Genomic DNA, 72,089 nt, shown 5'->3' on the forward strand with positions numbered 1-72,089 from the left:
AGAGTTTTGGACAAACTGTGGTTGATTTAAGAATCTAAACAGTTTTATAATACCATTATATTACACTTTAAAAAAAAAGATTTGTCTACTGCTGTAAAAAGGAAGGAACTCCTATCATTTGCAACTGCATGGATGGAGCTGGAGAGCATTATGCTGAGCAAAATAAGTCAGGCAGAGAAAGATAAATAATATATGCTCTCACTCATTTGTGGAGTATAATGAACAACATAAACTGATGAACAAAAATAGATCTAGAGATATAGAAGCATCAATCAGATGCTCAAACCTCAGAGGGAAGGCAGGGGAGGGCAGGATTAAAGGAGAGAAATCAACCAAAGGACTTGTATGCATGCATATAAGCATAAGAAATGGATACAGACACCTGGGTGGGGGCAGTGGGGGAGCATGAATGGGGGGACGGTGGGACAATGGGAGGATAAGGACAATGTGTAATACCTTAATGAATAAAGGGGAAAAGGGATTGATCCATCAACAAATATATTCCTTTCCTATGACACCTGCCACTGTTACAATTGCTTCATGTTATCAAGATTTAAAGGATGACTTTCTATCCTCCCTGAAGGAGAACTGAGACTTCCTAATAGAGATAATGATTGTACCTAGATTCAGTGGTGTGAGTGCACAAAAGGAAATAGAGGGTTGCTAAATCACCAAGCTAAGAATAAGCAGTGCAATGTGAGAAGACAAGAAATAGCAAATAGCAAGAGTAGAGAACTCTAATCTGGCAGAATGCTAACCATGCTTCAGGTCTAGAATCCTTTGCCTTTTCCTCATTGAAAAACTTCTTGAGCTCCTACAAATTTTTGCATCGTTACTATTCTGTGCACTACTGCATGACTCAGTTTGTGATGATACTACATCAGTCTTAGAGGAGCAAATAATTATGTCTTCCTTGGGTCACATTGCTATTTCCAAAATAGTTGCTTGTTGAAATACACAACCTTTCATCCTTCACTATGAATAGCGATAAAACAGGATGACAGCTGAGTCAGTAATCTCTTCATATCATATCTCTGATTCAACCACTGTTGTAACATTACTATTATTGATGTATTCTTCAAAATTGTTAATGTTCTTAAAATAAGTTCTTTTCAATATTCTTGATCTGATCTGTTAGCTAAGTGTTTCCATGCATAAATTTCTCTACTCTCAATTCTATACAGTAAGGCTCTAAATAAAGTCATCCTTTAGCAAACTAAAGGTAAGAGGCAAGGCCACACATCACATTGCTTTTTTGTTGTCCAGTTTTCATGACTTACAATATGGAATGGAATGAACAAGGCCCTGATATCTCTAATATTCTAACCCATAATTATAAGAGGATGAAGATAATGTGACCTGACTTATAGAGTTTTTGTGATGATTAATTGTGTTAACAAAAATGCAGTATTACGGTTTCTGCCTCCTTATGAATATCAAATAAAGTTAGTGAAGAGATTTTGAGCTGTGGGAACACAAGCCATTATACATATAATGTATCCTAGAGGTCTACACTTGAAATGCATATAATCTTATCAACCGTTTTCATTTCAATATATTTAATTAAAAAATAAAATGAATTACTATAAAAATAAAGGAAACAAATAATTTAATAAAATCTTATTTATTTATTTATTTATTTATTTATTTATTTTTTAAATCAATCTTTATTGTTCATATTATTACAAAGGTTCCTCATTTCTTCCCCCCTCCATCAGGTTCCCACCCCACCCTTCGCCCCCTCCCCATCCCCCATTGTCCTCATCCATAGGTGCAGTTTATATTCATTCTCTTCCTCCCTCCCTTTCCCCGATAGTAAATCCCTTTTCAGATAGTAAATCAGTTACTTAGCATTTTCTCATATCAATAACACCTCCACATGCCCAATGATACATTTCACACAAAAGACATTTCCAAATAGGTCAACCAGCCTCATCCAGGCCCTACACAAGGCACTCACAGATCAACACCCCAGCCCTATACTAACTCAACACATCCAGATCTAAGCCTTCATCATTTGATTCAGCAGACCCTCAAGTTCCCACAAAAGTTTCCAGCCATGTCTGAGAGGCAGCCGTGGGGCAGGGGCAGGTGAGGAGCGAGCTGTTCCGGGCCTGGCCTCTGTTGCTCTGGTTCGTTCCAAAACCAGCTGCTCCGGGTCTGGTCACTGCCGCTCATGACGTAGTTGCTCTGGACTTGGCTGCTGCTGCTCCAGGCCTGGCAGCACCCGACCCGGCTGCTCCAGGCCTGGCAGCTCCCAGCCTGGCAGCCGCTGCTCCGGGCCTGGTCGCTCCCAGCCTGGCAGCTGCTGCTCCGGGCCTGGCCGCACAAGACCTGGCTGCTCCGGACCTGGCTGCTCCCAGTCTAATTTAATAAAATCTTAATCCTCGAATACTTCTGTTCAAATGTGGTCATAAATAGTCTTCAGAATGGTAATCTTGAATATTTTTTTCTCTTCCTAAAGAATGTTCCAGAATCTTAAAGCCTCCAACATCTCTAAGATCCAGGTCTCTGAATTTATTCTCATGGGATTACCAGGCATTCACAGCTGGCAAAACTGGCTCTCCCTGCCATTGGCTCTGCTCTACCTCTTAGCCCTCAGTGCCAACATCCTTATCCTGATCATCATCTATCAAGAGCCAACACTGCACCAGCCTATGTACCATTTCCTGGGCATCCTGGCTGTGGTAGACATGGGGCTGGCTACCACTATCATGCCCAAGATATTGGCCATCTTATGGTTCAATGCTAAAGCCATCAGTCTCCCTGAGTGTTTTCTGCAGATGTATGCCATACATTGTTTTGTGGGCATGGAGTCAGGTATCTTTGTATCCATGGCCATAGATAGATATGTAGCTATTTGTCGACCACTACGCTATCCATCAATAATTACTGACTCTTTTGTGACCAAAGCAACTGTGTTCATGGCACTCAGAAACACCATAAGTACCATCCCAGTCCCTGTATTGGCTGCTCAGAGGCACTACTGCTCCAAGAACCAAATAGAACACTGTCTGTGTTCTAATCTCGGTGTCACCAGTCTATCCTGTGATGACAGAACTATCAACAGCATTTACCAGCTCCTTCTGGCTTGGACACTCATGGGAAGTGACCTGGGTTTGATTATTTTATCATATGCTTTGATACTTCGCTCTGTACTGAAGCTGAACTCAGCAGAAGCTGCGTCCAAGGCCCTAAGTACCTGCACATCCCACCTCATTCTGATCCTATTCTTCTATACAGTTGTCATTGTCATTTCCATCACCCACAGTGCTGCAATGTCAGTTCCCATCATTCCGGTGCTACTCAATGTACTGCACAGTGTCATTCCTCCTGCCCTCAATCCCATGGTGTATGCTCTCAAAAACAAGGAGCTAAGGCAGGGTTTATATAAGGTCCTTAAAGTACACATCAAGAGCAACTAATGCGTAGAGGATGCTACTTTTTCTCATTTCTCCAGATATTATATACTCAGTGTAATATCCAGGAAGTGCTTAATTGTAGAACAACTAAAGAGAAGTGGCACTGTTTCAGCTTTCAGTTATTATAATGTATCAGTGGCAAAAACTAAAACAGAAAGTGGGCCCTGGCCAATCTTCTCAGTGGTTAGAGCACCAGACAGTGCATAGGAGGATTGTAGATTTGATTTCTGGTCAAGGGCTCTCACCTGGGCTGCAGATTCTCTCTCTGCCCCCAGTCTGGGTGCATTCAGGAGGCAACCAATCAATGTATGTCATTCTCATTCACATTTCTCTATCTCTATCTCCTCTCCACACATATACATACACACACACTTCCTTCCTTCCTTCCACTCTCTCTGAAAAGCAATGGATAAAATATCCTCAGAGGAGGATTAACAACAATAACAAAACAACACAAAAAGTTGGTCAAATATATGGTAACAGAAAAATACTTGACTTTGAATGATGGGCACACAATGCAACATACAGCTGATTTGTTAAAGAATTGTACACTTGAAAACCAGATAATTTTATTAACCAATGTCACCCCAATAAATCTAGTAAAACAAAGAAAGAAAAATAGTGACACATTTGAAATTTTGGCTTTTCAACAAAATCTGCTTTTTAATATATTTTATTGATTTTTTTACAGATAGGAAGAGAGAGGGATAGAGTGTTAGAAACATTGATCAGCTGCCTCCTACTCACTCCCTACTGAATAAATGCCCGCAACCAAGGTACATGCCCTTGACTGGAATTGAACCTAGGACCTTTGAGTCTGCAGGCGCACACTCTCACCACTGAGCCAAACCAGCTAGGGCTCAACAAAATCTTAATAAAAAACAATAACATTATGTTGCCTCTTGTCTCAAGGAATATAAAGGAAATTCAAAGAAATACTATTTGAATTTCCATTTTGTTTTGTGTATCTTCTTTTTCTATGCCTTGTCTGCACTTTAGGATATCTTTCTACATTTCTCAGTTCACAAGAATCAAAATACTTATTGCCAAAATTGATCATTCATTAGTTCAAGACATTTTACAATATAATCAGTTGAAAAAAATTTTTTATTACAAATGCCCATTGAAATTTTTTATTTTAATTTTATGTTTCGTTTAAGAAATGTTTTCTGAAAGAAGTAACCATTGTCCAAGAGCCATTTCCTCCATGCATCACTCTATAGGGAAATAAATATTTATTTGGATACCAGTAAAACAAGAATTTAAAATCATGAGAATAGTAAACCTTTTTAAAATTTCGTTATTGATTAAGGTGTTTCATATGTGTCCTTATTCCCTCATTACCCCATAACCCCCACTTATATCCTCACCCCCCTGTTGTCTGTGTCCATTGGTTAGGCTTATATGCAGGCATCCAAGTCCTTTGGTTGATCTCTCTCCCTTGCCCCTAATTCCTCACCTTCCCTCTAAGGTTTGACAGTCTGATCAATGTTTCTCTGTTTCTGAATCTGATTTTGTTCATCAGTTTATGTTGTTCATTACACTTCATAAGTAAGTGAGGTCATGTGATATTTATATTTCACTGACTGGCTTATTTTACTTAACATAATGCTCTCCAGTTCCATCCATGCTGTTACAAATTGTATGAACTTTTTTTTTTTTTTTTTTTTTTTTTTTTTTTTTTTTTTTTTTTACTGTAGTGTAGTTTTCTATTGAGTAGATTATCACAATTTTTAAATCCACTCATCTGCTGATGGGCACTTAGGCTGTTTCCAAATCTTAGCTATGGTGAATTGTGCTGCTATGAACATAGGGGTGCATATATCCTTTCTTATCGGTGTTCCTAGCTTCTAGGGATATATTCCTAGAAGTGGGATCACTGGGTCAAATGGGAGTTCCATTTTTAGTTTTTTTGAAGAAGCTCCATACTGTTTTCCAAGTGGCTGCACCAGTCTGCATTCCCACCAGCAGTGCACCAGGGTTCCTTTTTCTCCCAACTGCACCAGTACTTGTTGTTTGTTTATTTGTTGATGATAGCCATCATGACAGGTGTGAGATAGTACCTCATTGTCATTTTGATTTGCATCTCTTGGCTGATTAATTTGAGCAAGTTTTCATATGCCTCTTGAGCTTCTTTCTGTCTTCTTTTGAAAATTATCTATTTAGGTCCCTTGCCCATTTTTTTAATTGGATTGTTTGTCTTCCTTTTTAAAAGTTGTATGAGTTCCCTGTAAATGTTGGAGATTAAGCCCTTATCAGAGATAACTTTGGAAAATATGTTCTCCCACGAAGTGGGCTTTCTTGTGGTTTTGTTGATGGTTTCTTTCGCTGTGAAAAAGCTTTTCATTTTGATGTAGTCCCATTTGTTTGTTTTCATTTTATTTCCAATTGCCCTAGGAGCAGTAATAGGGAAGAAATTGCTTTGGCATATGTCGGAGATTTTGCTGCCTGTGGGTTTCTCTAGTATTTTTATAGTTTCCCATCTTATATTTAAGTCCTGTATCCATTTTGAGTTTATTTTTGTTTATGGTGTTGTTGGTGGTCTAGTTTCATATTTTTGCATATATCTGTCCAATTTTCCCAACACCATTTATTGAAGAGACTATCTTTATTCCATTTTATGTTCATGCCTCCTTTGTCGAATATTAATTGAGCATAGTGGCTCAGGTCGATTTCTGGGTTAATAGCATTTCACAGTTGAGCACATTGGTTTATAAAGTCAGTGCTAATCTTTTCCTGTTTTCTGAAAAAAAGATTGGTTTTACCTCTTTTATACATTCAAATTGTTTATATGGAATGATTTGAAAAATTTTCTACTGCTTTAAACTAGTGGTTACAAAAAAACACACACATTTATATAGAATCCTAAGCTAAATCATGTTCAAACCGAAAAAAGAAAAAAATGACAGAGAGAAAAGAGAAACAATGAGAATTAAAACTTTGGAAAAGGCTATTACATAGGAAAGATTAAAACAGAAGATTTTATAAAATAATTTCTGAAAAGTCTTAAAATACATAATATAATGCTGTGGAAAAATGAATGATTCAAGTTCATGATCTCAAAACAAATAATAACTATGCAAGTTCCTTTAGGAACACAAGATAAAGAAGAATTTTCTCAAAATAAATTAAAAGGTCCTGGAGTCTTATTATTTTCATCAAAAGCTTCAGAGTAGATCTTTGTTACAGAATATAGAATAAATGTGGAGATCTAATTCCTCTCAAGAGCTATTAATGAAGATTCTGTCTTATCCAATATTACTTTCATAGTCATTTGGGATCTAAAAATAATACACCAAAAGAAGACATAAAAATTATGAACATTTTGAGACATAGGTCATCCTTTTCTACATAGAGATTTGAGAAAATTTATAGAAATGATGGGAATTAATTAAAGCTTAACAATATTATTTGGTAAAATGTGAATACTAAAATTTTTAATGTTTTCCAGAAGTAATTAGAGATATAATGCAAAAAGCATATGGCCATGTTGTGTTAAGTTGTGGACCATCAAATCTTCTGTCCTTGATTATTTTGACTTGAGAAAACCCAGACTTGCCAGGTTTAGACTTGTTAGGTTTAGAGATGATCTATCTCAGCCCCATAATACCTATGTGCGATCAGTAGATGCTCCTACAGCTTGATTGGCTATGACCCAGTGGACAAATCTGAAAGGACTTCTTGGAAGAAGGAAAATTATAAGAGGATTGAAAAGAATATGTGTTACTTAAACAAGGTCTATAATTTGGAAATTGGTAAGGTGCTAATGGCTGGCCTGGGAATTTAAGCAGGTAATATAGACAGAGTGTAGAGTACAGTATAAAAGTAAGACCAGGGTTGTGTCATTATGTTTGCACTATGCTTACATCCTTTCAATTCAGCCACAGGCTCAAGACCTCTAAATAGAATCAGAGAACATAGTCTGGGTACAAAAAGATGAATTTTCTCCTAAAATTATTATTTATAATATGCAAAAAATACTTGTTCATCTTTTGTTTCTGGCTGGAAATAAAACCACTACGTTCTTGTATAGGGCATCTTTCTTAGTCGGAAAGGTAACATGCTTTACAATTGACCATTATGCATGGAGCCAACAGTACCAGCCTAATCCCAAGATACTTCATCCTCAATGGGATTCCTGGGCTGGAAGCCTCACACATCTGGATCTCCCTGCCATTCTGCTTCATGTACATCATTGCTCTTGTGAATTGTGGGCTCATATCTACATCTCTATAACTTTTCAGTGATGAGGAGTCCCTAAACTGACCAATGTGTAACTTCCTAGCCTTTGTCATTTATAGATGTTAGTAGGTGTATTTCATTTGTCCCTGATATGTCAGGTATCTTTTGGCTTAGTCTCAAAGTGATTGACTCTGATGCCTACTTGGTGCAAATGTTTTTCATCCATATGCTGACAGACATAGAATCTGGTAAAGCAGCAAACAAATTAACAAACAAATAAAAAAAGAACACATAATGGAGCAAAGATAGTCTATTCAATATATGGTGCTATAAAATTGGACAAATACATACAAAAAATAAATAAACTAGACCACCTCTTACACCAAACACAAGAATAAACTCAAAATGGATTAAAGATATAAATGTTATATTCAATACCATAAAAACCCTGAAGAAAACATAGGCAATAAAATATCAGACATTTCTCATAGCAATATTTTTTCTGATATATCTCCTCAGGCAAGGGAAACAAAAGAAAAAATATATAAATAATACTACATCAAACTAAAAAGCTTTTGCACAGCCAAGATGAAAAGAGAATCCAATGAATGAGATAATATATATAATAATGATATATCTGATAAGGGATTAATATTCAAAACTTATGGAGAACTTATAAAAGTCAACAACAACAACAAAAATACAACACCCAAAGAATCCAATTAAAAAATGGGCAAAGGACCTAAATAGACACTCCTCCAAAGAAGACATTCAGATGGTCAATAGACACATGAAAAAATGCTCAACATCACTATTCATCAGAGAAATGCAAATTTAAACCACAAAGAAATATCAACTCACACATATCAGAATGATTATCATCAATAAATCAACAAAGAGAAAGTGTTGACAAGGATGTGAAGAAAAGGCCATCTTAGTGCACTGTTGGTGGGAACATAGATTGGTGCAACCACTGTGAAAAGAAGCATGAAAGTACCTCAGCTATTAAAAATGGAACTGTCTCATGACCCAGTGACTCCACTTTTGAGAATATTATCTGAAGAAATCTGAAACACTAATTTGAAAGAATATATGCACCCCTATGTTCATTGCAGTGTTATTAGCAATAGCTAAGATTGGGAAGCAGCCCAAATGTCTATCAGTAGATGAGTGAATCAACAAGTTGTGGTATATATACATAGTGGAATACTACTTGGTTGTAAAAAAATAAAAAGAAAAAAGAAAAAAGAAGGAAATCTTATCATTTGTGACAGCATGGATGGACCTGAGCAGCATTATGCTAAGTGAAATAAGCCAGTCAGAGAAAGACAAATACCATCTGATTTCATTCATATGTGAAATCTAATGAACAAAATAAACTAACAAACAAAATAAAAACAGACTTAGACAGAGAGAACAGACTGACAGCAGTCAGAGGAGGAAAGGTGTGAGGCTGGTGAAAAAGGTGAAGGGATTAAGCATAAAAATAACAATTCATAACAGAGAATGCAAGGGAGTTGTGTATTGGGATAGAGAGAGGGGATGATAGAAGAGGTTATCAAGAGGAATAAATGGTAATGGAAGGAGCCTTTACTTTGTATAGTGAACACAAAATACAATATACAGATGATGTATTATAGAATTGTACACATGAAGCCTATATATTACTAGAAATGTGTGAAATGTGAGTCCCATTTTTAGTTTTTTGAGAAAACTCTATACTGTTCTCTACAATAACTTCACCACTGTAAAAGAATACATATGTCTAAGAATATTAAAATGTTTAAAGAAATTGTGTAGTATACCCATGATGCACTTTTAATCATAGTATTACTGGACCATCTTGTTTTGAATGTGATTATGGTATAACATTAATTGAAAATGGCAGAACTTTTGTTCTAGTATGGTATTATCCAATCTTTCTAAAAAAACATACTGTATAACTAAGTGTACCAAAAGATACCTCTTCATATAGATTATGAGTTCTATTTATCTCTTTCTTAATTAAAATTTTCCAATTAATAACATTATACAGGAATTAGAGGCCCAGTGCACAAAATCATTCATAGGTAGGGTCACCAGGCTTAGCCTGCAATCAGGGCCATCTTGTGTCCACTTCCCAGTCCCCAGTCACATCCCATGCCATTCACCTCAGTTCCTCATGGTTCCCCATTCGCCATCCAGTGATAGGACCCTACAGGCTTGGGTTGGGGAGGAACCAAGAGATGGTCAATGTACCTCATAGCGACTGGTCAATCAGTTGCTCTGGTCATTATGGTTGCTGGCCTTTTATTATATAGGATGACTCTTATTCGTTAATTAAAGTCTTATAAAATAGTATCTTATCATTATTGCAAAAATCACTATCCATTATAATCTCAAAATTGGATCATCAAGATAATCCTGACATACATGAATGCATATAATTTGAACTTTTAAAAGAAAAATAAATAGGAGAACATATGGGTGTGACACTGATGGAAACCTTCTGAAACATTGTAAGTTCTTTCCACTTGTGTCCTAAACATTCTTTCAGAAATAAACAAACTCTTCCATGAAGATTAAAATCACCAACTTTCATTATCATTTCTTGTTCATTCTTTTCCCCCACCCCCAGATATAATTCCTCACACACAAGCACACTGATATAGATGCATGCATGAAATTATTCTCCTATTTGTGGATCATGGAGTAGACAATAGGAATTTAAAAATTCCACTCTTTTCCTCTTCCAATAGTGTTTAGCTTGATTTCTAAACCAGCACCCATGTCTCTAATGTTCTGTAATATTCCCTGGATATCTAAAACACAGTTTTCTTTAAACACTCAGCTCAATGGTATGATATCAAGGGAATTAGAGGTTAATGGCAGTGCAAGGATATATATGGCAGAGTCGTGCTGTTTTTAAACAATACCCTGAGCACCTGACCTAATTGCATTCATCCTGCCGTTTCTCTACCAAGAATCTCAGGTATTAAAGGGCACACAAAAGTGGAACTATTTAAGATTATTGTTGTAGTTAGTACTAAGATTAATTGTAGAGTCTTTATGAATTGATTTTAGTCTTAGAAATCCATGGATTTAATTACATACACACTTGTAGGCATAAGTGTTGTAAAAGGTAGGTGAGAGGGGCATGTTAATTCCCCAATTTTCAGATTATAATTCAGTGCCTCTTTCCACTATGAATATAGACATTGTTGTTATTTTGCCATCCCAGCAGAGATTATTGGTTCTGTCAAAGTGGAAGTCAGGTATGATTCACCACATGATTCACAAGAAATGGAGCAGCTAAAGAATAATTTTCAATTTTGGTCAGAACACTCATGCTTTTTAGCTGCCCTCCCATTGATCTCTGAATAAGAATCTAATTTATTTGCTTTTATTCTAGACAGAATTATTTGTGTGTGTTTCATCCATGATATAGGGCAAAAACCCAGCTGGAGGAACCCACTATGCTATTGACAAAAGTCCTTGAATAGTAAAATTGAAGATCATCTAGTGAGAAGCCATGAGGCGTGGAAATGAGAATAGAAAACAGACAATGTTATACTGTACAGAGGACATTAAAGGTTCGCTAATGAGTTGCTATTGATTTTCGTGTACAGGTTTAAAAATTTCCACCATGAACTAATGGAGTGAAAAAAAATCATTTCAGTATTTCTATTATTTTGCTTATGGAAAACCTTAGCAACCTTGGAGATTAAACCATTTAATGCAATCATCATGAACTCCACTCTTAATTCAGTCACATCATCTACTGTTTCTCAAAGTGATCTTGATCCAATCACTATTTATTTAACTTGCATTTTTTCTGACATTAATAATTCCCAACTGATTTGGAGCCAATTGTTTTTTTTCTTAGTATAATTCTCCTTCACCAAAAAATCTTATTGCATACCTTGTATATGGATTGCTTTGAAAAATTTTAATTATTTAAAATATATTTTTAATTTTTACATGTATGTACTCATAGCATAAATTTGCATTTGAAATCTCTGTGAACTATGACCAATTTGTAGTATATTTTAATTAATTTATCCTTATTGTTCAAGCCAAAACATATTCGTTGTGAGCTGACTCATTCAATTTCCTGTCTTTTGAAAATTCCTTTTGATTTATCTACTTTAAGAGAGAGAAAATTATTTACTTTAGAAATTTAGGTTTTATCTTGATTCATGAAATAGACGTCATCACTTCATTTCTTCAGGTGGTTCCTCTTATGCTTTCCAGAACACATATTGCTTAGACTGCAATACAATAATTCTTAAAAGTTTATTATGAAAATTGAATTAGTTCTACATAAATTTGTACATTCATTCAAAAACATCTGTTGAGATCTAATATGTGCAAAATGTCTTAATAAAAACTTCAAATAGAAATGTAAGTACAATACGTTGAAATATTAGAGTTTTGGACAAACTGTGGTTGATTTAAGAATTTAAACAGTTTTGTAATATCATTATATTATACTTTAAAAAAAGATTTGACTACCACTGTAAAAAGGAAGGAACTCCTATCATTTGCAACAGCATGGATGGAGCTGGAGAGCATTATGCTGAGCAAAATAAGTCAGGCAGAGAAAGATAAATAATATATGCTCTCACTCATTTGTGGAGTATAATGAAAAACATAAACTGATGAACAAAAATACATCTAGAGTTAGAGAAGCATCAATCAGATGCTCAAACCTCAGAGGGAAGGCAGGGGAGGGCAGGACTTAAGGAGAGAAATCAAGCAAAGGACTTGTATGCATGCATATAAGCATAAGAAATGGATACAGACACCTGGGTGGGGGCAGTGGGGGAGCATGAATGGGGGGACGGTGGGACAATGGGAGGATAAGGACAATGTGTAATACCTTAATGAATAAAGGGGAAAAGGGATTGATCCATCAACAAATATATTCCTTTCCTATGACACCTGCCACTGTTACAATTGCTTCATGTTATCAAGATTTAAAGGATGACTTTCTATCCTCCCTGAAGGAGAACTGAGACTTCCTAATAGAGATAATGATTGTAACTAGATTCAGTGGTGGGAGTGCACGAAAGGAAATAGAGGGTTGCTAAATCACCAAGCTAAGAATAAGCAGTGCAATGTGAGAAGACAAGAAATAGCAAATAGCAACAGTAGAGAACTCTAATCTGGCAGAATGCTAACCATGCTTCAGGTCTAGAATCCTTTGCCTTTTCCTCATTGAAAAACTTGCTGAGCTCCTACTAATTTTTGCTTGGTTACTATTCTGTGCACTACTGCATGACTCAGTTTGTGATGATACTACATCAGTCTTAGAGGAGCAAATAATTATGTCTTCCTTGGGTCACATTGCTGTTTCCAAAATAGTTGCTTGTTGAAATACATAACCTTTCATCCTTCATTATGAATAGCGATAAAACAGGATGACAGCTGAGTCAGTAAACTCTTCATATCATATCTCTGATTCAACCACTGTTGTAGCATTACTATTATTGATGTATTCTTCAAAATTGTTAATGTTCTTAAAATAAGTTCTTTTCAATAGTCTTGATCTGATCTGTTAGCTAAGTGTTTCCATGCATAAATTTCTCTACTCTCAATTCTATACAGTAAGGCTCTAAATAAAGTCATCCTTTAGCAAACTAAAGGTAAGAGGCAAAGCCACACATCAGATTGCTTGTGTGTTGTCCAGTTTTCATGACTTACAATATGGAAGGGAATGAACAAGGCCCTGATATCTCTAATATTCTAACCCATAATTATAAGAGGATGAAGATAATGTGACCTGCCTTATAGAGTTTTCGTGATGATTAATTGTGTTAACAAAAATGCACTATTACAGTTTCTGCCTCCTTATGAATATCAAATAAAGTTAGTGCAGAGATTTTGAGCTGTGGGAACACAAGCCAATATCCATATAATGTATCCTAGAGGTCTACACTTGAAATTCATATAATCTTATCAACTATTTTCATTTCAATATATTTAACTAAAAATTAAATTAATTACTATAAAAATAAACAAAGGAAATAAATAATTTTATAAAATCTTAATCCTTGAATAATTCTGTTCAAATGTGGTCATAAACAGTCTTCAGAATGGTAATCTTGAATATTTTTTTCTCTTCCTAAAGAATGTTCCAGAATCTTAAAGCCTCCAACATCTCTAAGATCCAGGTCTCTGAATTTATTCTCATGGGATTCCCAAGCATTCACAGCTGGCAAAACTGGCTCTCCCTGCCATTGGCTCTGCTCTACCTCTTAGCCCTCAGTGCCAACATCCTTATCCTGATCATCATCTATCAAGAGCCAACACTGCACCAGCCTATGTACCATTTCCTGGGCATCCTGGCTGTGGTAGACATGGGGCTGGCTACCACTATCATGCCCAAGATATTGGCCATCTTATGGTTCAATGCTAAAGCCATCAGTCTTCCTGAGTGTTTTCTGCAGATGTATGCCATACATTGTTTTGTGTGCATGGAGTCAGGCATGTTTGTATGCATGGCCATAGATAGATATATAGCTATTTGCCAACCACTACGCTATCCATCAATAATTACTGACTCTTTTGTGACCAAAGCAACTGTGTTCATGGCACTCAGAAACACCATAAGTACCATCCCAGTGCCTGTATTAGCTGCTCAGAGGCACTACTGCTCCAAGAACCAAATAGAACACTGTCTGTGTTCTAATCTCGGTGTCACCAGTCTATCCTGTGATGACAGAACTATCAACAGCATTTACCAGCTCCTTCTGGCTTGGACACTCATGGGAAGTGACCTGGGTTTGATTATTTTATCATATGCTTTGATACTTCGCTCTGTACTGAAGCTGAACTCAGCAGAAGCTGCGTCCAAGGCCCTAAGTACCTGCACATCCCACCTCATTCTGATCCTATTCTTCTATACAGTTGTCATTGTCATTTCCATCACCCACAGTGCTGCAATGTCAGTTCCCATCATTCCGGTGCTACTCAATGTACTGCACAATGTCATTCCTCCTGCCCTCAATCCCATGGTGTATGCTCTCAAAAACAAGGAGCTAAGGCAGGGTTTATATAAGGTCCTTAAAGTACACATCAAGAGCAACTAATGCGTAGAGGATGCTACTTTTTCTCATTTCTCCAGATATTATATACTCAGTGTAATATCCAGGAAGTGCTTAATTGCAGAACAACTAAAGAAAAGTGGCCCTGTTTCAGCTTTCAGTTGTTACAACGTATCAGTAGCAACAAATAAAACATTAATTTGGTCAAATGGTAGTATTTGTTGACAGAAGAATATTGCACTTTGAATGGCACACAATGCAGTACACAGCTGATATATCAAAGTCTTGTACTCTTGAAATGTGTAAAATTTTATTGACCAATGCCCCCCTCCAATAAATCTAAAAAACAAAGACAAAATGGTGACATATTTGAAATTTTGGGTTTTCAACAGTATCTTAATCAAAATCAGTAACATTATGTTGCCTGTTCCCTCATGGAATATGAATGAAATGCAATGAAATACTATTTGAATTTTTGTTTTTTTTTTTTCTATCTTGTCTTTCTATTCCTCTTCTGGGCCCCCCTTTTTTGTTTTGTTATGTCTTTCTCCATTTTTTTGTTCACAAGAATGAAAATATTTATTGCCATAAGTGATTATTCATTAATTCAAGACATTTTTATAATCAGTTGGAATAATAATTTTTCTTATTACAAATGCCAGTTAAACATTTTGTTTGGAAAATGCTTTCTGAAATAATTAACCATTTTGTTTGGGAAATGCTTTCTGAAATAATTAACCATTATCCAAGAGCCATAGCCTTCATCTGTTACACCAGAAGGGAAATAAGAATGCATTTGGATTCCAGTAAAAAAGGATTTAAAATCATGAGAATAGTATGCTTTTTTTGTATAACTAGAAGCCAGGTGCATGAAATTCATGCATGGGTGTTGGGGGGGGGGGGTCTGTCCCTCAACCCAGCCTGCACCCTCTCCAATCTGGGACCCCTCAAGGGATGTCCGACTGTCCGTTTAGGCCCAATAGGTTCAGGCCTAAACGGGCAGTTGGACATTCCTCTCACAATCCAGGACTGCTGGCTCCCAACTGCTCACTTGCCTGCCTTCCTAATTGCCCCTAATCGCTTCTGCCTGCCAGCCTGATCACCCCTAACCACTCTCCTGCCAGCCTGAATGATGCCTAACTGCTCCCATGCCAGCCCAATTGCCCCTAACTGCCCTCCCCTGCAGGCCTAGTCTCCCTCAACGCCCTCTCCTGCTGGCCATCTTGTGGAGGCTATCTTGTGTCCACATGTGGGCAGCCAGACGGCATGAGGGCAGCAATCTTATGTGTTGGAATGATGGTCAATTTGCATATTACTCTTTTATGAGATAGGATAGAGGCCTGGTGCATGGGTGGGGGCCAGCTGGTTTGCCCTGAAGAGTGTCCCAGGGCAAAGAGTGTCAGGCTGAGTTTTCCCTTGGAGTGTGGGGTGGTCTGGGTGAGGGGCCTGTGGTGGTATGCAAGCTGACCACACCCACCAGCAACCCAAGTGGAGGCCCTGGTATCTGGCATTTATTTATCTTCTACAGGTGAAACTTTTGGAGCATTGAGTGGAGGCCTAGGCTGGCCAGAGTAGGTGGAAAGCTTGGCTTACTCCATTGCTGGGGGCAACTCAAGCCTCCTGCTCTCTCCAGCTCCGTGGCTGCAGCTATTTTGGTTGGGACTTATTTAACTTCTATAATTGGAACTTTGTAGCCTTGAGTGGAGGCCTAGGCCAGCCAGGGTGTGCAGAAAGCTTGGTTTTCTCCATTACCAGGGAAACCCAAGCCTCCTGCTCTCACTGTGGCTGCAGCCATCTTGGTTGGGTTGATTTGCATACTCACTTCTGATTGGCTGAAGGGCATGGATTGTGGGTATAGCAGAGGTATAGTCAATTTTCATATTATTCTTTTATTAGATAGGATTAAATATTGCAATGTATATGTCTAAAAAAAGAATCTTTGAAACATCAACATAGATTAAGGTGACCAGATCATCCCGCTTTTGAAGGGATAGTCCTGATTTCTAACAATTTTTCCCATGTCCCACAGCATTTTAAAAAAAAGTCCCGATTTTTGGAAAGATTGGAAAACTGTCCCCTAAAAAGCAGAACGATCTGGTCATCTTAACATAAATAGATATCTTTACAATTTAATAAAACTTTAAAAGAGTTTTATTTTCATATTTTGGACTTATATTTAAAATTATTCAATACTTTAGGAATTGTGTAATTATAAGGTGACTGTCTTTGGTACCATGTTGATAAACGAAAGCTTTGAAAGGGCAGTTCCCAGAAAGATCAGAAATGTTACTGAGGAATATGGGCAATAAGAAAGCAAAATGATTAAAGAATTTAATGTAATTTATATTTAGTGGGATGCACTTTTATAATTTCACTATTTCTAACATATACTAGTATAGCAAACATTAAGAATGAAGTATTACCAGGATTCTTTCATACTTCCAATGCCACAATTATGCTATTCTTTAGCAATTCTTAATGATTATAACCAAAATACCTTGGTCATGCTCAGGAATAAATTTCTTGTCATTTCTAAAGGCTTTTATTCTTCTATCCCAGAATTCTCACTTTTTTATGGAGGCTTCATCTACTTGAAGCCATCCTACCTATTCAATCTAATATTGTATGGGGGCTTCTGTAAGTCATTTATCAAGGAAGGGTGTTGGATTTTGTCAAATGCTTTTCTGCATCAATTGATATGACTGTGATTTTTATCTCTCAATTTGTTTATGTGATGTATCATGTTTACTGATTTGTAGTATTGTACCATCCTTGCATTCCTTGGATAAATCCTACTTGGTCATGGTGTATCATCTTTCTGATGTACTGCTAGATCTGGTTTGCTAAAATTTTGTTGAGGGTTTTTGTAAAAGTCATTTTAGAGCCAACTCAAACCTTTTTTTATTTACTGTCTTTTGTTAATTTACCCTGACAGTTGAATTGACATAGATTGTAAACATGCTGCTGATAAATTGGAAAAGATAGAAATTGGTGGAAATAGGGTCTAAATTAAATATGAGCAATGAAATATAAGTTATAAAAACTCGCAAAGATGCTGAGGGAAGGCGGGGGTTGTGGGAGTAAGAGATCAACCAAAGGACTTGTGTGTGTGTGTATGAGCATAACCCATGGGCACAGATCGGGGGCAGGGGTGGAGGAATATGCTGGGGTAGGGGGTGGCCAGGGAGAGGTCAATGTGGAAAATTGGAGACATATATAATACATTAAATAATAAAGAACTTAAAAAAAAAACTCACAAAGAAATTAATACTATTTTTCTTTTAAATTGCTACAATTTATCATATTAATTTTTACTGACATCTCAAATAGCATTTGTTTTTGTGATTTATACCTATAAATATGAACTGTGTTCAAGATTAAAATAGAAACTTTTAAGTGTTTATTTTAAAAATTTATTACAATTATTACTGTAATTAAATACTGACATACAATATTATATTAGTTTCAGGAGTACAATATAGTGAATAGACATTTATATAACATATGAAGTGATCACCTCAATAAATCTTGAACACATCTGATACCATATGTAGCTATTATAATATTATTTACTATATTCCCTATGATGTAAATATCCATGATTGTTTTCTAATTAACAAAATGTACTTCTTAATCCCTTTTCCTTTTTCACCCATTCCTAAAACCCCCTCCCATCTGACAACCATCAAAAATGTTCTCTGTGTCTGTAGTTTGTTTCTGTCTCATTTGTTCATTTATTTTGGTTTTTAGATTCCACATAGTATGTCTTAGTCTTTCTCCATCTGACTTATTTCACTTAGTATAATACTCTCAAGGGCCATCCATGTTGTCCCAAATGGCAAGGTTTCCACTCTTTTATGGCTGAGTAATACTCCATCGTATATTTGTACCACTTTATCCATTCATTATTGATGAACACTTTGGTTATTTCCAGATCTTGGCTGTAATAATGCTACAATGTGCATATAGGTGCACATGTCTTTTCAAATTAGTGTTCTAGGTTTCTTTGAATAAATTCCCAGAAGTTAATTTTCTGTGTCCTTCTTCATCTCTTGTTATTGTCATTGGTTTAATGTTTAATGTCTATTTTTATCTAGTATAAGTATTACTACCCAGCTTTTTTTTTTTTTTCCTCCACCTCATGAAATTCTTTCTCCACACCTGATTTTGTCTGTCTATGTGTTTTGTTCTGAAATGAGTCTCTTATAGGCAACATATATAAGGGTCTTATTTTCCTATCCATTTAGCCACTATGTTTTTTTATTGGGATATTTAAACCATTTATGTTTAAAGTAAATTATTAATAGATATGTGGTTTTTACCATTTTATTATTCCTTTAACATTACTTGTAGTATTGGCTTGGCGGGAAGCAATTTATTTGTCCTTTAATTTTAAATGATAGCCTTGTTGGGTAGAAAGTAATCTTGCTTTTCATCACTTTGGCTATTCCATGCCGATCCCAGAAGACCAGCAGACTTTCTATTGAGAAATAAGCCAACAGTTTTCTGGGAGCTCCCTTGTAGGTAACTAACTGCTTTTCTCTTGCTGCTTTTAAGATTCTTTATTTGTTTTTAACCTTTGGCATTTTAATTACAGTGTGTCTTGGTGTGGACCGTTTTGGGTTCATCTTGTTTGAAACTCTCTGCATTTTCTGAGCTATATATTTATTTCCTTCACCACATTAGAAAAGTTTGATGTCATTATTTCTTCAAACAAGTTTTCAACTCCTTACACTTCTCTTCTCCTTCTAGTGTGCCTATAATGTGAATGTAGGTACAGTTGATATAGCACCAGGGGCCCTTTAAACGCCTAATTTTTTATTAATTTTTTTCTTTTAGTTGATTTAAAAGTAGCTCTAACAAATCTATTATATTATCATAAAACATATTTTTCTGACTTTATAGATTCCCCAAATGGTCTTGAGGCCCTCAGGCATCCATTAACAATACCTCAAGTGCTGCATGAGATGTTCCACAGGTAAAACTGGAGGGAACCGGATGCAGATCACTGATAACCAGTGAGCAAGTAAAGAAATATTATTGAACTGAGAGATTATAGTGGAATGTCGATATCCAAGATGTTTTCACACAGCCAGTGATTGTGAGCACTATTTATGTAAGTGTCCATGGGAATTCTTAATAAGTAATAGAGTAAAACTCTGATATCAGTAAATAACTGAAGAAAAATAAAATTATTTTTTGAGGACTAAACTATATATTATACATGTTCTTTGTTTATTGAGTAAATTCATCTGCACAGCTTTTTACAACATCATTTCTATTAAATGTCATCTTAAAACCCATGACTGCCATTTTTATTTATATATTGTCAGCATACTTTATAAGCTGAATTTTTGCTTGAGGGACTGCCCAGGCTGGATGTCGTGCATGTGAAGCCTCTATAAGGAGAATTACAAACATAAATGAGACACTTGGGAACTCTCTCAAAAGATTAATAAAATAGCTTATATGAATATATTGGTAGACAGCTGTAGTGACCCCATATCAATGACCTGATTAAACTGGTGATGGAGAAAAACATCAGAGAAAGGCACCAGGACATAAAACCAGACATAGCTATAAATTTCTCCACTATCGTTGCAGAAAACACATCTGAGATAAGTCATGGGAAATATAAGTAAACACATGATGTCATTCATGGGTTTCTTTTTGTTGTTTTTCATTCATTTTTCTTCAATAAAATTTCAGTTGTCCTGAATACCTGCACCTTTCTCACCCCGGAAGAGCTTTATGACACTGTCACGGATCTGCTTTGTCTTTACCCCATAAACAATAGGGTTCAGAGTTGGAGGAAGAAGAAGATAAAGATTAGCCACAATAATGTGAAGAGAAGGGGGAATAGTGTGTCCTCCAAAACGGTGGGTAAAGAAAGTGAAGAATGCTGGAACATAGGTGATGATAATGGCAGATATATGGGCAGTGCAGGTGCTGAAGGCCTTCTGCTGAGCATCTGCTGATGAAAGGTTGACCACTGCACGGAGGATCATAGTGTAAGATGCGGATATACAGCAAATGTCAAATACTCCAATCAGGAGGGCAACCATCAGACCATAGATGACATTGACCTTGATGCTAGCACAGGATAACTTCACCACTGACATGTGGTCACAATATGTATGGGAGATAATATTGCTTTGGCAGAAAGGCAAACGCTTGACCAAGAAAGGAAAAGGAATCATTAGTAACACACCCCTCAAGAAGGTGGCAAGCCCAGCTTTGGCAATAATAGAGTTAGTGAGTATGGTAGCATAACGCAATGGGTAGCAAATAGCGACATAGCGGTCCAGAGCCATGAGCATGAGTACACCAGACTCCACACCCGTGAACCCATGGACAAAGAACATCTGAACTAAGCAGGCATTGAACTTAATTTCCTTGAAATTAAACCAGAAGATGCAGAGTGCATTGGGTAGAGTGGTGGTGCAGGTAAAGAGGTCAATGAGGGAGAGCATGGCCAGAAAGAAATACATTGGACGATGTAAGGACTCTTCGTGATAAATGAGGTACACAAGGCCAAGGTTTCCCACAAGGGAAATGATATACATTGTGCAGAATGGGAGAGAGATCCATACATGTACTCTCTCCAGACCAGGAATTCCATCAAGAATAAAAGATTTTGGAGCCACATATGAATTGTTGGAAGCCAGCATAACTAATCCAGTTGACGAATGCTAGTTTTCCAGAAGTATTTATTCTGAGAAGAAATAAAGAAGAAATTTAATTCAGATCATCTTTGAGAAGGCAAACTTAAGTTTGGAATAAAATTGTATTTATAATGGCATTAATAATTTTTAATAATAGAGACTGAAAATATACCATATATTGAATAATGTTCTATTACAGGTAATATTTTAAAGTTTTATAAGCAGCCTAAATGTAATTTTAAAAATCATAATTACAAAGTTGCAATTATTTTTTATCACCAAATAAAAGAAGAAACTGAGGCACAGAGAGATTCAATAATGTTAAATGTTACAAAATTAGATTCAGGGACAGAAATGATATTCATATATGACTCTAACATTCATATAATGTGTTTGCATCCTGATTTGAAAGAGTATATGGCTTATAAATAACAAGTCACCATTGCAGAAGGATGGCCTGAAATTTGTTTATTGCATTTTATGAAGATTATGATTATTTAAACCAAATATGATCTTATTCAAATTTCAGGTCTTTCCATACCAATTGTATGACTTCATATTTGAACCATCAGTCACTCATATATAATGTGAGGTTAATGATAGCTACCTGAAAGAGTTATGAAAAATAATCAAAAGTTGATTTTACACCTAAGTTAGTATCATCTGGAATTGGATATACTAACTCAAAATGCAAATGTAAAAGCTATATGAATATGAGATGCACAAACAGTGGTCAAGAGGTTTCATTGTCTTATGAAAGAGAAAAAAAAAATAAGAAATCTCTCTTTCTTAAAAACCTTGTAATCCCTCAAAGTCATTGAGGTCATCTATTTTCTTTTCATGTATTTTATCTTAACACAGTTTGGAAAAAGCATATTCTCTGGACTCCCTCTTTATTCTCTTTCTTAGAATACTGTCCACTCTCAAGACTTCAAATATAGCCAACAATAAAATAATTTTCAGAGAACCAAGATGGCAGCATAGATAAATGCCTATACTTTCTGCCTCCTACAATCACATCAAAATTAAACATACTACTTTTTTTAATTTTTATTTTATTGATTTTTTATAGAGAGGAGGAGAGAGGGATAGAGAACTAGAAATGTCAATGAGAGAGAAACATCGACCAGCTGCCTCTTGCACACCCCCTCTGGGGATGTGCCCACAACCAATGTACATGCCCTTGACCTGAATCGAACCTGGGACCTTTCAGTCCACAGCCCGACACTCTACCACTGAGCCAAACCGGTTTCGGGAATCACATCAAAATTACAACTAAAATACAGAACAGCTGTCATCCAAAACTGCCAGAAAGCTGACTGAGTGGAAGTACTACAAGTAGAGAGGTAAAGAAGAAAGCACATTGAGACTGGTAGGAGGTGAGGAGGCACAGACAGGCTTGTCCAGCACCCAACAATGCCACTTTTATAATTGGGAGGGATATTGTCTCTGCAGAGGCCACCCAGAGAAGTAAGGGGTCCCAGTCACACACCAGACCATAAGCCCAGGGTTCCAAAGCTAGAGAAATAAGTTCCTACAGGCAATAAGAACGAACTGTAAAACCAATGCAGATTGAGGCTGAGTGACACACAGGTTGCTTGAGACCAAGCTGCTCCTCTTTAAAAGCTGGCACCACAAACTGAATTTACAAGCTCCCACTTCCTCTGAGCTCCAGCAAAGGGGCAAGGCTCTGGGGGATCCAGACACATACAGGGAGAAACTGGACTGTCAGGGGCTGCTTTCTTCCAGACGGAGGTGCTTGCAACAGTCATTGTTCCAATGTTGGGACCTCCCCAGTGCAGGGCTGACTGGCAGCCATTTCTGTGTGTTCTGCCCTGGTGACTCCTGAGACCCTGCCCCACAATTTACAACAATAAATATTAATTAAAATAAAAAAATTAACCTCCAATACGTAGAATTTTATCATATATCCCCCCAAAAAGAAAATAATTTTCAGATAATGAATTTATTAAGAAAGTTGTGTCACAATTGTGCACTTCTTCTGAGGGCATATGGATATTTTCATTTAAAATTTTCATGGACAGATTAAATTGACCATGTATAAGACTAAACTCATCACTTAAACCTCTACCTCCTGCCAAATAGGCTATATTTCTGGGTTCTGTTTTTTGGATAATATTGCCAACATCTACCACATGACCTACAAGCATATTTGTGATCTCATCAAATATCTCTCTACCTCATCTTAGTTATAATTTCTTTATAACTCAAAGTTTCTTGGTTCTTATTCTAACCAGGTCACATCAGCATGTCTGTTATTTGTACTCTATCCTCAGAGAAGGAAAACTTCTATTTTTAATCCAGAAATATTCTAAATCAGCCTTTTCTTTCTATTACCACTCTATTGTCTTTTAAAGATCACCTAGATACATCCAACTATTTTTCTGATTAGTCTCTTTTAAAATAAATTTTGTCTTATAGCAAAATTTTGAAAACATTTTAATCCACTGCTAAAAAATCCTCAATGTCTCTCCATAAATTTAAGGCTAGCACTCAAATTTCTTGGCATAGCATTTAATAAAGTTAAATTTAGATTTTATCTAAATTCATTTCCATTTTATTTCTTTCCATTTCCTAAGCATCCAGAAGTGTTCTGGTTTGAATGATATGTAAACTATATCCTAACATTCCATGCTTAAATTTTGCTCGATTACTTGCTAATTCCAAAATACTGCATATACTTCAATACTCTGTTGGCTATGCTCAATTTATTTCCCTTATTTGAAAGTCACTCTGTCATATACTCATCTTGATAAGTCTTTTTTAAACTCTGAAGTAGAATGTCATTTCCTTTAAAGAGTACTGTGTATTTCAGAGTTCAGGGTAAGTGCTATCATTAAATTCCCTGACCCAGGCACAGAATGTTTAATTTGCTTTCCCAAAGCTATTAGTGATTAACTGAAAGTGAAATCCAGGTTTTTCTAGTTCAGACTCATATCTGTTTAGCTAAAACAAAATCCTTTATAAAGGCCAAAAACAGTGAATTGTGATTTATTTTCTCATTTATTTGTTTTTGTGTTTGTTCGCTTCACCCCCATTCCCATCTGTTTCTGACTTGAGACCTCTACAGCTCCTGCTCATTATAATTTTTCTTGCCCAATATTTCAGACATCTCCCAGGTAAAGAATAAGAGGGTTTTATGGAATGATTTATACTGTCTCTTTCAAAGGAGGAAGTGGTTTGGTTACAAGTACCGTTCAGACTTATCCCAAACCTCCTCCACTTCATTATTTTTGCCTGTGGTTCTGGGGAAGCAAAAAGGAGACAGAATATAGAAAATTATTAGAAGTACAATAATGATGAAAGCACAGGAATCGAGGTCCACTTCAAGGTCTTCTTTCAGTCTTAGAGTGAGCCTTTTTCAATGAAAGAAACAAAACAGCCATATACTACGCAAAGCATACCACGTCAAGATATGCCACCTATACCACCTCATATCAATCAGTTTCTCTTTCCTTGTTGATGACAGTAATTTCCTTTACCTGATCCACATGCCTTAGTCTCCTGGATCTGATGATTGATGCTCTCACCGCTGTTTCTATTCTTCATCCCATTCTGGACGGCCATTTGGCACAAAGTACGTACAGCACCCATTGTTGCCTCTGGCTGTTTAAAACAGAAAACAGGCCCCTTTGGATTACCACTTGACCTCAGTGCCCAAAACAATTAGGATGAATCATTTAGAAAGGCCAACAAGGTTTGCCTTTTCACTCCCTTCTCACCTCCATGCCATGCTTCTCTAGAGATGGCCTAGAATAGCATATTTTTAGAGGAAGGCGGGGATGGGGGGTGGGGTGGGGGGTGGGACACAGAATAAAATACTATTAATCATTTGAATAATCTCCCCGATCTCCTGAATAAGGATGTCAGGAAAAAGCTATATTTAGAAAGAGTTCTAGATTTTCTAAGACTGTGTCATCATCTTGTTATTGTTCTGAAATGTTTTTCTTGAAATGTCCAATTTAAATTTTTTTGGGGGGGTAAAACACATAGTGTTACCTCTAAACCTGAATATTTCAAGAGTATGGACTCTAACTATAGTTAACAATTCTATTTGTTAATTTTGATTAAGTTTATTGGGGTGGCATTGGTTAATAAGATTATATAAGTTTCAAGTGTACAATTCTAAAGGGTGGTACTTATTTATCTTTTCCTGATCTGAGACATGATAAGGTTATTATTGTCTAATTCTATGTTACATCATTGTAAACATATTTGTAAAAATGAATAAATATAAAGAGAAGAATTTTCTATACTCTAAAGGAGAGGTTGAGAGCATCTAGCTTTTCCCTTGTCCACACAGGAGCAAACATCCCTTGCTGACATTGTCTGGGCTTTGAATGTGGAGTGAACATGTTCCTCCTATTTTTTTTCTAGACTAGGAAATCAGCAAATATCATCTATACAACAATGTCCTTCATCCCTGTAACTACACACAGGCAGAATGGAATAAGACTAGGCTTTGTCACACAATAAGCCTAGTATGTGTGAAAGGCTTTACCTTACCCACAATACAGCTCCAGACAAGAAGAAATGTGAAAGGTGCTCTTGCCAAGGAGAGGGACCAGGAAGTATATAATGGTGGCAGCCTGTATTCACCTTATAAACCATAAGCCAAGTCAGTTAGTCTAGCTGACTTCCCAAAGGAAACACACATAATCTCATAATAATCTCATATTGGGGAGACTCCCAAATCTCAATATGAAATAAGGCTTAAGAGTCCCTAGGGACCACACAGCCCTGGGAGAAAGCATGGTACAGAACTTCAAATATGTATTTAGGGGAAAAATAAAAAAACCCAACCATAGCTGGCCTCTAATTGAGGGCAGTCCAGAAAGTAATTCACATGGTACAGACATGGCAACATTAGGATTAGAAGTTGAAACCTCTCATCCAATCTTTTTCCTCTTTTATGAAATTTATTTTACACCTATTATACCAAACAGGATTTTAAACATTAACATATAAACACCATAATATGATATAGCAAGACAAAAGTATTTATCTTATGATAAACAAGATACACCATTACTTATGGTCTTCAAACATTGTACTTTAACTTTCATAATTTGGCAATGAATTCATGATAATTAAAATAAAGCAAAATGCATACACAATGTGTGTTATATTACAAGTGTTTAGTTATTTGTTATTCTGAATTCTCAACTATTACATTCATTAATTTCAAAAAATGTAATAATAAAAAAATTCTATGTAATAAAAAAGTAATATGCAAATTGACCATCACTCCAACACACAAGATAGCTGCCCCCATGTGGACACAAATGGCTGCCACAAGAGGCCATCAGGGGAGGGCAGTTGGGGGCCACCAGGCCTGCAGAGGAGGGCAGTTGGAGGGGACAAGGCCTTCAGGGTAGGGCATTTGGGAGCATCAGGTCTGCAGGGGAGGGAAACTGGGGGGGACCAGGCCTGCAGGGGAGGACAGCTGGGGGGACCCAGGCCTGCACGGGAGGGCAGTTGGGATGTACCAAGCCTACAAGGGAGAGCAGTTGGGGGCGATTAGGCCTGCAGGGGAAGGCAGTTAGGGATGACTGGGCTAGAAGAGGAGGGCAGTGGGGGGCAACCAGGCCTGCAGGGAAGGGCAAGACCTTCAAGGGAGGGAAGTTGGGGGAGACCAGGTGTACAGGGGAGGACAGTTGGGTGAGATCAGGCCTCCAGGGGAGAGAAATTTAGAGCAATAGGCCAGCAGGTGAGGGAAGTTAGGGGTGACCAGGGCAGCAGGGGATTGCAGTTAGAGGCAACCAGGCCTGCAGGGGAGGGCAGTTGGGAGGGACAAGGCTTGTAGGGGAGGGCAGTTGGGGAGGGACCAGGCTGGCAAGGAGGCAGGGGCAATTGGGCCAGCAGGGGAGGGCAGTTAGGGGTGACCAGGCCTAACAGGCAGTTAGACATCCCTCAAGTAGTCCCAGATTAGAGAGGGTGCAGGCTGGGCTGAGGGACACACACACACACACACACACACACACACACACACACTGCAGTGCACAAAAAAAACCCCTCTGGTCTCTATAATAAAGAACCAGGGTATAACACCATTATTACCAAAGCTCGACCAGACAGAAGTCAGTGCTGGGTTGCTATGACAACCCAGAGCTGACTGCTTCCGCTGCAGGTGTGATACCCTAGCTCTGACTGCTGATGGGCTGTGAGTCAGGGTCAGAAAGAGGCCTGAAGAGAGAAGCAAGAACTGCTCCATTGCCTCTGTGGCAGCTTTTGACCAGCACTTGCCTCTCTCCTTCTTTCTCAGTCTGGCCAGCAGCCGCACCTCCATTTCTCTCCAGGACTCCACCGGGGCTGTTGATCGGCCCCTCCTTTCTGATCGGGTCCCATTGATAGGCCCACAGACACTGACTGGCATAGAAACTGTACAATCAGAACCAAATATGGGTGAACTGTACAATCAGAACCAAATATGGGTGAAGTGTGAGGAATCAATGGCTGCCTAGGAGGTGGAGCTTTCATTCAGACTGGCGTTAAAACTGACCAATCAGAATGAAATCTGGGGGGTCCAGGGAGAGTGCACAGCAATGGCCTTCGCAAATCTACAGAAAGTGCTCATCAGGGACAGCTTGGACCCTCTTCCAGAAGATCCTGCAAGATGGAGGGCTGCAAGTGGCGGAGAAGCAAAATGTGTGCAAAGAGGAGCTGATAGCCAAGCTGCAGCACTGCGAAGGCCTTGTCCTCCCTGGATGCCATCAGTGCAGCAGAGAAGCTCCAGGTGGTGGGCAGGGCTGGCACCAGCATGGACAATGTGGATCTGGGGGCTGCCATGAGGAAGAGCATCCTGGTCATGAACAGTCCCAGTGGAAACAGTCTTCGTACTGTGGAGCTTTCCTGTAGGATGATCATGTGTCTGGCCAGGAAGGTTCCCCAGACGGTGGCTTCAATGAAGGATGGCGAATGGGACGGAAAGAAGTTCATGGGAACTGAATTGAACAGAAAGACTGAAAATTCTTGGCCTGGGGAGGATTGGGAGAGAGGTGGCCATCCAGATGCAGTCTTTAGGGATGAAGACTGCAGAGTACAACCCCATCATCTCACCAGGGGTCTCGGCCTTCTTCAGCGTTCAGCAGCTGCCCCTCGAGGAGATCTGGCCCCTCTGTGACTTCATCACTCTCCTGCCCTGCAGGACAGGCCTGCTAAACGACAGCACCTTGGCCCTGTGCAAGAAGGGTGTGAACGTGGTGAACTGCACCCACGGAGGGATTGTGGGTGAGGGCACCCTGCTCGGGGCCCTGCAGTCGAGGCATTGTGTGGGTGCAGCGCTGGACGTGTTCACAGAGGAGCCGCGTTGGGACCATGCCTTGGTAGACCACGAGAACATCATCAGCTGCCCCCACCTGGGCACCAGCACCCAGGAGGCCCAGAGCTGCTGCGGGGAGCATTCACTGTCCAGTTCGTGGACATGGTGAAGGGGAGAGCCCTTGTTGAAGGGTCGTGAATGCCCAGGTCTTTACCAGTGCCTTTCCTCCACACACCAAACCTTGGATTGGTCTGGCAGAAGCTCTGGGGACACTGATGCCAGCCTTGGCATGGTCCCCCAAAGGGACCATCCAGGTGGTAATACAGGGCTTATTGCTGAAGAATGCTGGGAACTGCCTGAGCCCCAGAGTCATTGTCGGCCTCCTCAAAGATGCTTCTAATCATGTGGATGTGAACTTGGTGAATTGCAAGCTGCTGGTGAAGGAGGGTGGCTCAATGTAACCACCTCCCATAACCCCACTGTGCCAGGAAAGCAAGGATGCGGGGAAGGCCTCCTGAGTGTGGCCCTTGCAGGTGCCCCCTATCAGACTATGGGCTTTGTTCAGGGCACCAATACCTGTGGAGCTGCTTTCAGACCAGAAGTGCCTCTCTGCAGGGGTCCGTCCCTTCTCCTGTTCTGGATCAGCACTCCAACCCTGCCATACTGCATACCATGATTGGGCTCCTGGCAGAGGCAGGCATGCAGCTGCTGTCCTACCAGACTTTGGTGGTGTTCGATGGGGAGACTTGGCACATCATGGGCATTTGCACCCTACTTCCCAGCCTTGGATACCTGGAGGCAGCATGTGACGGAGGCCTTTCAGTTTCATTTCTGACCTTGGGGCTCACCTGGACAGCTTTGTGATCAACATGGACAGGTCACATTCCTAGGGCTGACACTACTTATGTGGTCAAAGAACCAAATCTGGGTCAACTGTGGGGAGCCAATGGCTGCCTATGAGGAGGAGCTTTTGACACTGACTGGCTTAGAAACTGACCAATCAAAACCAAATCTGGGTCAACTGTGAGGAGTCTGTGGCTGTCTAGGAGGTGTAGCTTTTGATGCTTACTGACCTAGAAATGGAACAATCAGAACCAAATGGCTGGCAGAGGAGGGCAGTTGGGGGTGAGATCAGGCTGGCAGGGGAAAGAAGTTATGTGCAACCAGGCCGCCAGGGGAGGGCGAGATCAGGCTGGCAGGGGGGGGGGGGCAGTTAGGGATGGTCAGGCAGGCAGGCAGGAGAGTGGTTAGGAGTCAGCAGTCCCAGATTGCAAGAGGGATGTCCAACTGCAGGTTCATGGACATGGTGAAGTGGAGAGCCCTTGATATCAAGCCTAAACTGACAGTCAGACATCCCCCAAAGGGTGTCCAATTGGAGAGGATGTAGGCTGGGCTGAGGGGGAACCCACCTCTTTGTGCACAAATTTCATGCACCAGGCCACTAGTATATAGATAAACAGATTTCATTTCACCTTTCACACCTATGAATTCTTACATCATAATATTTATAAGCATATAAACTTGTTTAATATAGTTTTTAATTAGGAAATAAGAAGAAAAATACTTTAAGCCATTATATTTCAAAGTTTTTCTACCTTAAGACACTTGGAGCATGTTTTCCATCTGCTAGTTTGTTGTTTATGTCATTTAATTAATATTTTACCTAATACTAGTAATCTTGAAATGAAGCATATTTCAAGAGGAAGGCTTGCCTCTAGGCTATTCACTTATTGTAACTCTGAATTGGAATGAAGCTGTACTTCCTGTACTTTCAATAACCAAAAATTTACTATGGGTAGAAGCTCTGTTGTATAGAAACTAATTTTGTTTTATCTTATGTGCTTTAGTGAATGAGTCCATTCACTGCAAAAGAAAAACCTAGATCTGCTGGATTTCTGCCCATTTTAGCTGCCTGTTCTAGAAGAAAAATGTACCATTTCACCAGATTCCTTCTCACTGTTTTTACCTTCCAATATATCTTTCACTCACTTAACCAAACACAAGGGATATTAAATTGTCATGATGTTCTCTGCTTCCTTCCTCAAAAATCCCTTCAACATTCAATTCAGTCTTCGCTTATATGTGAAATCTAAGAAACAAAATTAACAAATAAACAAAGTAGAATCAGATTCTTAGATACAGAAAACAGACTGATAGCTATCAGAGGGGAGGGGCACTTGGGGGCTGGCTGAAAAAGCGAAGGTATTAAAAAAACAAACTCATAGACAGAGATAGCACTATGGTGATCACAAGAAGAAAAGGAGGTTGAGGGGAGGTAAAAGTGGGTAGTGGTAAATGGTTATAAAAGAAGGCTTGACTTGTGGTTCTCAACACTGAATACAATATACAGATGATGTATTATAAAATTGTACACCTGGAGCCTATATAATTTTATTAATCAATGCCATCCTAGTAAATTACATTAACAATTAAAAAGTAAAATAAAAAATATTTAGATTATAAATGTCTCTCTATGGGATAAATTTAAATGTATAATCAGTATATTTGCTATCTCTTGGAATTGTGCTTTGGATTTGGTAGATTTTGTTCATCAGGTATTCTCACTTCTACCACACCAAGGCAGTAGCGAACAAATTAAGAAATTATTTTTCCTAAACTACTTCATATATAATGTCACTAAACTTTTACTTACAAACTATGGGGTTACTGTAATGGTCTTTATATCAGAGGTGAAGAATATTTGCTACCAAAATAGGAAGATTGCATGAATATCAGATCACTGAGATTATAATTTAAACTAGAGGCCCGATTCATGAAATTCGTGCACAGGGGTGTGTGTCCCTCAGCCCAGCCTGCACCCTCTTCAATCTGGGATTCCTCTCACAATCGAGGACTGCTGGCTCCCAACTGCTCTCTGCCTGCCTTCCTGATTACCCCTAACCGCTTCTGCCTGCCAGCCTGCTCACCCCTTAACAACTCTCATGCCAGCCTGATTGATGCCTAACTGCTCCCCTGCCAGTCTGTTTGCCCCTAACTTCCCTCCCCTGTAGGCCTGGTCACCCCTAAATGTCCTCCCCTACGGCCTGGTGTCCCTCAACTGTTCTCCCTTTCAGGCCTGGTCCCTCCAACTGCTTTCCCCTGCAGGCCTGCCCCCCCCCCCCCCCCAACTGCCCTTCCCTGCAGGCCTGGTCACCCCCAACTTCCTTCCTTTGCCAGCCTGGTCACCCCTATCTGCCCTCTCCTGATGGACATCTTATAACAGCCATCTTGTGTCAACATGGGGGCAGCTATCTTTGACCACATGGGGGCAGCCATCTTGTGTGTTGGAGTGATGGTCAATTTGCATATTACTCTTTTATTAGATAGATATCATATGTTAAGATTTATGCTGTTTGGAAGCAGTGTCAGGACAAACCATAACAACATAAGCAACAAGGTAAAACTGGAACATAAACTTAAAAATGTGGAGAAATAAAATGTAATAAATGAAATTTGAGTAACAATCTCCAATTAGTTTTGTCATCTTTCTCATTGCAAACTGAAAAATGGATTTCATGAGGTGAAAAACACACAACTTTAAAGACGAAGGATCACAACTGAATTAGATCAAGCCAGCCAGAATCACTGAGAAATTTAGAAATAATTATAAGGTATAGGGTGAGGGAAGAAAATTCTCAGGAAGAGAGAGAATGAAGGGGAGAGGAAAGGAAAGAATAGGAGAGGTAAGGACTGGGAAATGGTGTAAGACACTTCATTTCAAATTTCCTCTCCTGCCCTAGAAACCACGGCAGAGCTCAGCGGGCCTGGGGGAAACGCCCAGACCTCCACATCCACCTCTCACCATTTGATTAGATCTGGAACCAATCAAGGTACCAAGTCCAAAGAATTCATGCCAACATTTCAATTTAGTTAAAGCATGTTTTCTTCCAAACTAGGAGATATTAATATTCCCAAAGCAAAGGAAGTGGAAGGAAATTACAAGGTAATACCAAGGCTAGTGAAAATTATCTTTGTTCCCTCAAAATCTCTAGAACCATTTGGACAACTGGTCATATGTAAAGATGTACAGATATAAGGCAAATGAAACAACAAAACCAAACCATACAAATGGGAGAACACTAAATACAGTGAGCATTCTATATGACCTTCTCCAAGGTCTCTACTAGCAGTTGTGTTTTATGCCTTACTAAATGGCAATATTAATTCAAAATATATAATTAGAATCTCATCTCCACTCTTTCCTGAGTTCTGTCTCAGCACTGAATAGCAAATGTACTTTTCCTTAAAATTAAAGATCCCATAAACATGGCTTGTCTTTCAAAAACAAAAACAAAACCTAAAATTATTTACAAAGCAGTTTTATAGAAAAACTAATAGGATTGCACAAGAATGGCTTTTGTCTGATAAGAATCAGAGGTGAGAATTTTGAATTTAACATTTTTATATTAGAGATTAGAAATCAAAGTACTTTAGTCAGTAGAAAAGAGATTTGATATTGGTCTGAGATTCTCCCTTGATTCCTTTGAAGCAATTAATATCTGTATAAATTATGCTTACCAACCTATATTTTGGGTGATTTTATGTTAGACTGTCATAGCACAGATTTGTTTTTCCAACTAATGCTATGTTTATGCACCCCAAAACACCCTATACCCCCACATAACAGCAGGGAATAAAGAGTTTGTAGGCAAATGTATATGGGTTTGAGGGTGCAAAGTGTGGCCGGGAGATGGAGAAGTGTTATGCAGGAAGAGTTGTGTGTGAAGTAGGGCATTTTCCTAAGTATATTTAACATTAATACTTTTATTGTTTTGTAATTTACCCCTGCTTAAAAGGCTGGTAAATATAGAAATAATCTCTGAAGTCCCGAGGGATCTTTACTCTCTCCAGAGCCTCCTGAGAGCATCTAATATGGAGATCCAATCAGGTATAGACACTCACATCTGAAGAAATCCTCAAAGGGTACAGAAATGTTATGCAGAGTGGGACCTGGTTGTTGTAAAACTCTTTGATGCTCTGGAGTCTCAGCCATGCCCATGAGTCTGATCTTTGCCAACACTGAGGTGAGTTTAGATGATTCCCCAAAACTTGTGTTATCTCTAAATGTAAGTAAAGCTTGTAGTACAAGAAATACAAGTGTTTGAATGTGCTTGATGGCAGCTCAGTAATTCTTCTTAACTCCCACCAGAATAGATGACCATTCGTGGGACTAAGAAGAAAAGCAGAGTTCCCCTCATTGTGAAATAAATTTTAAATTACCTCATGATTTAATGAACATAAAAATGTCTCCACAATAGTAGACACCAATAACTTGGAAAAAAAGAGGGTTTTTTTTTCTGAATTGATGAATATTGATAGTCATCAGAATAGCTTCTAGTGGAAATGTTCTTTGTGAACAAGTAATAGAAAATTAGATTTGAATCCCAGAGGCACTGAGGCAGATTTCTGGAAGGGGCTTCCCTATAAAAATCTTTCCGTATAACTCTGTGTATGTGGACAAGTCCAGGAATAGGAAGGCAACTATCTCAGAGATAGGTTCTCTCTCACAGACAGGCTCTCTCTTATGGACAAGTTCTCTCTCACAGATAGGCGTTCTCTATATAGAGAGCTCCCTTAGCTAAAGACTAACTTTCTGTGACTTTAAACATTTGTTCTATCTCCTCCCTAAGATATTATTAAAAATAAGCTTTCTCCTATGCCATCATGATTTGTTTAAGCTAGTTATGTTCAGTGTATGCAGTTATATATTAAAATTAGAATCAGTAAGTTAGGACCGTGGTGGGCAAACTGCAGCTCACAAGCCACATGTGCTCTAGGGCCCCTTGTGTGTGGCTCTTCCACAAAATACTATGGCCTGGGTGAATCTATTTTGAAGAAGTGGCTTTAGAAGTTTTTTTTTTTTTTTAATATATTTTATTGATTTTCTACAGAGAGGAAAGAAGGGGGGTAGAGAGTTAGAAACTTCTCTGAGAGAGAAACATCAATAAGTTGCCTCCTGCACACCCCTACTGGGGATGTGCCTGCACCCAAGGTACATGCCCTTGGCTGGAATCAAACCTAGGACCCTTCATTCTGCAGGCCAATGCTCTATCCACTAAACCAAACCAGTTAGGGCAAGAAGAAGTTTAAGTTTTAAAAATTTGGCTCTCAAAAGAAATTTCAATCGTTGTACTGTTGATATTTGGTGTTGACTAATGAGTTGGCAGACCATTGATAGGACAACATGTATAAATTGATAAAACCCATGGCTTCAAAGTCAAAATCATGTGGATTTGAATCATGGCTCTACCAACTTTTAGTATTTGTGGACTTAGGGATTTTATTGATTTACCCTGGAGTAAAATTTCCTCATGTATAAAATGAGGATAAAAACATACATTCATGGCATATTTTGTAAGTTTGGATACAGGATTAAATATTAGCTCCATAAATATAGAGGGTTTTATCTGTTTGGTTCACCAATGTGTTCCTAGAAACTAGAAGGATACCTGGCATGTGAAAGACAGTCAATAAAGATCTGTTAAGTATGTTTTAGCATATAACATGGCAAGTATTATTTCTTATTATAATAGATAACATATATTGATTACCTACTAGATTCCAGGTACCACTTGGAGGATTAACTCTCACTGAATCATTCTAACACCTCTATAGTTGGTATTTTTATCACCCCTCCCCCTTTAAAAGTCACAAAATTATAAAATGGAAGGCTGAGTTTGCTCAAGTCCATCCAGCTAGTTAATATTAGAATCTCATGGAGTCTGCATGTCCATGTTCTGTATAAATTGGAATGCAATAAAGCTCTGCTCTCATATTTTCAGAGGGCAGACACTCATCTATTTTGTTTTCCTTCTTTGGAATATGCTCTAATAGCAGAATTCATGTACCTCTATGAGAAAGAACTGGCAGGGAAGGTGTAAAGAGAGATCATTTACTGAGGAGGTGGAGAGGAAACTGGCCCAGAGTTTATCTGTTACTTTGTTTGGTTATGATTTGAGTGTAGATCAATTGTTTAATTAAATGGTGTTGATGCTTGGCAGAGGCTGAGGATTTTCAATGATGGATGAACAGTTTGAGTTTAGAAGCCAGACATGGAAAGACAAACATTCTTCCTCCTCTTATATCTGAATATCCTGGTCTTTTGTTTTCAATCTTGTGGCTCCAGTGCCCTCTGGCTGTCTTAGAAGGTGGCATCGCCTGCACATAGGTTCTCCCTGCAGAAGTTCTGATGTCCACATGCTTAGTTACATAGACCAGCAGGAGCCTTTCAAGGATTGAACTGGACCATATGTCCCTGGGTTTCTTTCCAGGGTTGAGACATTTATAATGTTTGCTGTCTAAAATGTGAGAATATATTTTAGTCTCTTGGAGTCCCTAGTAACTAGCATTTGCTTTCTAAAGTTCACTTCTCAATCACCCCATGTAACTGCAATTCTCAAAATCTCATACTACCTTTCCCATCATAAAGTACACAACTGCACTTGAGTTACAGCAGGATTGAGAAGCTTCATTTGAATTGTCTTGATATATTAATAAAGGTAAATTTGATCACATGGGTTGCTTTATACTGTGGTAGAAAAAAATAATAGTAGTGGTAATAACAGTAGTATTACAGCTAATGTTTATTGAGTATTCATCATGTACTCTGCATAATTTTAACAGATTACATAAATGGTTTTATTGAATAATCTGAAAATTTTCTGAATTTGGCACAATTATTAGCCTCATTTTAGATTGAGAAAAATGAGCCACAAAATGGCTAAAAAATTGTCAACATCACATTCAAGGTAAGAAGATGGAATGTACAGTTTGACAATGTGACTCCAGGGCAACTTGATCACTTCACATTCAAAATGTTATCAGTGGGGTTTTCTGTTGTTTTTGTTCATTTGTTTTGCATTTAGCTTCCAAGTCCTCTACTCACTTTAAAAAAAATTCTTTATTGATTAAGTATTTACATATGTGTCCTTATTCTCCCATTACCCCCCACACCGCCATTCATGCCCTTACCCCCCTGTTGTCTGTGCTTATACTCACTTTTGAATCACTTCTTTGTCCAGCAAACTTCATTTTTAAAGGAAGTAAAATGCCCATCTCCTGTCAGCCATTATGTGGGGAGCCAACAGCTCCAGCCTGACTCCCGAATTCTTTATCTTGAATGGTGTTCCTGGGCTGGAAGCTGCACACATCTGGATCTCCCTGCCCTTCTGCTTCATGTACATCATCGCTGTCTTGGGGAACTGTGGGCTCATCTACCTCATCAGCCACGAGGAGGCCCTGCACCGGCCCATGTACTACTTCCTGGCCCTGCTCTCCTTCACAGATGTCACTCTGTGCACCACCACTGTCCCCAATATGCTGTGCATATTCTGGTTCAACCTCAAGGAGATTGACTTTAATGCCTGCTTGGTTCAGATGTTTTTTGTCCACATGCTGACGGGGATGGAGTCTGGGGTGCTTATGCTCATGGCTCTGGACCGTTATGTGGCCATCTGCTACCCTTTACGTTATTCCACCATCCTCACCAACCCTGTCATTGCCAAGGCCGGTCTTGCCACCTTTCTGAGGGGTGTGCTGCTCGTCATCCCATTCACATTCCTCACCAAGCGCCTGCCCTATTGCCGGGGCAACTTCATCCCCCATACCTACTGTGACCACATGTCTGTGGCCAAGGTGTCCTGTGGCAATTTCAAGATCAATGCTGTTTATGGTCTGATGGTTGCTCTCCTTATTGGTATGTTTGACATCTGCTGCATTTCCCTGTCTTACACTATGATACTGCGAGCTGTTGTGAGCCTGTCATCCGCAGATGCCCGTTACAAAGCCTTCAGCACCTGCACGTCGCATATCTGTGCCATTGTGATCACCTATGTCCCAGCTTTTTTCACTTTTTTCACTCACCGTTTTGGGGAACACAGTATCCCACACCACATACACATCATTGTGGCCAACCTTTATCTGCTACTGCCCCCGACAATGAACCCAATTGTTTATGGAGTCAAAACCAAACAGATTCGGGAAGGTGTCATCAAATTTTTACTTGGAGACAAGGCTGTCTTGACCCAAGACAACTAAATCATAAAACACACATATTGCTGGGCTGTTGGGGATTTAAAAAAAAAATGAGTGGAGGAGAAATGTGTAAAAAATGTGAGAAAATGGTATTAAAAGCATGAGTCCTCAATGTATAGAGTCTCTGGAGCATTTGTGAGTAGATATTATGAAATGTTTCTTTTGTGCAAAAATCTGCCAAAGAAGAGAATGCAGAAGATACAGATAACATATCAATTCCTTGCCAATTTTATGCTTTACATAGGGATGTATAGACTCATATGACTAGTGAGAACAGACAGGTAACGAAATGAGGATTGCAGGCCTGTTGGTAGTGTATGCATTCCTATCAGAAGAGGAAGTTGTGGTGATGTGGAGCAAGCATGTCCTCTACACAAAGGACAAATTCTATTTCATTCAAGCATCTGAGCACATGGTTGCCATGGGATACCATAGGCCGTGTTGCAAAATTTTTGTCTATTTTAAGACAAGCTAGGCTTAGATGTTTTCTGAAATCTTCCTATTTTAATTATTTGCTAACTGTTTGTTTGTTCTTAACTACTCTACATTCAATTTAAGACATGTCTAAGAGTTCTGTTTACCCATTTCATCAAGTTGGGACCTCCACGATTTTACACCTAAAAAATAAAATTGTGATTTTTACCAGTCCAGCAGCTAAAATTATTGATTAAATTCTTAGTATGTGCTATAATGTATCCACTTCTTCATTCAATTTTTGATATATTTATGTAGGTGATATTATTGGTCATACCTTGGGTTTAATGAAAGAGAAGAGAAGAGAAGAGAAGAGAAGAGAAGAGAAGAGAAGAGAAGAGAAGAGAAGAGAAGAGAGGAGAGGAGAGGAGAGGAGAGGAGAGGAGAGGAGAGGAGAGGAGAGGAGAGGAGAGGAGAGGAGAGGAGAGGAGAGGAGAGGAGAGGAGAGGAGAGGAGAGGAGAGAGAGAGAAACATTGCCAAGAGAGACACTTAAAATAGTCAGGAGGCTACTAAGGAAGTGGGGCCTGTGCACATCCCATGCCTCATTTTTCAGAGCTACTATTAAGTTGCTAAACTTGTTGCAAAACTAAGCTCAAGGACAATCCTGAAACATCCTGGAACCATAAATATGCTGGACAACCTGGACACATCCTTCCTTGTTTTCATCTCCCCACCTTTCCTTGTTCTCTCTAGAGCACACTTTGGGTTACTACCTGAATCTGCATCTCTTGGATTTGACCCCAAATAAACTTTTACTTTGTCCTACAGCCTCAGATTTTTATTGGTTAACATACAAAAACATTTTTGATGCCAATCCATATACTTTCAACTTATAATTTTGGCCTTAGATAGTGATCATCTATTTTGTTTTGTAAGGGAAGGAAAAGTTTTTCTCAGTGCTTTTAGAGTCCCTGGCTGGATCTAAAAGGTAAACTGACAAAGACCAATTAACATGAGAAAAGCATACAAATGTTTTTGAATTTTTACATGTACACAGGAGTCTTCACAAGAAAATGAAGACCTGAAGAAGTGACTTGAGAAAAAAGCTTTTACACTTGTTAGACAAAGAAACAATCCATTTGTAAAACAAATAAACAAAAAACAATTGGAAAAAAACTTGACAAACCTTTGGACTGCGGAAGTAAATAGTGAAGAAGTAACTAGGAAGATAACAACTTAACAGGTTTTGTTTGCAGTTTCCTTTGGTACTTTTGCTGGGCTAATAAGAGTTTGTCTCCAGGAAAAGAAGTTTTTCCCTGCCTCTAGGCAAAAGAGGAAGCAACCACCATCATCAAATATTGTATGTTCTTCCAAATTCTCCCACAACGACAGGCTTTTAAAACCCAAATGATAGCATACTAAATACTGTTTTTTATTGAACGATATATTATGATATTCCTTTATCTCATATCTCTGTATAGAACATCCTGTATCTTTGTATAACCTTTTTTTCTTTACATTTGGAGTGTGTCTCAGTAATGTTGAAGTGCATAAACTTTACCAAGCTCATTTGTCCATTTAGAAGCTCCAAAACTATTTCTAGAAGGAATTGTTAGATCACAGCACATTGTTCCTTTATTTGGAGAGGTGGTACCCCAAATTTGTAAAGTAGAAGACCAAATTTTCCCCAACACTCATTAAATAATGTTTTAATAAATTTCAAATATTTTGCCATTTGGAGTTATAAAACAATATAATTGTTATTTATATACTATCTAACAATGAATTAACCAGATTTCTATATACTTATAATTTATTTAGTTTTATGTGCATATCTATTAATAACCTTGACTGATATTTTATTAGGCATTTAACAATTATTTGCTAGATCTCTTTATTTATTTAGCTGTTTATTCCTTTGCCCATGATATGAGTCACATAGTTCCATTCCCTCATATCTCTCTTGGTCTTGTTTATGGCTAATTTTATCATAGAAATTTTTAAAGAGTCAAATATATTAATATTTTCTTTAATGACTACTAAGTTTTATCTCAGGTTTATAATGGTTGTTGCTCATCTGAGGTTATGGGAATAAAAATATTCTCCCATATATTCTTCTATATTATTTCTTTCATTTTAATCTTTACTTTTTGAATAAGTGAGATATAACACATTTGCAAAACAGTGCACAAAGCTCAGTAAATTGTCAACATTCATGTAACCTTTTTCACCTCATGGCACACATAAACTAATTACTAAAATTCTGCAGCACATCAAAAAATATATCCTATTTCTGCCAATCTGACAAAAAAAAAATAAGTATAATATTAACTCACATAGGGTGGCTATTATTGTGTTGGCTGTGGTCAGTTTTTTATTTGACATTCTGAGGGGGGGAAAAAGGTCAGTGATCCTGACTAAATAGTCAGGTGTTGCATGTCTTAAACATTCTTGTGTCACACTCGTTGAAATCCCCGCTGTATGTCATACCAAAGTGAAACAAACAAGTGAATTCCCTGACTCTTATCCACAAACCGAGAGGCTCACGCTTAGGGATAGGGGCAGAAATTGAATACTGGGGGCCAGCTATAATGGTAAGAAATATTAACCATGTTCTATTAACCATGATTGTTCCGTTCTGGTTAAAGAAGGCACTTTCGAACCTGGCTGGGTGTGGTTCGGGCCCTGGGGGCTCACCTGGAAATGCGCCCGTCCTCCCCATCATAGAAAGATTAATAACCTTGTTGCAGAAACCAGAGCCACCGGCCCTTTGCAGACCCCCAGCCTTTGCAGGCCTCCGGGCCTCTGCAAATCTCCAACCTGAATTACCTGTAAACTGCTCATTTGACATACCTTTTTGCCTAGTTCCCCATGTAATCTTTGTCCTCCTACCCAATATAAGCAGCTGTTACCGAGCAGATTTTTGTGGATGACCTGCTGCTCTCCCATTTCTGCCAGGAGTATTTGGATAAATGCTCATATGTGATTCAATCCTGTTTCTGCTTAATTGACTCTAGTAGTAGTGACAGGCAGCACGGACCCACGGAATGTTCCGTTACATTAGCACACAATCAGTGCAATGATATTCAACCTCACCAAATGGGAGCCAGGCTCACAGTGTCTGGTACAGGTGACCACTTGATTGTGATCTTCCATCTTCTTCCCCCATCAGGAAGTTAATGATTGCAAAGGAAGCCGGGTGAATTCACTGAACTTACAGCTGAGCTTCCCTGGCTAAGGGGACAAATGTAATAAGATTTACTGTATTCCCAGCCCTGGTTTATGATGAAAACACTGGGATGCAGGGGCTCTTCCCATGACTGTTAAAAGGTTTGCAGCTCACACACCAATCACTTAGTTCATAGCATACAGAGGAGATTAAGGGGGACTGAGAACCATCTGGAAGATGAGGACAATGAATATTACAAAATTGTACTCTGTTCCTATGAGGTTAGAATTTATTCCACTGATGTAACCCTGGATATGTCCCATGCCAAAGGGAGAGTGATCTGATGACTTGAATCAGAGTTACTAACTTCCAACTGTAGACACCACTGCATACCAACACCACTGCATACCAACTGCAAACATAAATAATTACCATTAGGATAGCCAAACCTTTTGTAGTTGTCCTTTCATGCCTTATATCTCCCGTGGGCCTGGGGGGTAAGAAAACATGGACACAAAGACTGACAGAAAGACTGCCTGCTTCCTCTGAAGAATTAAATGAACCATTTTGCCCAGTGATACAAACATCCTGAATAAAGTCATTCTTTGACAGTGTTTATGGGTACATACTTCATCATTGACCAGTAACATCTTCAAAATTGTCATATCTCAGCTTTCTATATTTCAATAATCTGGGTTTCTGATGGAACTGAGTATGACAAATAGAGTCCATTTCTTGGGAATTGGTGGTTCAATTAATAAGTAAGGGTTAATCTTTCAGATTTCCTGCAGGTTGGTCACTCAGAGAAGCAGTTGGTCTCCTGTAGAATGCCATGAAAACTGGGTACAAATGAGTAATAAATTAAATGATGGAAGAATGCTGAGAAACTGTTTCATGTTAATGGTTGACCATATTACATAAGGCAGTAAGTTATTTACTTCTCTGCTATTTCTTCCCCTTTTCTTATTCTCCCATTTCTCACTGACTTCTCAGATCTTCATGTTGCATTTATTTAACCTTTATTTACTTATACATTTTAGGATTTCTAGCCTCCAATTATTTTGTTTTCCTGCTTTGGTAAACCTGTTCATCCATGGTATAGTCTCGACCCTAGGGGCCTAATATATGTTGGTCTGAACAAAAAGGACATTGAACTTAGAGAGCACAAAAAGGAATGTCTGAGCTCTGAATTCTGACATGGCTAAATAAGACTGATACATCCAATCACAATAGTGTTGGGTCCCAGGAAAAGAGATTCTGTGTCTCTGTGTATGAGTCCAAATGTAATTTGTAATGACCTAAAAACCTGCTACTGCTTCAATCTCCATGAAATTCCACTAATTAGCACAATTCTGGAAAATTTGACATTGTGCATTGTCTGGCCATTTCCCCTTATTTAACCCAGAGTAGGAATATTTCAGGAGTCTTTAAGCCTATCTGCTCACTACTATTCCAGATCATTTTTACATGCCTGGCATTAGCATTATTTTTATACCTATTGTTTCTCTGGTATATATATTATACATTTCCAATTATATTATTGTGCTTTTGTTATTGTAAATGAAAGCCAACATCTATATATTAAGAGTTTAATGCTGTTAAGCCAAAGATAAAACTCAGGTGTCATCTGTGGGGTTGGTCAAAGTGGAGACTAATAATGGAAGATGGTAGCCATAGATCCCATGGTTCAGAAATATAGTCATAGGAGAATAAACTATTTCTTTCAGAAAGAGGAACCTTCCAGACCCTAGGGATTAATGGTTCTGTGGGAGATGAGCTGGGGGTTGGAAGCCTATCAGAGCATAAACATTGATGTTCCTTTGTAGGCGTCACAAATAAAGTCAGAAGAGATACTGCTATAATCTGATCCTAAAGGGATCATGGTTAAGGCTAAGACAGGTGATGCTACTCAAGGCAGAGCTCTGGGAGTGAAGCACCAGAAATGAGGTTTGAGAAATAAGTGACAAACTAAAACCTCTGAAACTGAAGCTGAGAGACTCAGGCGTATAAGGTAGGTGTTGTTTTAATATTCTTGGTAGGGTACAGTGTCCTACTTTATTTCTTCTTAATTTCAGGTGTTGTTTTTTTTTAAGTGTAGGTCAAACAGAATGTGTTTTATATTTATTTATCTTTTTTGTTGTTGAAAGTATTAGAGTTGTCCCATTCCCCCAACCCACATTGAGCCCTCCTCCACCCACGTCTGACTCTTTCCCAAGCCTTCACCACACTATTGTCTATGTCCATGGGCTATGGATATATGCATAAAAGTTCTTAGGTTAATCTTTTTTTACGTAGGTTTTCTTTTTATCCAGAATTTGTAGAATAAATTTCTATAGAAATTTCAATAGAAAACTTGAGCAAACCCTTGGAAGTAAGTTATTCCTTTGTCTTACCTGACTCTCACTTAGCTAAGAGAACCTTTCAAGCAAAAGTACCCCCAACTCTGACTTACCACACCAGACATGTATCATAGAAGAAAAAAATAAGGAAGAAGAGGAAGAGTTTAATTTTTTTTTTACTCCTCCTCACAAACCTGCGTCCTGTATCCTCAGAAAGTTATTGACTTTTCTAAAGCTCTTGTTTCACACCTTATGAAAGCTGTTCACATACCAGAGGGCTAAAAGAATATTCATTCTAGAATTCAAATTCAAGTGCTATCTTGTCTTAAAGATACTTAATGTTCATTATTAGCTTTATGTTAAAATCACCCCATAATGCACTTTTTAAAAAATATATTTTTATTGTTTTTTTACAGAGAGGAAGGGAGAGAGATAGAGAGCTAGAAACGTCGATGAGGGAGAAACATCACCAGCTGCCTCTTGCACACCCCCTACCTGGGATGTGCCCGCAACCAACGTACATGCCCCTGACCGGAATCAAACCCGGGACCTTTCAGTCTGAAGACCGATGCTCTACCACTGAGCCAAACCCATTTCAACCCATAATGCACTTTTATATCTGCTTAGATGTCACTTTGTTAGGACTTCCTGCATGATAAATTTAAAATGACACCAGTTTCATCATTACTCAATTGCCATTGTTGTTTTCCTGTATATCTCCTACATCTATATCTAATTTATCTATACACATTTATATAATGATACATATTTTAATAATATTTAATATTATAAAGTGAGATTTTGTCTGATTTCTTTGCTATACTCAACAGAATTGTTAGTATTTTTTCATATCTAAATGTGTCCATACTTTCAAGGATGGTATATAATCTTCACAATTTTCTGCTCATTGCTGCTTCAATTTTATTATGTTGTTTTATTTGATGTGGTTTGATTTTAAATGTTTTGATAATGTGTTTGTTTTTCCATTTGATTGCAAAGAGAAAACAGAGAGGGAATGTCCCCCTCCAATGACACCAACTTCCACCCCTCCTCTTTCGTCCTGCTGGGAGTTCCAGGCCTTGAAGAGATGCACTTTTGGATCGGATTTCCTTTTTGTTCTGTATATTTGATTGCCCTTTTGGGGAACATCACTATCCTGTTTGTGATCAAGAATGACCACAGTCTTCATCAGCCCATGTTTTATTTCCTGGCTATGTTAGCCTCCGTTGATCTGGGCCTGTCCACATCTACTATCCCAAAGATGTTGGGCATATTCTGGTTTTCTTTAAACAAGATTAGCTTTGGGGGTTGTGTCACCCAGATGTTCTTCATTCATATATTCACTGCTATGGAGACTGTCGTGCTGGTTGCCATGGCCTTTGACCGCTATGTTGCCATCTGCAACCCTCTGCGGTACAGCCTGATTCTCACTAACAGAACCATTGGCCTCACCCTTGTGGTGATGTTTGGTGTCAATTTCATTTTGGTTATTCCTCTGGTGTTTCTCATCTGGAGGCTTCCCTTCTGTGGACACCGTAGAATCCCCCACACGTACTGTGAGCACATGGGAATTGCTCGGCTAGCCTGTGCCAATATAAAGGTAAACATGATATTTGGATTAATTCTCATATCAATGGTGTTCGTTGATGTGGTTCTGATTGTCATCTCCTATGTGAGAATACTCCAAGCTGTCTTTTGCCTTCCCTCTCGGGATGCCAGGCTCAAAGCTCTTAATACTTGTGGCTCCCATATCTGTGTTATCCTAGCCTTCTTCACTCCAGCTTTCTTCTCTTTCATGACCCATCGGTTTGGCAGGAATGTTCCCACATACATTCACATTCTCCTGGCCAATTTATATGTTGTTGTGCCCCCGGCCCTAAATCCTGTCATCTATGGAGTGAGGACTAAGCAGATTTGGGAGTGGGTTTCAAGTTTCTTTTTGAAAAAAAGCCAACATAAACTCTCTCATAGATTCTCATTTTAAAATAGGGGAAAGCAATGTATTTCTCAATTACAGATGCTTGCAACAACAACAAAAAAATACTTTGAACTTATTATTATTTTATTTATAATTTTTTTTAGATATCCCAATTAGAATATATAATGTGATTACTGTTGAAGCAATTACGAACATTTATGGAATACCTACAATTTTTGGATAATTTAGTTACAAGATTTTATTGGACTTACTATTATTTTATTTATAATTTCTTTAGATATCCCAATTAGAATATATAATGTGATTACTGTCGAAGCAATCACAAACATTTATGGAATACCTACAAATTTTGGATAATTTAGTTACAAGATTTTATTAGAATTAGGTCTTTAAGTAGGAGTGTGTGGAATAAAATGCTTCTTTTTATTTTCAGGAAGTCAATTGTTCTGGCCACATTGCCCAACTTATACACATGCCTACATCAAGGACTACAGGTTTTTAATACTTGTAACAGATTCATTCATTCCTTTCTTACTTGCTTAATTATTTTTATCAACAATCTCATTGATACTTTATTATGTGCCACAATCTGATGTCATATAAATATAAATATAGAAATGTACATGGCATTTTAAGGGTCTTATAAGAAGAAGCATTTGGAGAAATTTTGCATGGAGTGTTCTCAGTCATCATGTAGTTGCAGATCTCTCACTAAGTAATTTATTGTTCAAAGTGAACTGGTCTGTCTGTAGATGTGTATACGTGCAATACTGCAAAACATATATAAATGTAATTATATTTATATTTTAATAATCTTTCTCCATCTCAGAAAGAGGAAGAGAGTGAGAGATCAAGAATTTCATAGAAACATCAATATGGCAGAGAAAATAAACCTATTTTCTCAAAAACTTACTCAAAAAGTTTTTTCCCCTTGTGTTATTATGTTGAAAAATCATGTATGTTTATCACTGTGAGGTATTTTTTGTTTTTTTTTCCATTTTGAAACTATTACAAATAAAGCTGCTATGAACATCCAGGTACAAGTATTTGTGTGAACAATTGTTTTCTTTTGAGTACATACCAAGGGGTATTTTAGTTGGGTCATATGATAGATGTATTTTAAACAATACTTTTAAAACTACAAAATTGTCCTCCAAAATCTTTTCATTTTGCATTTAATTAGCAATGAATGAAAATTCTGTTTGCTCCATATCCTTGCTAATATTTGGTAGTGCCAGTATTTTAAATTTTAGCAATTTTAATTGTATTGCTATCTACTGTGGTTTCAATTTACATTTCCCTAATGACCAATGATAGTGAGCATCTTTTTATATGCTCAGTGACTATTTGTATACTGCTTGTGAAATATTTATTAAAATGTTACCTTATTATAATAGGGTTTTGTCTTTTTTTAAGATTGACTTGTAAAATTTTTTTATATTCTGCATAAAAATTCATAATCTGATCTATGTGTTGCATGTAACTTCTCTCAGTCCAGAGCTTTCATTTTCTATTATTTTTCTCAATAGTGTGTTCTGGGAAATATATATATCTATATATATAAATACCTAAGTGACCGTATCAACTGAACAGATGACACAACTAGGGCAACTAGGCCAGCAGGGTGGTGAGTGAGGGGCCTAAACCGGCAGTCGGACATTTCCCTAGGCATCCCGAATTGGAGAAGGTGCTGGATGGGCTGAGGGGACCCCCCTCCATTCATGAATTTTGTGCACTGGGCCTCTAGTATGTATATAAAGTCTGTACATGCTGAGTAGGAAGTTCTGAAGGTCAGTTAATCAATGTAGTTTTAGGGCAGGCCCCATCTCACAGGGAACTAATGTGCTCCCAGAACCATCCTATGGTTATTTACCCATTTTCCTACAGCATAATTGAAAGATATATACTCAGCAGCTGGCATAATTATCTCTTGCTTGGGAAGGGTCAGTATTTTGTTCTATTGAGGCACTCAACTGATTGAATGAGGTCCACACATAGTTCTGACTATACCACCAGTAAGGTTTAAAAGAACCTGAGAAAATTGTGCCTTGGTTTGCACAATTTAGGGTGGTTCACATACTATCTCATAAAATGGTAATATGCTAATTGACTGTCACTACAACACAGAAGATGGCCACCCCAGTGTGGACCCAATATGGCTGCCACAAGATGGCCAACAGGGAAGGGCAGTTGTGAGCAATCAGGCCAGCAGGGGAGAGCCGTTAGGGGTGACCAGGCTTGAAGGGAAGGGCAGTTGGGAACAACCAGGCCTGAAGGGGAAGGCAGTTGGAGGGGACCAGGCCTGCAGGGGAGGGCAGTTGGGGGAGAGATCAGGCCAGCAAGGGAGGAAAGTTAGAGGTAATTAGACAGGGAGGCAGAGGCAGTTAGGAGTGATCCTGCAGGCAGGCAGGTGAGTGGTTAGGAGCCAGTGGTCCCAGGTTGCAAGAGGGATTGGGTCTAAACCACTATTTGGTCATCCCAAAGGGGTCCCCGATTGGAGAGTGTGCAGGCTGGGCTTAGGGGACCCCCCCTCCATGCATGAATTTATATAGATCAGTGTTTCCCAAACTTTTGACATATGTGTACCCTTTCTATAATTTTCATAATGCTGAGTACCCCTCGTATTCATGAGAACGTAGAATTAGGTGCAGCTAAGCACGGTGCAGTGCATATCGCCACCAAACTCCAGTGCAACGCGTAACCCCACCAAACTCTTCCGGTACTCCTGGGGGTACGCATACCACACTTTGGGAAACACTGATTAAAGATAAACAAATTCACCTGATTAGTTTGGCTCAATAGATAGAGCATCGGCTTGCAGACTGAAGGGTTCCAGGTTGGATTCTGGTCAAGGGCATGTACCATCATTGTGGGCACATCCCCAGTAGAGAGTGTACAGGAGGCAGCTGATCAATGTTTCTCTCTCATCGATGCTTCTAACTCTATGACCCTCTCCCTTCCTCTCTGTGAAATATCAAGAAAATATATTTTAAAAAGAAAATCAAGTACGATAATGCCAGTGTTTTAAAAAAATAGATAAACAGATTTCATTTCACCTTTCACACCTATGAGTTCTTACATCATAATATTTATAAGCATGTATACATGCTTAATATAGTTTTTAATTAGAAAATTAGACAAAAAGTATTTTAAGCAAGTATATTTCAAAGTTTTTCTACCTTAAGACACTTGGAGCATGTTTGCCATCTGCTAGTTTACTGTTTATGTCATTTAATTAATATTTTACCTAATGCTAGTAATCTTGAAATGAAGCATATTTCAAGAGGAAGGCTTGACTCTAGGCTTTTCACTTATTGTAACTCTAATTTGGAATGAAGCTGTACTTCCTGTACTTTCAATAACCAAAAATTTACTATAGGTAAAAGCTCTATAGTATAGAGTTAATTTTGTTTTATCTTATTTGCTCTAGTGAATGATTCTATTAACTGCAAAAGAAAAATCTAGATCTTCTGGATTTCTGCCCATTTTAGCTTCCTGTTCTAGAAGAATGATGTACCATTTCATCAGATTCCTTTTCACTGTTTTTACCTTCCATATATCCTTCACTCACTTGGACAAGCCCAAGGGATATTAAATTGTCATGTTGTTCTCTGCTTCCCTTCCCCCAAATCCCTTCACTATTGAAAACATTCAATCCAGTCTTCTATGTTTCCTTAGGCTTGATCAAGTTTCATTAAAAAATTTGCAACTTTAAGTAAAACTGTATTTCTATTGAGGTAGAGGGGAAGCATTGCATTTAACAATGCAATGTTTCAAATGAACACACTATACAAATGTATTAAATAAACTATATTTTAGTAAGTTTCTAGTACAGCTGATCCTGAAATTATTTATTAAACATTTATGAGAAAGCTTTGGGACCTATACAAGCTAAATAGGTAAAGTTATAGCAAAAGTTATAAAACTGAAATTGAAATGTTCTGGGAAGTTAGATACAATTCCAGGTTTATACTTCAATAGATATTAGACACAGATCATATATTTATTCTAAAAGAGGTTGTTAAAATTTGAGGATAATTATTAAGGTCACTTTCCCCCTGCTCAAATACTAGTATATTTTAATATACAAGTGCATTTTCAACAAAGCTAAATTTACCTCCTCTCCTATCAGATACCCATGGGTCATTTATTTGGAGCCATAAATAAATACCCATTCCCCTTTTGCTTGGAAAATCCCCAGAGATACTATTAAGTGTTGTTAAATAAGATTCCCAACCAGTACTGTGCAATTTTTCTGAGCAATATCATCATGAGTGGAAACTTTAAAACATCTGGCATCAGGGTGAGTTTGGGCAACAAACGAAAAAATACACAGGATGCACAGAAAAGGTGCAACTAAATAGGAGGAATCTGAGTCAGAGGGTAGTTGATCAAGGAAAACTTGTATTATGTCACTCTCTAGACTTCTGAAAACAAAGAGCATGGCAAACTGCTTTAAAAAGGGAGAAGAAGAAGGGGAAAATGTTAAACGCAGTTTAGGTAGCGGAGGAAGGAGACTCCATGATGCTGATGTGACCAGAAGAGGATAATGTTACAGGCAAGCACATTTCCATACCATAATAGAAACACTTGTCTGTTCTTGATTGAGGAGTCTTTCTTTGGGAGAGACAATGACAATTAATTACTGTAACAGTTTGGAGGAATCTGTGACCATATAGTTCAACTTCTTATATCATGCATGATATATGTTATTTTCCTTTGCTGCCTTCATCTGATGACATTTTTTATATTATTGGACATTTCTATCTGCATGAATCAACATTCCTTAAACCCAAATCTACATTTCTATAACTTTTCCTTTTTACCACATGTATTCTCTTAGCATGCAATATATATATATATATATATATATATATATATATATATATATATATATATATATATATATAGAAAAGGTGGTTATTTGCATCTAATCTGTGTACTCATTCCAATTATAAATATCTCCCAATTTCGTTTTCTTAATCTTTAAGATTTCAGATATTTTGTAACTAACTGTGTTTGCCTTCCTCTGATGCACTTTTATTTTTCAATATGCACACTAATTTCTTAAGATATTTATATATAAGTAAGAAGAACAAACAAAAAGAAGGTTTGGAAATTCATTTATTCATTACACAACATTTTCCTTGTAAAAGTCACTGTTTGAAGTGAAAAAGTTATAGCAATGAACAAAATAACAGAAATTCCTGCAGGGACAAGAGACAATACTAATGGCAATGGAGGAAGGAAAATATGGAAAGGGAGATTTTATACCAAGATTGGCAGGGGTCTAGGTTGCAATTTTAAATTGGGAGGTAAACCTTGATTTGGGGATGACACTGAGTCGAGACTGGAAAAGGTATGTGCCATGGTATTATCTGGCATAGGACAATACATGCATTGGAAATAACAAATGGAAATGCTCTGAATTGCACATGTTTACTGAGATTGAGAAACCTCCAATGTGTATGAATAGACTGAGAAGGTCAGAGTTTGAATAGGAGGAGACTCATTCAGAGATTTAAAATGGTGTTAATAGTGTAGGATGTTATGGCTTTTGCTCTGAGAGAGATGTAAGACTACTGGAGGGTTAAGTAGTGCATCGACATGGATTTACTTACATTTACTTTGCAAAGCACAATAAAGGTAATAATATTAACAGCACTGTGACTGTGCTATATAATGTGTTTGTTATGTTCAAAGCTGAGGTGAACATCTCCATGGTTTACTCCACTTAGAGTTTACAGCACTTTACAGTTGAATGAATTGCTTTATAAAGTCAGTGCTAATATTTTTCTGTTTTCTAAAAAAAGTTGGCTTGTATCTCTCTTGTATGTTGATATTATTTATATAGCATTATTTTTAAAGTTTTCTACTGTTTAAAACTAATGGTTTAAAATAACCATTTATATAGAAAACCTAGGCTAAATTAGCCCCCCACCTCAAATAAAATAGAGGCCAAAACCTGTTTGGCTCAGTGGATAGAGCGTCTGCCTGCTGACTGAAAGGTGCCAGGTTCAATTCCGGTCAAGGGCATGTACCTTGGTTGTGGGCACATCCCCGGTAGGGAGTGTGCAGGAGGCAGCTGATCTATGTTTCTCTCTCATCGATGTTTCTAACTGTCTATCTCTCTCCCTTCCTCTCTGTAACAAATCAATAAAAATATTTTAAAAAACAAATAAAATAGAGAAAGAAAAGAAAAAAGAAACAATCAGAATTAAAACTTTGGAAAAGTCTATTCTATAGAAAAGAGAAAAATATATTATATTAAAATGTAATATAAATTATAAAATAATTGTTGAAAATGCTATAAAATATATAATATTATGCTGTGGTAAGATGAGTGATCCAAGGTTATGATCTCAAATAAACAATATCAAAGGAAAAACTTTTAGATACATAGGATACAAAAGATTTTTTCCCAAAAAAATGTTTCTGGAGTCTTATTATTTTCATAAAAAAACTTTCAGGCTAGATCTTTGTCCTGAAATATGAAAAGCTAAGTGTTATCAAGATAATTAATTAGTGAAGATTCCATCTTACCCAATATAAATGTTCATAGTCATTTGGAGGCTAAAATAATACACCAAAAGAAGACACAAAATTATAAATATTTAGAGATATAGACCATGCTTATCTACATAGTAATTTGAGAAAATTAATAGAAACTATGAGAATTAATTAAAGCTCAATAATGTCATTGGTAAAATGTAAATACTAAAATCTTTCATGTTTACCAGCAAGAAACAATAAAAGATATAATGCAAAATGCACATAGCCATGTTTTTTTTTATCTTATTGTTGAAAGTCTTACAAATGTTCCCTAATTTTCCCCATAACCCCTTCTAGCCTGTACCCACTCCCTGTCTCAGCATAGCCATGGTGTGTTTTTTTAAGTTTTACTCAGTATAAAAATAAAAAAAAAAAATCCTCACTCTTTGATATGTTTAGAGAGAAGAAGGGAGAGAGAGGGAAACATCCATGTGAGAGAGAACATTGTTCGTTTAGTACTTCTCTACATGCCCCAAATGGAGATCAAACCCAAAACCCAGGCAATTAGCCTGATGAGGAACCGAATCAGCAAATTTCAGTGCACAGGATGATGCTCAACCAACTGGATGATGCTCAACAAACTAAGCCACTCTGGCGGGGCAGTATATACATTTTAACCAACCAAAGCTCCTGTCCTTGGCTATTCTGACTTGGAAAATCCAGACTTGCCAGATTAAGACTTGTAGACAGATGTTTCTCAGCCACGTAATACCTGTGTGCAATCAGTATGTGCTCACAAAATTTGGTTGGCTATAATCCAGTGTACACATCTGAAAATATTTATTGGAAGAAGGAAAATTATGTGAGGAACGAATGGAACCAGTGTTACTTAAACAAGGTTCATAATTTGGAAATTGGGCAAGAGGGCAAAAGCAAGTATTAGTGAGTGCATTGGGAACTTAAGCAGGTACAGACAGACAGTTTATAATACAGAATAAAAGTAAGTAAGACCCTAGCTTTGTTACTATGTTTGCGCTATGTTTCTATTCTTTTAATTCAGTCACACGCTCAAGACCTCTAAGTAGGATCAAAGAACACAGTCTAGGTACAAAAAGTTAATTTCGCTCCTGAAATTATTATTTATAGTATGCAAATACTTATTCATCTTTTGTCTCCAGCTAAAAACAAATCACTGCTATCTTCCTGTATAGGGCATCTTTCTTAGTCGGAAAGGTAACATGTTTTGCAATTGACCATTATGCATGGAGCCAACGGTACCAGCCTGATCCCAAGATACTTCATCCTCAACGGGATTCCTGGGCTGGAAGCCTCACACATCTGGATCTCCCTGCCATTCTGCTTCATGTACATCATTGCTCTTGTGGGAAATTGTGGTCTCATTTACGTCATCATCCATGAGGAGGCCCTACACCGACCCATGTATTATTTCCTAGCCTTACTGTCACTTACAGATATTAGTGGGTGTACTACATTTGTCCCCAATATGTTAGGTATCTTTTGGTTTAGTCTCAAAGAGATTGACTTTAATGCCTGCCTTGTGCAGATGTTTTTCATCCACATGCTGACAGGCATGGAGTCTGGGGTTCTCATGCTCATGGCCCTGGATCGCTATGTGGCCATTTGCTACCCTCTACGCTATTCCACCATCCTCACCAACACCACAATTACCAAGGTTGGGCTTGCCACCTTGTCTCGAAGTATATTAGTCATGATCCCATTTACATTCTTGATCAAGCGTCTTCCATTCTGCAGGGGCAACCTCATCCACCATACTTACTGTGACCATATGTCTGTGGCCAAATTATCCTGTGGCAACATCAAGATTAATGCTATTTATGGTCTCATAGCTGCCACACTGATTGGGGGGTTTGATATGGTCTGTATCTCTATGTCTTACACTATGATTATTCGTGCTGTAGTCCATCTGTCATCTGCAGATGCTCAGCACAAAGCCTTCAGCACGTGTACATCGCACATATGTGCTATTGTCATCACCTATGTCCCAGCCTTCTTCAACTTCTTCACTCACCGCTTCGGGGCACACACCATACCACACCATGTCCACATTCTTATAGCCAATCTCTACCTGTTGTTGCCTCCCACCTTGAATCCAATTGTCTATGGAGTGAAGACCAAGCAGATCCGTGAAGAAGTTATCAAATTATTTTTTAGAGAGAATGATATATTGAGTATGAGATAAATCTATGAGGGCAAAATTCTGAATTTAACATGAAAATAAAGAAAAAAGTTATAGTTAAAGAAGAGTACATACAAAACCAGACCATCATGAGATCAGGAGAAAATACATCAATATTCTGTTACTAAATTTATGTAGCAATCACACAATTTTTAATCTAAGACCACTAATTAGATAGAAAAAAAAAATAGACAGGAAATAATTATATTTTTTGCACAGTTTGACTTTAGTTAAACCCTGTGAAAAAGACATAGAGTGAAATAGTTAGCATATTCAACTTCAAGTAAACTTTTAATGATTCATGCACTGTTTGGTCTAGGCAGAGTGGGGGAGTATATCAAAAAGAATAAAGAAGGTCAGATAGGAGTCATCAGGAGATTGGGAAAGGCACATAAACAAACTGCTTCTATGTGCTACAGGGAAGCAAGAAACACTTCCCCAGAATCTCTGTGCTGCACTCCAGAGGTCCTTTTAATGTCATATTTATGTGAAACTTGTATAACTTTAGAAACAAATCCTTGTCTGCTCATTTTATCTCTAGTTACCTAGGTAATTATTTGGATTCCTATGAATATATTACTGAACATTGGAAGTAAACTGGAAGAAATAAGATCACTGGAGTTTATTGTAATCTGGGAGGCACTCCATGGAGTTAATATGAAGCAGAAGTTTGGAAGACATTGTGGATACTATTTGGCAGCTGTTTGTGGGAAGGTTCTATAAATAGTGGAAAGGAGACTTGAAGAAAATCTAATATAATTCACCAATCAAGGATGCCTCAGTTTCAGTGCTTTGTTTGACTTTAATACAGAAGGAGAAACAGTTGAGTGCTCAGGAACAACAGTGAAAGAAACATTTTATTTACATTTCTGGATATAACAAAGGAAACAATGGAATGATTAAAGTGGTATGCAAAATAGCAAGACTGAATGAAAAGTGAGACAAAATAAGAGCATGTCTGACAGGAAATTGGAGTAACACAATGTGATCATGTTTTGATACAAATGCATATGTAGATAGAAATATTAAGTTATATTGATTAAGTTTATTCTTGTCTGCTATTATGAAAATCTTTTCAATATCATGTTACATAGTCAAATGATTATAAAATATATTAATCATACCATGTATTTTTATAATATAATTTTCACATATTTTAAAGCAAAACCTGTGTTTAAAAAAATATTTAGCCCAACTGGCATGGCTCAGTGGTTGAGCATCAACCTATGAACCAGGAGGTCAGAGTTCAACTCCCAATCAGGGCACATGCTTAGGTTGTGGGTTCAATTTCTACAGATTGCCCTGCAGGAGGTAGCCAAACAACAATTCTCTCTCATCATTGATGTTTCTATCTCTCTCTCTTTCTCTCACTTTTCCTCTCTGAAATCAATAAAATATATATATATTTAAAAATATTTAGATGAGTGGATAAATAAACTGTGGTACATTTATACAATAGGATACTATTTAGCCATAAAAAAGAAGTAAATCCTCCCTTTTATGACAGTATGGATGAACCTGGAGAGTATTATGCTAAGTGAAATAAGTCAGTTACAGAAATACAAATACCATATGATTTCACTTATATGTGAAATCTAAGGAAAAAATAAACAAAGTAGAATCAGACTCGTAGATATAGAAAACAGACTGATAGCTGTCAAAGGGGAGGGATTTTGGAGGGGGCTGGCTGAAAAAGGTGAAAGAATTAAGAAAACAACCTCATAGAGATAGAACTATGGTGATCCAAGAAGGAAAGGAGATTGAGGGGAGGTAGAAGGGGTGATGGTAAATGGTTATAAAAGAAACCTTGACTTGTGGTTCTCAACACAGAATACAATATACAGCTGATGAATTATAAAACTGAACACCTGGATTAAATTATATAATTTTATTAATCAATTTCACCCTAGTAAATTCACTAACAATTAAAAAGTAAAATAAAAAATATTTAGATTATAAAATGCTTCTCTATGATATAAATTATAAATGTATAATCAGTACATTTGCTATCACTTGAAATTGTGTTTTGGATTTGGTAGATTTTGTTCATCAGGTATTCTCAGTTAAACCACACCAAGGCAGTAGCAAACAAATTAAGAAATTATTTTTCCTAAACTGCTTCATATGTAATTCATTAAACTTTTACTTCCAAACTATGGGGTTACTGTAATGATCTTTATTTCATAGATGAAGAATATTAGCTACAAAAAAAAAAGATTGCATGAATATCATAGCATTGAGATTATAATTTAAATATCATATATTAAGGCATATGCTGTTTGGGAGCAGTGTTGGGACAAACAATAACAGCATAAGCAACAAGGTAAAACTGGAACATAAACTTAAAAATGTGGAGAAATAAAATGTAATGAATGATATTTGAGTAACAATCTCCAATTAGTTTTGTCATCTTTCTCATTGCAAACTGAAAAATGGATTTCATGAGGTGAAAAACACACAACTTTAAAGACGAAGGATCACAACTGAATTAGAGCAAGCCAGCCCAGAATCATTGAGAAATTTAAAAATAATTATAAGGTATAGGATGAGGGGAGAAAATTCTCAGGAAGAGAGAGAATAAAGGGGAGAGAAAAGGAAAGAATCGGAGAGGTAAGGACTGGGAAATGGTGTAAGACACTTAATTTCAAATTTCCTCTCCTGCCCTAGAAACCACGGCAGAGCTCAGCGGGCCTGGGGGAAACGCCCAGACCTCCACATCCACCTCTCACCATTTGATTAGATCTAGAACCAATCAAGGTACCAAGTCCAAAGAACTCATGCCAACATTTCAATTTAGTTAAAGCATGTTTTCTTCCAGACTATGAGATATTAATATTCCCAAAGCAAAGGACAAAATTGTCCTCCAAAATCTTTTCTTTTTGCATCTAATTAGCAATGAATGAGAGTTCTGATTGCTCCATATACTTGCTAACATTTGGTAGTGCCAATCTTTATAATTTTAGCCATTTTAATTGTATTGTTATCTACAGTGGTTTCAATTTACATTTCCCCAATGACCAATGATGGTGAGCATTTTTTCATATGTTTAGTGACTATTTATATACTGTTTATGAAATATTTATTAAAATGTTACCTTATTTTAATAGGGTTTTGTGTTTTTAAGATTGACTTGTAAATTTTTTTCCTATTCTGCATACAAATTTATTGTCTGATCTATGTGTTGCATGTAACTTCTCTCAGTCCAGAGCTTTCATTTTCTATCATTTTCCCAATAGTGTGTTCTGGGAAATATATATATCTATATATATATAAAAACCTAAGTGACCATTGCAACTGAACAGACAACAGAACAGACTGCATGGGGCAACTAGGCCAGCAGAGGGGTTAGTGAGTGGTGACCAAATGATTGAACAGCAGGCTGTGTAGGGGCGACCAAGCCGGAAGGAGAGTGGGGGCAGGGAGTAAGGGGCAACCAAGATGGTGGAGGAGGCAGTTAGGGGTGACCAGGCCAGCAGGGGCGGGGGGGACAGTTAGGAGCAAGCAGGCCGGCAGGCAGGCTGGTGAGCTGTTAGAAGCCAGTGGTCCTAGATTGTGAGAGGGATGTCCAACTGCCAGTTTAGGCCCAATCTGGATATCTCCCGAGGGGTCCAAGATTGGACAGGGTGCTGGCTGGGTTGAGGAGACCACCCCCATTCATGAATTTTGTGCACTGGGCCTCTAGTATATATTTAAAGTCTGTACATGCAGAGTAGGAAGTTCTGAAGGTTAGTTAATCAATGGAGTTTTAGGGCAGGCCCCATCTCACAGGGAGCTAATGTGTCTCTAGAACCATCCTGTGGTTATTTACCCATTTTCATACAGCATAACTGAAAGACATATACTCAGCAGCTAGCAGAATTATATCTTGCTTGGGGAAGGTCAGTATTTTGTTCTATTCAGGCACTCAACTGATTGAATGAGGCTGACACATAGTTTTGACTTTACCACCAGTAAGGTTTAAAAAATTCTGAGTAAACTGTGCCTTGGCTTGCACAATTTAGGTGGTTCATATCCTATCTAATAAAAGAGTAATAGGCAAATTGACCATCACTCCAACACACAAGATGGCCACTCCCATGTGGACACAAGATGGCTACCACAAGATGGCTGGCAGGGGAGGGCAGTTGTGGGCAATCAGACCAATAGGGGAGTGCAGTTAGGAGTGACCAGACCTGCAGGGAAGGGCAGTTAGGGATGACCAGGCCTGCAGTGGAGGGCAGTTGGAGGTGACCAGACCAAGAGGAGAGGGCAGTTAGGGGCAATAGGGTCAGCAGGGGAGCAGTTAGGCATTGATCAGGATGACAGGGAAGTGGTTAATGGGTGATCAGGCTGGCAGGCAGAAGCAATTAGGGGCAATCAGGCAGGCAGGCAGGTGAGCAGTTGGGAACCATCAGTCCTGGATTATGAGAGAGTTGTCTGATTGCCCACCAGCATCGGGCCTAAACAGCCAATAGTTTATCCCTCGAGGGGTCCCAGATTAAAGACAGTGCTGGGTGGGCTGAGAGACACCCCCCCCCCCTCATGCATGAATTTCTCTAGTTAAAGATAAAGCACTGAGAAAGGGTCTCAGAAGTTGTGTGTACCTGCTATATCTGTTTCTTTCTCCTGCTGTGCTTTACTTTGATTCTAAGCCTAAAATGGGTATACCCTGTGAAGTCTCACGGGTCCTTTCAGATATTTGACTCTATGTAATTGATGCAGTTGTTATTTTAAAGTTTATAAAAATCAAGTACGAAATGCCTATGATGGCTTACTGATTATTTCTTCCATCTGGTTACATTATTAAAAGACCCAGCTTTGCCATGGAATAAATAAAATCTGTGTTTAACGTCTTTGACCAGTGCTCTTGGAACACACACCTAGCATTGTGTAGTCAATCCCATTACAATTGTGATAGTTCTTGACAACATAGCACTTCTCTACCATAATCAATGAATTCTAAATAAAGAGACTGTTTACTAGTACTGTACATAAGTTTCAATGAGTCTTTATCTTCAAACCCTGATTTTAATAACCATTATAGAAATAAATGGTACCTATTTATTTAAAAAATAATATTTATATTTAGTCTAGGAACAAATATTTGCTATTTAAATTTATCTCCAATTTGATGCTGCCCATACTGAGAGAACATTGTGTTTCACATCAGATTCTGTAAAGCATAGCTTAAGGACACTTCCCCATTTTAAGGATGGGAAGGAATATTTCCAAATCAAGTGCTCAGAGTCAAACACCCTTAAAAAGGAAGACTGTTACCACCCGATCTCTAATCTGCTTGGTTCTCACGCCATAAATAATGGGGTTGAGAGCAGGGGGAATTATCACATAAAAATTAGCCAGGAGGATGTGGATATAACGTGGAATATTGTGGCCAAATCGGTGAGTCATAAAGGAGAAAAAGGCTGGGGTGAAGAAAGCTAAGATGACACAGACATGGGAACCACAGGTATTGAAAGCTTTGAGCCTGGCCTCCCAGGATGGGAGTCTGAAGACAGCACGTAGAATTGTCACATATGAGACAGCAATCAAAATAACATCCAGAAGTATCAAGGAGATAAGGATTAATCCAAATATTATATTGACCTTTATGCTGACACAAGCCAGACGGGCAATGCCCATGTGCTCGCAGTAGGTATGGGGTATAATATTATGCCCACAGAATGAAAGCCTTAAAAGGAGAAATACAAGTGGAAAAACAAACACAAAATTTTTCAGCATGCCTACAACAGCGATAACACAAATAGTTCTGCCGGTGAGAATTGTGTTGTAAAGAAGTGGGTGGCAAATGGCAACATAGCGATCAAAAGCCATGGCCACAAGCATAAATGTTTCAATGCCTGTAAACAGGTGTATGAAGAACATTTGAGCTAAGCATCCCCCAAAGGCAATCTCACTGAGGCCAAACCAGAAGATGCTCAGCATTTTGGGAATGGTGGCAGAGGACAGGCCGAGGTCAGTGAGAGCCAGCATGGCCAACAAGTAGAACATGGGCTGGTGAAGGCTGCGCTCAGTGTGGATCACAAAGAGGATGATGACATTTCCCCAGAGGGCTATTAGATACACTATACAAAATGGGAAGCCAAGCCAGAGCTGCATATTTTCCAGTCCTGGGATTCCCCTCAGCAGGAATGATGAGGGGTGAATATATGATGTATTGGCTGGAGACATACTGGCAAGGGCTTCTGATGGTCACATCCACTCATTTGAAGAATCTTTTGTTCTGTATAAAGGTTCCCAGTACCTCATCAATACTGCTAATAGTGAATAAGAACAACAAAAAGATGTAATTGGTACATTTTATCTAGGAACACAGAAGTAAGATCATATTTTCTCTTAGATTCTCTTCTCTCATTTACTTTAATTAATATTCTATATAATAAAAGCCTAATATACTAAATATCTGGTTGTCTGGTCTTCCATTCAACCAATCAACATGAATATGCTAATGATATGCAAAGGCCACTCAACCACTCGCTATGATGGGCACTGACTACCAGGGGGCAGACACTCCAACCAGTAGGTTAGCTTGCTGCTGTGGTCTGACCAATTGGGACTGAGCAAGACTGGCCAGACATGCCCTGGAACCCTTTTGCAATCCTTCCCTGGCTGGCCAACCTCCCTCTTCCTTCCCTGGCCTAGACTGTGCACCAGTTGGGTCCCTTGGTCTGACCTGTGCCCTCTTGCAATCTGAGACCCCTTGAGGAATGTCAGAGAGCCAGTTTCAGCTCAATACCACAGGCCAGGCGAAGGGACCCCACTAGTCACAAATTTGTGCACTGGGCGTCTAGTATATAAGTGAAGGAGAAGATTCCTTAAAAAAATAAATGGATATTTGGACATTGCACAATATGATCTATATTAATTTTATTGTGAATGTATACAACTCAGTTGATATAAGATTCTTATTAGCTTCTAACTTTTTGAAATATTTAATTATAAATTTGTATATTAAATTTATATCCTATGAATAAGTGATTATAATCCATGAGCACTGTCAATATTGTAGATCTCAGAGCATCCTTTAATATCATTTGAATGCTTATTTAGAAATATGAGTCTAATATATGCTGTTGAGCATTTCCATTTATAATATCTACTTAAGAGGACCTCTCTTTCTTTCTCAACATGCTTGTAAATAACTTTCAATAAAATCGAACCATATTTTTTGCTCCTTCTTAGTATGTATTGTTACTTTTTATTTTTGTCATCAGTGGATGAAGATATTTGCTTTGTTCTTTGAAACAAGAATCTTGCCTCACATGGCCACTGATTTCACAAAATTCAATGCAGCATAATAAATCTTAAATATGAAATATGAAACCACCATTTTTTAGAGAGATTGACTCAGGCTTTAAGCAGTGACCGAACTTTTCAGGGTCCCCACTTATTTCCCCTATTCCTCATAGCAGACAACTTGAACTATTTCATTTCTAATAATCTGCAATATTTCCAACTTTGTTTCTAAGTGGGGTATCATGGATAATGTTGTTGTTGTTGTCTTTGCTATTAGAAGGAAAGGGACAGTTATAAAAATATAGTGTTATATCAGAATTTAACATTACCTGCTTCACAAGAAAACTTTAGATAAATCATGCCACTTGCTACTCACATCAGCCTCAGGAGGGAAACAGGACAGATTCTGTAAGTGTATTTCTTGTTTGTGTGTGGGTCCTAGATTTCTTCCCAATTTATTTTTCCTCATTCTCTACAAACCTTTTGAGAATTTTACTAATATAATTGGTCTAAATACACATTTTTTTTAAAAAAAGAGGGAACCAAAAGTGAGTAAGTTCTTAATTATAATTAATTAAAAAATATCCCATTGAAGAAAATGAAACAATATTAATAATGGGAGACATGACCTTTTCCTAGAAGCAAGGAAAGTGGAGACATTGCACAGTACACAATGCATTTGAGGTTTTAGAAAATCAAAGTAGACTTTAACAATGCAAGAGGCATAACTCTGTTAAAGACATTAAGAAAGATAAAAATCATAAGGAAGAATTGATTAGGGGAGTGAATGGGGAAGGGGGAAGGGAAGAGGGAAGGAGGGAGAGGAAAGGAGAGGAGAACAGTAGGAAGACAGAAGGGAGAGAGGGAGAGAAAAGAAAGAAGAGGAGATAAATTCAACAATAACTCAACAAAACAATTTGCTTGTATGACTGTTTAGTTTTTCCTTTTTCTTTTCCTTATCATTAAAAGTAAATATACTGGTAAAAAAATGATAAAACACTAAAATATGTAGTATTACTTGAAATGAACATGAAATTATTTTGATTTATCACCTTCAAATTAATATTTATATTGTACATATAGTGAATGAGAGTATTAAATCAATAGATTCAAGTCCAAACCTTCCCAAACTATATGTTCAAATACATATAGGAGCTAAGCCTGTGGACAACTCACCAGGTATAACCAATATTGAAAGAATTCTGCAAATCTGACTGATCACTGCTCCACGCATATCTCAGTATCATTACTGTGGTTCGAGGAGAAAAGTTTACACTGGGATTGAGAGTCCTCTCCCTGACCAGGAACAGCTGCTTTTCTTGGGCTCCATGTGATGAGACCATGGAAGACAATGAACTCAAGTTCTCACCATAGGTTTGTGAGCATATAAAAAGCACACGGGCAAAGGAATCCTTTGGGACTTTCAAGTCTCTCCCCTTAGGTTCTCAACTTGCAAGAATTTCTCATCTTCTAACAACCCACAGTTTCTCTCTTGCCATCAGTCCCATAAGGGTAATGTATGAGCCAACCTATAATTATCCATCTTTCCAGGGTTGTTACAGTCTCTAAGGATTTTGTCACTTTTTTTTCAGAAAATTTTATTTACTTGATCTAGAAGTCAGGTTATCAAGTGTGCAGTTGTTTATTTAAGATTAGGTATTGCTCAGATGTGTTTTGCCTCTTTCCCCCACTCCAAAGCTTTTATTCTGAGTGTGTAGATAACACTAACCACTAATACACAAATATGTAAAAATTAAGTTTTAAGTTAGATGGTGCTAAGTATAGAGATAAAGAAATGCAAATAACCAGTACATCTTCCAAGTTTTCTAACTCACTTTCTTTTAGAAAGGAGTTGAAAGGTGGCACAATAGAAACTGCAAAGAAAGTTAAGAACAGATATTAACTTAGAACATTACAGAAAGATTGGATGCTATGTGTAGCCTGGATAATTATAGAATCATAGAAGAATGACTTTTTTTTTTTTTTTTTTTTTTTTTTTTTTTTTTTTTTTTTTTTTTTTTAGAAAGGATAGAAGGCAGCTCTAAAAGCTGTCAGCTGAAAGCTGGTATGGCATTAAAACCTTGACCATGGTGATGCCCAATGAAAAATACAACTTCACAAAATATGGACATTAGACAAGGTCACACTGTGCTCGTGATGATGTAGTGAAGTGAAAACAAGACATTTCCATAATCATGCCTGAAAAAGAGAAAATAAAACTGCCCTCCAACCAAGAACTGTCCTCCCAGGAAATATTGTGACTGGTTAGTTATCAAACATACCTTTAGACTCTACTCCATTCCTCTGACTTTTTACATATAAAAGAGGCCCATTGCATGAAGATTAATGCAAGAATAGACCTTCCTTCTCCTGGCTTTGCTTCCGGCTAGAGCACCATTCCTGTAGCTCCCTATTAGCAGATGTCCCTCTCCGCCTGGCCATTTTTTGTTGGGTTAATTTGCATGCTCACTTCTGATTGGCTGATGGGTGTCACAGAGGTATGGTAAATTTGTATATTTTTCTTTTATTAGTGTATACTAGAGACCCTATGCACGAAATTCATGAAAGAGTAGGTCTTCCTTCCCCCAGCTCTCAGCACTGGCTTCCCTCTGGCACCTGGGACTCGAGCTTCCCTCGCAATCCTGGCTTTATCTGGAAGGCTGTCTGGAAGGATATCTGGTCTAATTAGCATATTATACTTTTATTATTATAGATATTATGAAGATATCCAATATATGAATTAGCCTTTTTTAAAAAACTACCTGCTTCTGAGAAACATCCCCAAAACAAGTCCAAATTCATCCTCAAACCCTTTCTTCTACACTCTGAGTCCCCTAACATTTTCCTCACTGCATGTGGTGTCACCTGCTCTTCCAAGTAAAAAACCCTACTTTTCCTTTACCACAATGTACTCCTGATGATTGTTGGCTAGAGGGCACAGATATTTTCTATGTATAGAATATCAGTGGGTCCACATGCCCACCAGAAATTGGCATTCTTGGCATTGTTTATAAACCATTCTAAAAGCTTGTAGTTTGCGTTTCCCTGACATCATCTAATGCTGCGCAATTTTTTATCCATTTATTTGCCATCTATATAATTTCCTTTGGTGACATGTCTGTTCAAATCATTTGCCCATTTTTAAAATTTTCTTATTGAGTTTGAGAATTTGTTATATATTCTGGATACAAGTTTTTTTTGTTTGTTTGTTTTTTGTTGTTGTTTTTTGTTTTGTTTTGTTTTGTTGTGTGTGTGTGTGTGTGTGTGTGTGTGTGTGTGTGTGTTTACCACATATGTATTTTGTAGTAAATATTTTTACCCCAGTCTGTGATTTCTCTTTTTCTTCCCTAAATAGTGCACTTTACGAAAGTAAAACTCACCTTCTTTTTTTTCTTTTAAAAATAGTGCCTTGGATTTGTTTTGTTTTGATATTTAAATAATGTATTAATTTAATTTCTAATTTAGTAAGAAAAAAGAAAGAACAGTGACTTTGGTGTTATAATTAAGAATACTTAGCATTAACCAAAGATTTCCTTTCATGTGATCTTCTAAAAGTTTTAAGTATTGCCTTTAAAATTTCTGTCACTTCTTGAGATACATGTTAATATACTATTATTAAAGCATAACAAACTCCTAGGAAAATGCATAAGATGCTGAGTTTAGGTTAATATCTTTTTACTAACACCAAACAGATTAAAAAACAACAACAGAATATTGCTAGTAATTCAGAAGCCACTTCATATCAGCACCCAGTTATCAGTACCTGACTTTTAACACCATACTGGTGTACCAGTTAATAATGCAGATTTTATTATCAAAGAAAACACGATAATTTCAAAAGAAACATCAAAAGTGCTTTATTCAAAGTAATGTTCATCACCAACTACACATTTCCTCCATCTTTTAGGTATTTTGTGGATACCATCCCAATAGAACTTTTCTTGTTTTGAGGTAAACCATTTAGAGACCCAATTTTCCACTTCTTCATACGTTTTGAAGTGCTGCTCAGAAAGTGCATGTGCCATCAATCAGAACCAGTGGTGATCTGAAGAAGCAAGGTCTGGTGAATATGGCAGATGGGTTAACACATCCCAGGCAAGATCTTTTAATGTGTCTTCAACTGGTTTTGAAGTGTGTGATGGTGCGTTATCATGAAGCAAAATTACTTTGCCAGGTCTTCTGACCCATTCTGGTGACTTTATGATCAAAGTGTGGTTCAAATTAATTATTTGTTGTTGGTAGCGATCAGTACCAGGTGTACTGTTTACTAATGTGAATTTTTTTCAATAGCTGGAGTTACACTGATATATATTCGATTTGATATGTACATGTACATGTCAAATTGCAAATATCTCAACATATGTGTAACTCCATACTGTTTTCAATCTACTAAAACAACATCACTAAATGAGGAGTTGGGAAGAGATATACACACGGGTCTCTCTTGAGCTAAAATGAGCTGGTTCCAACATGTGTATCAACTTCTATAATTCTTAGCAAACAGTTTGAAGAAATTGAGATTATATGGCTGTTGAAACATGTCTTAAATTATTTTCTCTGAGCTATCAGATTGAGAAAGACATTAAAAACTGTAATAGGGCCCTAACCGGTTTGGCTCAGTGGGTAGAGCATCAGCCTGTGGACTGAAAGGTCCCAGGTTCGATTTCAGTCAAGGGTGTGTACCTTGGTTGTGGGCACATCCCCAGTAGGAGGTGTGTAGGAGGCAGTTGATCAATGTTTCTCTCTCATCAATGCTTCTAACTCTCTATCCCTCTCCTTTCCTCTCTGTAAAAAATCAATAAAATATATTTTTTTAAAAACTGTAATGGGCAATAGACATTTTTCGAAAGAGGACGTTCAGAGAGACAAGAGACACATGAAAACATGCTCACAGTCACTAATCATCCAAGAGATTAAAATCAAAACAACAATGAGATACTACCTCATACCTGTCAGAATGGCTGTAATCAACAAATGAACAAATGAATACTGGAGAGGATGCAGAGAAAGAGGAACCCTTCTTCACTGCTGCTGGGAATGCAGACTGGTGCAGCCACTGTGGAGAACAGTCTCCTCAAAAATTTAAAAATGGAACTGCTATTTGACCCAGTAATCCCACTTCTAGGAATATATCCCAAGAAAACGGAAACACCAATCAGAAAGGATATATGCACCCACCCCTATGTTCATAGCAGCACAATTCACCATAGCTACGATTTGGAGACAGCTTAAATGTCCTTTAGCAGCTGAGTGGATTAGAAAAATATGGAATACTACACTGCTATGAAAAAGAAGAAATTCTTTCTTCAGCATGGATGGAACTGGAGAGCATTATACTAAGTGAAATAAGCCAGGCAGGGAAAGAAAAATACCACATGATCTCACTCATTTATTGATAATAAAGAACATTATAACCTGATGAACAAAAAGATACAGAGGGAGAGAAGCATAAAACGGACTGTCAAATTATAGCAGAAAAGCTGAGGAGTTTGGGAGGGAGTAAGAAATCAACTGAAGGACTTGTATGCATGCATATATGCATAACCAATGGACACAAGACACTGTGAGGTTGGGGTTAAGGGCATGTGCCAAGTGCCAGGGGTTAGGAGAGGCCAGAGGAAGGTCAATATGAAAAAAACGGAGACATATTTACTACTATTTGTAATACTTTAAACAATTAAGAAAAACTTATTTCATAAATGGAGAACGCCCATTTCAAGGACCAGATCAGCCAACTACTCAATTTTATCTTATCTAAAAGACAAATTATACTTATAGTTGCAAAGATACCACTCCATTTAAAAGCTCTGGCATCAGCATTCTGAAGCCATGCATTTCTCAATGAAGTTATTCTTGTTTCTCTATACCAAGTGTACCAGTTAATAATGCGGATTTTTTTCAGTAGATGGAATTTCACATATACATTCGATTTGATATGTATGCTGTTTTGTTGTATTGTTTTCTCTGATTACAAAAATCTAATTTATTAACTGGTACACCTAGTAGACTATGGTTCCTAACAAGGAAGCAAAGCAGACCTGAAACTATTTTTTCTTTCTTCCCTGCATGGCCCACAGAAAACAATGACTCTAAGGGTAAACAATAATGATAAATCCTTGGTATTCATTTACATGAATCTGATTTGACAATTCAGCTCTTGTGTTACCATTCCTTTTTTTAAATGTCAGAATAGATGTAATCTTTTTCTATCTGGCTTATTTGCTGTTTATACTTATAATTTGTTCATTCTAATTGCTGTACAGTGTTTCACTATTTAAATATATCACACTTGCTGCCAAAACCGGTTTTGCTCAGTGGATAGAGTATTGGCCTGCAGTCTGAAAGGTCCTATGTTCAATTCTGGTCAAGAGCATGTACCTTGGTTGCAGGCACATCCCCAGTAGGGGGTGTGCAAGAGGCAGCTGATTGATGATTCTCTCTCATCAATGTTTCTAACTCTCTATCTCTTTCTATTTCTCTTTGTAAAAAAAAAAAAAAAATCAATAAAAAACATAAAAGAAAAAATAAGTAAATACATAAATATATCACACTTGTTTTACAAATTCTACTACTAATGTACATTTGAGCTGTATCAATTATTGATTATTGCTTATAGTGCTTCTGTGATCATTGATGTATGTTCAGATGGCTTTATGCAATGCTTTTGTTGGGATATTCCTAGGGGCAGAATTTTGGTCATAGAATATATACACAATTATTTTCTGAGATATTGCTAACCAATTTTCTAAAATAATTTTAGCAATTTACCTTTCACTGGAAATATATGAAGATTCTAGTTGCTTCAACATATTGGCTACAACTTAACATTTTTCATTTTATTCATTCTGATCAGTACATAGTAGAACTTCTTAGTGATTTTAAATGTATTTCTCTTCAGTCTAAGAAAATAGAGCAGCTTTTCATGTTCATTAGAAATTTGGATGTCCTCCTTTGTGAAATCTCTATTCATGTCCTTTGCTAATTTTTCTATGTATGGTATTCCTTTTTCTTATGGAATTATAGGAGTTCCTAAATATTCTGTAATACAAGTCATTTGGCTCACCTATTCTCTCCATTAATGGTAGATTTGATTAAATATGATGAGCACACAATAGAAACATACAGGTGATATATTATAGAATTGTACACTTGAAACCTATATAATTTTTATTATCACATAAAGATATCTTTATTGATTTTAGAGAGAGAAGAAAGGGAAGAAACAGTGAGAGAGAGAAGCATTGACGTGAGAGAGAAACATAGGTGTGTTGCCTACTGTATGTACTCTTTCTGACAAAGGATTAAACCCACAACCTAGGTATGTCCCCCAACTGGGACTCGAACACACCACCTTTTGGTGTATGGGACAATGCTCCAACTAAATGAGCTACCTCAGGGTTCACAAGAACAGAGAAAAGAAAAATAAGCACATCATCATTCTTAAATATTTCCTCTCAGAATTGACACCAGTCAGATTACTTCTACAAATACTTTATTTATAACAAGTCCCATGGCCAAGTCTAACTGCAAGAGGCTGGATACATAAATCTCTCATGTTCCTTGAAAATATAGAGAACTAGAAATGTCAATAAGCACAAGTAATGTCCAACTTAAGTATGCCAAACAAATAATTTTATTTTCATCCTTTGATTATTAAAACACATATTTGAAAGTTGTGTATTCTTCCTCAAAAGTCCTCAGACAATTTTTTCTTACGGTGATTATTTCATCCAAAGTCTCAAGTTGCTGTAAAATGTCATTAATTTTCACATCTACTTATATCTGAATATTATATTACTTTTGCTTGTAAAGGGACCAATAGCTAAACTCCTTTGTTGCCTAGTTTGATGATTAAAGCTTTCTTACCTTATCGAGAGCCAAGAGTCTTTGACTATATGAACTAGCTTGACTTAATTAATTTGTCTGATGTCTGTTTATTAGATTTCCCTCTATTAGATTTTCTAAATACAAAAAGTAATAAATAAAGTCTATGGATATTTTAAGCAAATATGATATATAAGTATCTATACAGTCTTATTTATAATGCTTAGCTAGATATAACTATAATATTTAGAAGGCAATTGCTAATTTTTTAGAAGGAAATATCTATATTTTCTTGTCAGGAAGAAGAAATTCTATGCTCATAAATGGAAAAAATAAGAAGTTTTAGGTTAAGTAAAAGAGATAACTTTGGCAGACTATCTTGTATGTAGTTTCAAATAACAATTCCTTAATGGACTAAGTCAACAATTTCCATATGATTATTTTAGAAAGTGAAAACAAGTCAAATATATTTCTAGTTTTATGGGGATATCTTCAATATATTGTTCCAGTATTTGGAATATTTATTGAATATCATTACAAAGTTTCTAAAATATTCCTCCCAAATATAAATTAATATACAATCCTAGGCATAAGTTTCTTATGACATGGGATTCTGTATTTTCATCTGCCTATCATTAATATTCATTTAATGAATATATATTTTATAATTATGCACAATTATTCCCTGCTCTATTTTTTTGTTTCTAAATGTATACCTTCTTCACTTTCTGTAGGTACCAGGAGCCAAAATCTGGATCATAATTTGTTATGAATAATATTCTGATCCACACTTTATTCTTATATAAATACAAATATTTAGAGTAATCACATCATAGAATTCACAAATGAAATAGATGTGCTAAAATCAGCAAATTATTTATAACAGAATATGCTAATGAGTTAAATAATGTCATTATTATTAGTTTGGTAATTCTAGCACCAAAATTACCTACAATCCTGAGCAAATTTCATTCTGCAACTTTCATATTTTTTTTTTTGGTGATTCAGAAAGTGGACCAATTTTAAAACGACCCTATTTAATAATTTACCTCCCACCAACAGCTGAATTTTCAGATAAATTATATAGCAATTATATAATTATGTATATATAACAACTAAATATCAAGTTTTCATTTGAAAAGCTGTGACTATAATAACTATATTATTGTATAAGGCAATCTTGATTATCAATATAAACATGAACCTTTCTAAAAGATGCAAACCATAAATAATGAAATCATCATCAATAAATTCATTGTTATCCTTAAACTCAAAGGATTATTTGCCTTTGCACCCTCCCTCACTTTAAATCCCTTCTAATGAGCATATACAATAGATAAAATAAGAACAATAAAACATTCTAAAACTACCAATATTTAACCATCTTTTAAAAAAATCCTCAAAACTCGCTCCCTAATCTGCTTGGTCCGGACCCCATAGATTACAGGATTGAGGGCTGGTGGAACAACCACGTATAGATTGGCTAAGAGAATATGGACATATCGGGGAATGTTGTGGCCAAAGCGGTGTGTCAAGAAAGAGAAAAAGGCAGGTATGAAAAAGACTAAGATAACACCAATATGGGATCCACAGGTGTTGAGGGCTTTGAGTCGAGCCTCCCAGGAAGGCAGGCAAAAGACTGCATAGAGAATCCTGACATAAGAGAGAATAATTAGAAGCACATCCAATATTAAGAGACAAATGTTGCTAAGGCCAAACATTATATTCAGTTTGATGCTGGCACAGGCCAGACGGGCAATGCCCATGTGCTCACAGTAGGTATGAGGGATGATATGATGCCCACAGAAGGGCAGCCTCAGGAGGAGAAACACCAGCGGGGCCACCATGTACATGCTCCGCAGAATGGAAATGCCTGCAATAATGCTGATGACTTTGCTGGTGAGGATCATGGTATATCGAAGGGGTTTACAAATGGCAATGTAGCGGTCAAAGGCCATGGCCACCAACACAATGCTCTCCATAACAGTGAAGAAGTGGATGAAGAACATCTGGGAAAGGCAGCTGTCAAAGGATATGTTCCTGAGGTTGAACCAGAAAATCCCCAGCATTTTGGGGATGGTGGCTGTGGACAGGCCCAGGTCGATGGTGTCCAACATGGCCAGGAAGTAGTACATGGGCTCATGGAGACTATGCTCAGTCTGAATCACGAACAGGACAGCAGCATTCCCCAGGAGGGCAACAAGATACACAAAGAGAAAGGGGAATCCAATCCAGACATGCCTGTCCTCTAGCCCTGGGATGCCCATCAAGAGGAATGAGGAAGGGTGGAACCGAGTGTCATTAGGCATAGACATTCTTCCTGCCACTGTTATTGATTCTACATATTGGTGTTAGATAACATCTTCCCATGAATGATGCTCTCTCCACTTCTTCTTTTCCAGACTCCTGGTAAAATTTAAAATTACTATAATAGTCATTTTCTCTCATTCAATGTTATTAAAACTATTCTGCCATTCTTTACCTGGACATCAGATGGCTCCAGGAATCAAGCCAGTCCACTCTTCCTCAGATCTTTCCCATTGAACAAGAAGAGAGAGGAGAATAGCCATGAAGTTGATATTCAAGGTACTGAGTAGAAATAATAAAGGTCTTTGCTTTTTGTATTTTCTGGTGTTATATAAATTGTATTTAATGTATATGAAATAAACTTTAGCATATGAAATCCAACACATTCTTTTATTGAGGAACTTGAAGACCATTTATCTATGTATTTGAAGACCATTTATCTAATTTTGTGCACTGGGGGAGGGAGATCCCTCAGCCCAGCCTGCATCCTCTCACAGTCCAGGGCTCTCACAGTCAGGGACACTTAGCTCCTTACTGCCTG

At 37.6% G+C, this 72,089-nt stretch overlaps 8 protein-coding genes and 1 pseudogene across 9 annotated transcripts; 6 read left to right on the forward strand and 3 right to left on the reverse strand.

The window, feature by feature from the left end:
- Window positions 1–2,465: 2,465 nt before the first annotated feature.
- On the forward strand, window positions 2,466–3,425 carry LOC311627721 (olfactory receptor 56B2-like; the record flags this gene model as incomplete). Its single annotated transcript, XM_084894281.1, has 1 exon — window positions 2,466–3,425. The coding sequence occupies one exon, from the start codon at window positions 2,466–2,468 to the stop codon at window positions 3,423–3,425; it is 960 nt and encodes a 319-aa protein (XP_084750407.1).
- Window positions 3,426–13,717: 10,292 nt separating this feature from the next.
- LOC311627722 (olfactory receptor 56B2-like) lies at window positions 13,718–14,677 on the forward strand (the record flags this gene model as incomplete). Its single annotated transcript, XM_084894282.1, has 1 exon — window positions 13,718–14,677. One exon carries the CDS (start codon window positions 13,718–13,720, stop codon window positions 14,675–14,677), a length of 960 nt encoding a protein of 319 aa, XP_084750408.1.
- A 5,660-nt stretch (window positions 14,678–20,337) lies between these two features.
- On the reverse strand, window positions 20,338–21,303 carry LOC311627540 (olfactory receptor 52N5; the record flags this gene model as incomplete). The annotated part of the gene is made up of 1 exon (XM_084894047.1): window positions 20,338–21,303. The coding sequence occupies one exon, from the start codon at window positions 21,301–21,303 to the stop codon at window positions 20,338–20,340; it is 966 nt and encodes a 321-aa protein (XP_084750173.1).
- Window positions 21,304–27,863: 6,560 nt separating this feature from the next.
- LOC311627679 (D-3-phosphoglycerate dehydrogenase-like) lies at window positions 27,864–29,414 on the forward strand (annotated as a pseudogene). The gene has a single exon. The product of its transcript is annotated as a D-3-phosphoglycerate dehydrogenase-like (transcript).
- Window positions 29,415–36,649: 7,235 nt separating this feature from the next.
- LOC311627713 (olfactory receptor 52N2) lies at window positions 36,650–37,615 on the forward strand (the record flags this gene model as incomplete). The annotated part of the gene is made up of 1 exon (XM_084894273.1): window positions 36,650–37,615. The coding sequence occupies one exon, from the start codon at window positions 36,650–36,652 to the stop codon at window positions 37,613–37,615; it is 966 nt and encodes a 321-aa protein (XP_084750399.1).
- A 6,935-nt stretch (window positions 37,616–44,550) lies between these two features.
- LOC311627541 (olfactory receptor 52E4-like) lies at window positions 44,551–45,519 on the forward strand (the record flags this gene model as incomplete). Its single annotated transcript, XM_084894048.1, has 1 exon — window positions 44,551–45,519. One exon carries the CDS (start codon window positions 44,551–44,553, stop codon window positions 45,517–45,519), a length of 969 nt encoding a protein of 322 aa, XP_084750174.1.
- A 7,705-nt stretch (window positions 45,520–53,224) lies between these two features.
- LOC311627716 (olfactory receptor 52N2-like) lies at window positions 53,225–54,187 on the forward strand (the record flags this gene model as incomplete). The annotated part of the gene is made up of 1 exon (XM_084894276.1): window positions 53,225–54,187. The coding sequence occupies one exon, from the start codon at window positions 53,225–53,227 to the stop codon at window positions 54,185–54,187; it is 963 nt and encodes a 320-aa protein (XP_084750402.1).
- Window positions 54,188–59,410: 5,223 nt separating this feature from the next.
- Window positions 59,411–60,352, reverse strand: LOC311627754 (olfactory receptor 52E8-like; the record flags this gene model as incomplete). Its single annotated transcript, XM_084894314.1, has 1 exon — window positions 59,411–60,352. One exon carries the CDS (start codon window positions 60,350–60,352, stop codon window positions 59,411–59,413), a length of 942 nt encoding a protein of 313 aa, XP_084750440.1.
- Window positions 60,353–70,617: 10,265 nt separating this feature from the next.
- LOC311627765 (olfactory receptor 52E8-like) lies at window positions 70,618–71,556 on the reverse strand (the record flags this gene model as incomplete). Its single annotated transcript, XM_084894325.1, has 1 exon — window positions 70,618–71,556. One exon carries the CDS (start codon window positions 71,554–71,556, stop codon window positions 70,618–70,620), a length of 939 nt encoding a protein of 312 aa, XP_084750451.1.
- Window positions 71,557–72,089: the final 533 nt, after the last annotated feature.

Source organism: Pipistrellus hanaki (assembly GCF_964339955.1).
Source record: "Pipistrellus hanaki genome assembly, chromosome: 9".
In the NCBI taxonomy this organism is placed as follows: Eukaryota; Metazoa; Chordata; class Mammalia; order Chiroptera; family Vespertilionidae; genus Pipistrellus; species Pipistrellus hanaki.